This window comes from Prosopis cineraria, unplaced genomic scaffold, assembly GCF_029017545.1.
Source record: "Prosopis cineraria cultivar Desert tree isolate PC_DT_omini unplaced genomic scaffold, ASM2901754v1 PC11, whole genome shotgun sequence".
Lineage (NCBI taxonomy): Eukaryota > Viridiplantae > Streptophyta > Magnoliopsida > Fabales > Fabaceae > Prosopis > Prosopis cineraria.
The window spans coordinates 28,043,992-28,116,080 of record NW_026555342.1 but is presented as its reverse complement, the minus strand read 5'-3'; the positions used below and the strand labels follow the sequence as shown (position 1 = coordinate 28,116,080).

The following is a 72,089-nucleotide window of genomic DNA, read 5'->3' as shown; positions in this document are numbered from 1 at the left end:
AATTACCTGACTCACAATTTAGAAATGGCAACAGTTATTTTTGCTTTAAAGATTTGGCGACATTATTTGTATAGAGAAACGTGTGAAATTTTTTCTAATCATAAGAGTTTTAAATATATCTTTGAGCAAAAAGATCTCAATATTAGGCAAAGAAGATGGATGGAATTACTTAAAGACTATGACTGTATTATTCGGTATCATCTTGGTAAGGCGAATGTTGTAGCTGATACCCTAAGCAGAAAGTTTATGGGTAGCTTTGCATATGTAATTGCTGTAAGGAGACCTTTAATACAGGAAATTCATACACTTGAGCAAGATGGAGTGAAATTGGAAATTGCTAAAAAAGGTGTATTTTTGGCACACATGCAAGCTCGTTCTTCTTTAATTGATCAAATTAAAGCTGCTCAGAATTTAGATCCAAAACTTGGTAAATTAATGGAACTAGTTGAGAAGAGGGAAAACACTGAGTTCGTTATTGACCAGGAGGGGATTTTAAGGTATGACAATAGGATTTGTGTTCTATAAGTTGAAGAATTGAGAAAACATATTTTAGAAGAAGCTCATCATTCTGCATATACAATCCACCCAGGGTCAACAAAGATGTATCAAGATTTAAGGCAATTGTATTAGTGGGATGGAATGAAAGGTGATGTAGCAGATTTTGTTTCACGATGTCTTATATGTCAACAAGTTAAGGTAGAACATCAGAAGCCAGCAGGGCTACTTCAACGACTGAAAATTCCAGAATGGAAATGGGAAAATGTTACAATGGACTGTGTTACAGGATTACCTTGAACCAATAAGAAGTATGATTCTATTTGGATCATTGTCGATAGATTGACTAAATCTACACATTTTATTCCAGTTAAGATGACATATCTGCCAGCGATTATGCTCAAATTTATGTTAATCAAGTTGTACGTTTACATGGAGTTCCAGTATCTATAATTTCTAATAGAGGACCACAATTTACATCACGGTTTTGGTGATCATTTCAAGAAGCATTGGGAACTAGACTAGATCTTAGCATTGCATTTCATCCGCAAACAGATGGTCAATCTGAAAGGACAATTCAAATCCTTAAAGATATGTTGAGATCTTGTGTCTTAGACTTTGGAGGAAGTTGGGATGAGCCTTTGGCATTAATGGAGTTTGCATATAACAATAGTTATCAAGCAAGTATACAAATGGCACCATTTGAGGCCTTATATGGTAGGAAGTGTAGATCTCTAATTGGTTGGTTTGAAGTTGGGGATGTTAAAATTTTAGGACCAGATTTTATGCAAGATGCTAAAGAAAAGGTGCAAGTTATGAAACAAAGATTGTTAACAGCTCAATGTAGACAAAAGTCTTATACAGATCGTCGTCATAGAGAGTTAGAATTTATGGTGAGAGACAAAGTTTTCTTGAAAATATCACCTATGAAAGGTATTATGAGATTTGGGAAGAAAGGTAAACTTAGCCCGAGGTACATTGGTCCATTTGAAATACTAGAAAGAGTAGGTGCTGTTGCTTATCATCTTGCATTGCCTCTAAAGTTGGTTGGCATTCATCCTGTGTTTCATGTATCAATGCTGTGAAAATATTTGTATGATCTTTCTCATGTGGTTGAAACTCAGAAAGTCCAAATAAATGAAGACCTAACCTATGAGGAAGTTCCAGTAGCCATTCTTGATAGGCAAATAAAGAAACTAAGATCAAAGGAGATCGCTTTTGTGAAAGTATTATGGCGTAACCATTCTATTGAAGAAGCCACTTGGGAAATTGAGAGTGAAATGCGAGATAAGTATCCACACTTATTCTAAAATTAAGGTAAGTAAACTCTTTTTAAATTTGAGGGACCGAATTTTTTTAAGGGGGGAAGAATGTCATTGCCCTAAATTTTAAGTCGAACAAAGTTTTTTTTAACAAATATTTTTATTTAAATAAGCCTCTTAGAAATAAAAAAGGGGCATTTATAGGAAAAAAATTCGTTAGAATTTGTGCAAGGATTAAACTTTTCAAAGAAAAACCTTGCTTTTAAATTATAGAAAAATTTTATGTTCCTTATCGTAATTTTCTTGTGTCTTTTATTGTAATTTCCTCGTGCTCTTCTTTGTAAATTTTTCCATGCTCTTTATGTTCTAATTTTAGCCCTTTTGCTTGAGGAAAAATAGCGCACTTTGACTCATTTTCTCATCGCCTTCCTACACCCTTCTAGATCATTTAAGTCGGTCCATTTCTTTAATCCTTATCAACACACTTAACTTGCTGTTAACTGATGATTTTGTGTGGCTGTCCTTGCTTCATATCATCTCATCTTCTTGTCCTCGTCTGTTAGTCACATTTAAACCGAGTTGCTAATTTTTCTCCCACTATATCGTGCTGATCGTGTCCATGAGAGTCTGTCAGCAGTTTGTGATCTTAGCTACCACCTTCCTCTTCTTCTCGGTTTTCATCTGTCAGTCACAATGGATAGGTATATCCCTCATTCTCTTGCTCTGTTTTGCGTTGAATTTGGAAGCACACGGTGGTCGGTCTTTCTTTTCTCTTTTCTTCCTTCCCTATCGTTGAAGTTCAATATGGGTGTAGGTGGTTGCCGCTTCTTTTATTGCTGACTGGAATCATAACTTCTTCCTCCTCGTACGTTGACATATTTGAACCCCTAGCTTTTTCTGTTTCAATGCTGTTCTGTGGCTAAATCAAACTTGCTGTCATTAAGACTTGTTAAGGTGAGATATTGTTTTCTTTCTCTTCTCGTTACACTGTGCGGCACCGCTGAATCATTCCCTCCTTCTTCCAGCTGATTGACGTGATCTCTATTCTTTATTCTTGATACTCAAATTGTTATAAGGACTAAATTGTTGCACTGGGATCGAAAGTTTAGCTTAGGATTAATTTTTCTGCCTTTTATATGTTGGATGCAGTGAACCTTTCTCTACATTGTACTACTAGATGATTTTCTTTGTTAGTCTTGAGTAATATATAAACAATGGAGGGTGTGATTTGAATGTTAATGCATTTATAGTGTTGAGAAAACAAGTAGAAGGGTCTAAGGGGAGTAATTAAGTATATTCAAGGTCTAAAAACCAATACTATAGATTTAGGAATTGTTTTTTTGAACTATAAACTATTGCCAATGAAGAAATATGTTTAGAAAACATTTTAAAATTTTTTAAATGGCTGGATTAAGGTCAAGTTGCTAATTTGATAAGGAAATACTAAATAATTGATTTTAAGGTTTTTGATATATTTACTAGGAATCTAAAGACGTCATTGGAATTAAGGTGAGAGGTCGGGAAGAACGAGCTTTAAAAATATAAGAAACTCTTAGGTGGTGGGTAGCATTCTAATTAAATTCTTAGAAAAGTGTTTACAAAAATCTCCCTATTTAGAATTTTAGCAATTATCTCTTATAAATTGTACAATTATTCTCATTCAGCCTAATAATTGTTTTATTAAAGGGAAGGTGTTGATTTTATTGGTAATTTATATAGTTGACATGTATTGATAAAGTAATGATAATAATAATTGATCAGTATTTGAAAGTGGAAAAAGAAGAAGAAGAGAAAAGAAAATTTTGAAACTTTCTCTTACTTCATACATGTTAAAGTTTACTAAGGAGGACTGAGTTCAGAACACTGGATGCTAACGGCAGTTTCGTTAGCCCTTGACACGCCATGGAACACCTAGCTAGTAGGGTGCTTCTAGGAGGTGTTAGCCCCGTGCGTAGGCCAATGTATGTGGAACAGAGGGATAGTTATTTGTGAGCATCGTACTCACGCTTGTTTTCGAGGGCTTTATGCCTGCGCTTGATTCGTGGCTCTTGCGGTGCTTGTGACGTGGCTTTCAGTAGCACTTGATGGGTTATTTACCCTCGTGGACTGTTTGTCCACGCTTGTTATTCGTTCTGATAGAGCCCTCCTAAATTTTTATTAACATTTTTAGTTTCTATGTATTCTTTGAAAGCTTTTTATCAAACTGCACCATTGTTAAATATTTTTATATTTTATGAATAGTGAGATTTTTATTTTAAATATATATGTGTGACTTCAGTAGCATTGACTAATTTCACGATCATAAAAAAAATTAAAATTAAGATTGTTATCTATTTTTAGTTAAGGTCAATTCATTATTTCATTATGGCATTTGAAGTTAAATTCATTATTTATAATTTTCATATTTTCATTGCTACAATTTCAATTAGAATGCTACTCACCGATAAATTTTTTTTGATCTCAGATAGTATAGCTGACCCTGCACCTCCAACTGACCATTGAAGGCCTTCTTGTTTTTTTTTTTGGGAAAAAAGGAAGCACATGGTGACTATCCTTTTTGTGAAATTTCATTTTGCATTTTGTAAATTATAAGTTAGTGCTCTATGTACCTTATGATTAGGCAAAAAAAAAATCTCTTTTGTTATTATATAAATTGCTAAAATGAAAATAGTCTCCTTGTTAGTTGGGCTGACAGGTTTGTTTGTTGTTGTGAAAATTTTGGGAGGGTCAAATTATAGGGGAGACTGTCGAAATTTTTATAAAATATTTAAACTTTGCTAACTTATTATTAATGAATATAACTTACATATTCTGAGATTTCAGCTAAAATCTCATTAATCGAGGCTTATGGAATATGAGCTCACCTCATATTCCATGCCGATCATGCCTTTAAGTAGTGGGGTGTGACATTTTGTTTTATTAACAACACACATACTAGAGCTAAAAATTAGCATATCATCCACATACAAGCATATAGTCACACAATCATTATTCACTAGTTTTGTATAAACACATCTTTCTATTTCAATAGTAGAAAATCCACCAGTTGTCAAAATTTGATCAAGTTTCTCATACCATTGCTTAGGCGCTTGTTTTAAGCCATACAAAGACTTAACAAGTTTACAAACTTTATTTTCTTGCCCAAGAATCACACATCCCTCAGGTTGTACCATGTAAATTTCTTCTTCCAAATCACTATTTAAAAAGTAGTTTTAACATCCATTTGGTTAACAAAAAGTTTGTAAATTAAAGCCAAAGCAACAAGAACTCTTATAAAAGAGATTCTAGTCATAGGAGAAAATGTATCAAAATAATCTATATTTTCTTGAGTAAAACCCTTGGCCACAAGCTTTGCTTTATATTTATCAATTGAACCGTCTGAAAATTATTTTTTTTTAAAATCCATTTACACCCAATAGCCTTAGCTCCTTAGGGAAAATCTGCTAAAACCCAAGTTTTATTTTTTCTTAAAGAATCAATTTCAATTTCAATTGCTTCTTTCTAAAATTTGGCATCAGGAGAAGAAATAGCTTCATAAAAATTTAACAGTTCATCTTGCACTAAATAAGTGTAAAAATGATCTCCAGAACTTGTTTCTTTCCTTTGCCTTTTACTTCTCCTTAAAACCAAATCCTCATTTAAATTTTGTTTAAACTCTAAATTCTCAACAGGTTTAAAAACATACTTAATTTTTAAGGGAAAAATATGTTCAGAAAATTCAGCATCCTTAGTCTCTACAATTGTGTTTTGCTCTAAAATATCATTTTTTAAAACTAAAAACTGATATGCTATACTTTGTTCAGCATACCCAATAAACATACAATCAGAAGTTTTAGAACCAATTTTTTTTCTTTTTAGGATCAGGTAATAAAACTTTTGCAAGACACCCCCACACTTTTAAATATTTTAAATTTAAGGTAAACCCTTTCCATAACTCATAAGGTGTTTTCTTTCTTTTCTTATGAAGTATCCTATTTTGTAAAAAACATGCAGACAAAATAGCTTCACCCTACAAGTTATCAAGTGTAGAAAAACTCACAAGCAAAGCATTCATCGTTTCTTTTAATGTTCTATTTTTTCTTTTTGCAACACCATTAGACTTGGGAGAATAAGGAGGTGTTATTTCATGTATAATTCCTTCTTTTTCACAAAAATCATTTAACAAAACATATTTTCCACCTCTATTAGATCTAATCTTTTTAATTTTCTTTTGTTTAACTGATTCTCAACCTCTGCTTTATATAAAAGAAATTTTTCAAAAGCTTCATCTTTGTTTCTTAACAAGTATACCTTAGTATATCTTGAAAAATCATCAATAAAAGTGATATAATATTTTTTACCACCTCTAGTCATGGTTTGTTTTAAATCACCTAAATCTGTGTGAACTAAAGATAGTAATTCATCAGATTCTCTTTGACTAGAAAAGTGAGGTTTTTTACTTTGTTTAGTTTCTGCACATACTTCACATTTTCCAAAATCATTGTTTTTAATTTCAGAAAGTAGTCCAAGTTGTCGCATCTTATTTATATAACCTTTACTAGCATGACCTAGTCTAACATGCCATAGATCAAAGGAATCAACCATATAAACAGGCATATACTTAGAAGATTCAGTCTTATTCATTTCATCAACATTTAAAACAAATAGTCCCTGATTACAATACTCTTTTCCCACAAACACATTATTTTTTGTCATTACAATCTTGTCAGATTCAAGTGACACTTTAACCCCAGCTTTTCCTAAAAGAGAAACTAACACTAAGTTAGCTCTAACTTCAGGCACATGCAGAACATAGTTCAGAGCCAGAGTCTTTCCTGATGTAAGCTTTAAGACCACTTTTCCTTTTCCTTGAACTTTGGCAGTTCAAGAATCAATAAGGTAAACATGGTCTTTCCTTTCCTTTACAGGATTATAGGAGGTAAACATCTCCTGGCTAGCACATATATGCCTGGTAGCCCCAAAGTCTACCATGCATTTCTTCACATCAGAAATCAAGAGAGCTTGTGACACCACTATAACAATGATGTCATCATCACTGTCACCATCTCATTATACCAAATTTATATTTGGACTTTCAAGGCTTATCATGGTTTGCTCTCTTCCTACACTGTGCTGCATAGTGTCCTAGTTTACCATAGAAAAAATAGTCTCCTTTCTTCTTAAAGAAGGGTTAGAAGTATTGGGTTTGTAATCAGATTTCCTATTCTTCTTGTCTTTAGTTTTAGGATCATACCTCTTATTGTGAGGCTTTGTCTTCACTAGGTTGGCTTTGGATGTCATTTCTTTAGTTTGAGCTGCACGTATTGCCTTACGGTTGGTGTCTTCGATGATAATGTGAGTGATCAGGTCAGTCAAGGACAACTACTTTTGTCTGTGTTTTAGCTACTGTTTATAATCACTCCATGATTCTGGCAGCTTCTTAATTAGGATCCCAGCAACAAACTTATCTGGAAGGTTGATGTTTTTATCATGAAGCTCCTTCAATAGCTTATGATATTTATTGATTTGCTCCTTCACATCCTTATTTTTCAGTTATCTCCCATTTGTAGTAGTTGCCCATAACAAACTTTTGTTTGCCGGCATCCTCAGCAGTGTACTTTGTCACTAAGGACTCCCATATCTTACAAGCTTCCTTGTAGACACAGTAGACATCAAACAGATCATTAAATAAAGTGCTAATGATAGTATATCGGCATACCTTGTTTGCATGAGTCGATACAACTCTCTGGGCTTGATCAGTATCAGCAGGAGGCTCGAATTGAGCAAGAGCAACGGCCACACTGTGCATGTCAAGAACGATGAAGGCTTGTTCCTGCCAGCGTTTAAAGTTCCTGTCGTCAAAGACTTCTACCTTTGATATGTCTGGGAACGACCTCAGTAGGGGGACGGCAACAGCGACAGGGATGTACTGACCTCTAACTGAACCACTAGGCACACCTTCGGGAGTGACATTCTCAGCACTGTTGGTTGCCATTCGGTTGAATAGTTCTTAAGATTGTTAGCGGCACCAGCGGTAGACGTGAACGACGAACTGTGAACTGCTTGAGTCGTGCCTAAAAGAACACTGTCCCTAAGAACTATTCTGACACACCTTCCGACGGTTGGCAATTCCCCAAATTAAACAAGCACCTCCTGCGAAGCAAGGAAGCAGAACAACATAGACTAAAAGTAGACACAGACAAACACGAGAGCAGAAGGCAGAGGGAGGAGAGAACCCTAAAAACTTAAGAGGCTGGTCATTATTTTCTATCAGCACCCAAGGGCTATATATAGCCCGAAGATGGAGACACAAATGTTGGCTCATAATCACTAGTTAATGCTTCGGTTACACACGTATTAAATAGCAAAAATGTACATAGACTAATGCTTTGGTTACACACATCCATTAATCTGGAGATGTTTGACAGATAAAATGTTTAAGACATTAACTCACAAAATCAGATTTCAAAAGAGGTTTAATGCTGAAAAAACTGCAAGGCTTCAAGTTCAAATTCAAAACAGCAAAACCAGAGGTTTTTCAGGTAAGTTAAAAATAATTATTTATTTAATTATTTTTTGTAAAAATAACCTGGTAAAAGGAACCCAGTGCCTCTTGAACTCACACGTAGGGGGGCGAATTGGCTGATTTCAACTGTGATTGCCTTGTGTCGGCCTATCTCATGTGCACGAAGCCACTTCTCTTCCAAGCCCATTTTACTAGCTCACTTCATTCCTTAGTATATATACACTAGGAGAGTTCTTTATTGTGGGTCAACAAAATATATTTGTGACGTGTTTATTGGTTGATCTACTTTTCATCATCATCTATAAAATAAAATTCAAATGATATTTTTCTTTTCATCATTTCATTCGTTCATATAATGTTTTTTTTTCTACGACACACACTCATGTAACGGTGGGGGCACAGTTCTCTTAAAAAAAGTATTATCTATTGAACAGATTTTATAGCATATGGGTGGCAAGCTTCTAAGAACAGTTAATTTTGATTATTTTTTTTTTCTATAATGATCTAATCTTAATATCTTATAGAGATTATTGAAAAGATCGGCTCGTTAGATTGTGATGCTTTTGTGTTTCCTTTTATTTCTCATTTCTGGTCCCCGGCATTTTCATTTTAAAAGGGAGTTTTCTTTCTTTTTATAACATACAAATATAGAGGCAATCTAAATTTCTCAATGAATCACATCAAAACACATTCACATCCCATACATCAAAACTAATTTATTCTATGGTTATTGGTCCTGCCAATTAATTAGGGGTCATCGCTTCTTGTTTTTTTTTTTTTGCATTTGAAGGCAAGTTACAAGCTTGGAAAAACTAGTGCCGACGTGGGCTTAGGACACAAACACGACTATCCTCATTAAGAGTTTCAAAATAAAAGCTAGGGGCATGACACCAAAGTTGGTGGTTCGTTTGAAGAGATTGAGCATGCTTTGAGAGTTGATCTGCACATTTAAGTGCTTCCCCGTAGCAATGGTGCAATTCAGTCTGATTGGAATTGATCCACAGACCTTGTGCACGATGGATGAAATCCGCAAAAGGGTGATTGTGGTCAACACCTCGATGAAAGAGGTTGCAAGCTTTGATAGAATTAGTGAAAATGGAAACCTTACTTAAACTTTGGTTCCTGCAGAGAAGACGACCTTGCGCATTGGCCGAAATCAGAGACAGACGCAACCACATTCATTCTGAACCAATGTCGAGCTAGGGGTAGGGGTCATCGCCTTTAAAAAGTAATTAGAGATCTATGTCATCAGTTAATTAGAGTGTATTGGTGTTATTTCTCAATGTGAGCAAGTCTTTAGTGGTGTTCTAAAAAGTATAAATTTATTTGATAGTCCCCTAAAAAACATGTGTTTTGGACTTCCAAAACTTAAATTATTTTATGTGCATAAAAAAATGATTTGTTGGGTAAAATTATATCCGGATGGCTTCTGTAGAGCATAAATACCAAGTGATGATTGGAATGTCTTATATATACTTTTTAATCAAATGAAATGTTTTAATTTTAATTATATACATGATATGTTCATACACATTCATGAATATTGAAATATTTTTAATATACCTTCGCTATTAATATACTAAGTTAATTTTGCTATCAAACTATTTAGATGTTTCCCAACACCTTTCATTTGGGTGTGTAGTTTTTATGAATTATTTTATCCCTTACAAATATGAAAATCAAAGACACACATATGGAAATATTTTTGTGACAAATAGTACTACCTTGTTTAACTTCATATCTAAAGTAATGAACAATACCAATTGTATATAGAAAGATTGACTTTTTATTATTTATTTTTAAGGGTGTGAACTCTCTTGATAGAAAGAATTTAATTGAGGAAAGGCACGGTGAAAATATTTGTGTGTGTGTGTGTTTGTTTATTCTATTTATCGTTGTTAGATTAATTTTTTGACTCCTAAATTTTTTTATTACTTTCTTGTTTCATTCTTTCATTATCTTGTTTTTATTCTCTCCAAGATCAATTTAGTGTTAAATGATTAATCAGAGTCTTGTAACTATTATATCTTACTTTAATGTAATTTTAATTGTTCACTTTAAAATTGTAACAGCTGAAATTCCATTGTCTTTCTTTGGTATTTCTACTCTAAGAATTGTGGATTTAGCAAAAAAACAATGGTAATTTTCCAATACTAACTGGCAATGACACGTTGCTAGAAATATTACAACTACAGTACAACTCGTTTACAAGTATGCCCAATCTACCCATCATTTATTTTTATTCCTTAACAAGCTTTTCATTTATTGTTATGCTTATTCTATATTGTTAACCAAAATTTTAACTGAAACCACTTTAAGAGTACAAATTATAGTTTACTTGATACGGTTAATGCAATCCATTTTTCTTAACCACTAACTTCGAATTTTTATGTCAAGAAAAGTTGTTTCGCACATGGCTCTTACAAAAATTCATTTAATTTTTACACGAGGGAGTTACCAAAAAAGGTTATCATATATTTTTCTATTAATGTTAAGCTCTAATTATCAAATTTCCACGTATTATTTATATCACTGTGTCAGAATTTGGGGAATTGCCAGTCTTACAACAAAAAAACATTTTGTACTTTGTTTAGGTGGCATTCCTTTATTTATTTGGAACATGTTTTCTTTGATAGAGGTTGAGATGCACGAATTATTTAAATGATAATTTGCTAGAAGAATTGTGCCATCAACTCCCTTTACTTGAAATCTTCAATGTTGATTATATTCAATTAGAGGGAAACATTCTAAAATTAATAAGTAATTTCACATCTTTGAAGGAATTGTATTTGGATGGTAACTTATTTACAGGTATGTACAATGTACTTATATTTATGTTTCCATTTTTTTAATCTTTTCATGGAAATGGAGTTTATCTAAGATGCCATTACTTTTATTTTTAGATTTTGTGTCTTCTCGTAACTTCAATCTTAGATTTTTTCCCTCCCCTTAACGCATGGTTAATCAGTTCAACTTATTTTTTTTTTCAATTTTTTATCTTGCAAATTCATTAAAACTTCTGTAGTTGAAACTGGTATTACTTAAAATTAGTTTTATTATTTTTAACATAAGTTTTAGACTTGTTCTTAAAGATACCAGATTTAATTATATTTTGTATGATAAAGTAAGTTTAATATAAATTGTAACATTAAAATACATACAAGCTTGGAGTTCTTTTGTTAGTTATTATATATATAAATTGTTACAACTCTATATTATTTAATTAAAATTAAAATTATATTTGATATTTTTCTTAAAATTTCAACATAGTAATTAAAAAATTACAATGAACAAAAATTATTTAAATGCTTATAAAAATTAATTACAAATTATAATACAGAAATTAAATAAAAAGTTTAAAAAAAACTCAAAAACGCTAGTTCAACCATATATGAGCTTAGACTAAAGAATCAAAACATGAGATATTTTCAATAGTCAAACAAATAATTAGAGTGCTTCATCTTAATGCATTTGGGTTTAAAGAGGAACTGTTCTACACGTTCAATTGAAATTAAATAATACTATTCAAATTAAGGTTTTCATATAATAACTTTTATCAATTATTTAATTTGAAATTAAAACAATTATCCAAAACACACACACACAACATGTAAACTTGTCATATATGATGCGGAATCTTTTCTTCTGTTGAGCAAAGTATACTCGATAATTTCTCACTTCAACCATACCATAAAAATTTGCCGAAAAATTGAAGTAGTTTAATGCTCTATGTCACACATGATTAGTTAGTAATACAAAAATATTCAAATTTCTGGAGTTAACAAGAGATGTGTTGTTTTTCGTTATAGTATATATGTATATTATATGCAAACATATATTACCTGTTTTATTTCTCTTTTAATTTGAAGTCCGCACTGTTATGAAAATGTTATTATCTATCACTTTTATAGTATATATGTATCTTGTGTATATTATATGCAAAAATTATGACTTGTTTTATTTTCTTTTTACAAGTCCATTCAGTCTTTTTATAAGAGTTGATGCTTGTAAATTATATTTGGATTCCAACTTCTTTACAAGCATGAGATTGTTATATCTTTTTTTTTATTTTCTAGGTTTTTGATTTTTTTGTTCATAGAATAAATTTAAAATGAGATTTTGTTTTTCATCATTTCATTAATATTTTAAATATGCATTCTTTTCATAAGCAAGAAGTGGGGACTCAGTACTCGTTTGTTTGCGATTGAAGAATAAGTAATTTTTTGATAATCTAGAGATTTTATAAAAAGAGATTTAATTTTTAAAGATTTTATAAAAGGCAGAAATTATTTTATGTTTGGTTACAATAATAAAGAATGATTATTAGCTGTTATTTTTAAATTTTATAATATCTTTCTTGCGTTTTTTGCAAAAATAATTTATTATATTATTTTAAAATTTTATGATATTTTTACGCAAATCGCCTCTTTAAAACACTCTCTGTCATCTATCATATAAAATTATTTTCAAAAGCTATTCAAAAATATGATTTTTTTTTGGATTTTGATTATTTTAAAAAGCTTAAACAAACATCATAAAAACTTGCAAAATAATTTTTTTAAAAACAATAAGTGATTTATAATAAATGAAAACAAATGGGCTCTTAATATAGCTAGTGATTAACAATCCCAAAATAATAAAAGATCATATCATGAATTGATGGTAGTTTCTTATTTTCTCTTTTCTCCCCTCTTAGATCATTCTTTCTAGAAGAGTGAAATTAAAATGAGATTTAATTTTTTAATCATTTCATTCATTAATAGTGTTCATCACTACAATAGGACTTATATATAGGCATATATCTTGTGATTACAATCCCATAATAACATAAAGATAAGATCATGAATTGATGGGACTACCCAATCATTTATATTAATTTGATCAATCAAAAAGCTCCGCATCAAATGTAATGTGCCCACACCAGTGTTTGATTGTAATGAGTTTAATTTTTTACAAAAATAGAGAAGTGGGATTAAAATATTTTAGGAAAAATTAATCATTTGGTCCTTGTAATTTTAACCTAGTTGTAACTTAGTCTCTAAACTTTGACTTATTATAATTTAGTCCTTGAAGTTTTGATTCGGTTGTAAATCAGTCTTTGAACTTTACCTTTTACAATTTAGTTCCTAAAGTTTCAAGCTCTTAAACATTGGTCCCTATATTTTAAAAAATAAAATCATAAAAATAGAAAATATTTTAAACTTTTAATAACCCTTTTAATATTTATAAATATTAAAAGTTTAAAATATTTTCTATTTTTATGATTTTATTTTTTAAAATACAGGGACCAATGTTGAAGAGGTTGAAATTTTAAGGACTAAATTATAAAAGATAAAATTTGGAGACTGATTTATAATCAAGTCAAAACTTTAGAGATTGAGTTATAAAAAGTTAAAGTTCAGGAACTGAGTTACCATTGGGTCAAAACTGCAGAAATTAAATAATTAATTTTTTCTTTATAGGAAAAATGGAGAAGAGGAGAGGAGAGATTCTAATGGGATTAATTTTTTAAAAAAAAAGGAGGAGTGAGATGAAAAGATTTTAATTATTTTTCCCAAGTCCCCACTACTTTAAATTATATATTCTTCTCATTAAAATTTATAAGAATCTCCTCTCTGATCCCCTTTTTATTTAAATATTTGACAGTTTTATCACTCCCCTCTTAACCTCAACCGTATTTTTTGTCTCCCTTTAGACTATATCATTTCCCTGTTTAATTATCTTTTTCAAAATTTTATTTTTTAATTTGACAATTATTTTCCTATCAAATAATTATTCAAAAATTTCAACATGAAAAACTTTATTTTATTTCATAATGATGGGCCCAAATGTTTTATGCTAGCACTTTTTTCAGATTTTATCTTTCTCTTAATAAATTTGATTTTACATTTTTCTTCTCCTTCCCTTTATTGAAGAATGCACATATTCTTTATCTATTTAACTTATATTTCAATTTATTATTTTGAAAATTCATTAATTTCGAAGCTGGGCAAGAGAAAATATAGTTTTTCTATGTCTTCTTTCTCATTCTTTTTTCTTGCCTTATCATTTTTCTCTCTTGCCAATCACAGCATTAATGGGCCTACATATTTTATATTTTTGTACACGTGCGGATTTTATCGCGCTACTATCAACTTTAACTCCATTATTTCTCTCCCTTTTATTAAAGAACACATCTTTTGCCAGTTTAATTTTAGTTTTTAATTGTTTCTTTCTATTGTACAAATTTAACAATTATGTTCAGAATAAATCTTCTATAACCATGCATCTCGTAGCTTATGATTTCACTAATTTTTTAAATTTAAAAATTTTAGAAAAAATTTAAAACTAATAAAAAAATAAATTTATATATATATATATATATATATTCTTATCTGATCAAGTCATGATTTCCCTTTTTTTTTTTGGTGTAGTACATAAGGCATAGGCAAACTTATTAACCTTAATATCTTAGACTTGACCAATAATCATTTGAAAGGAGCAATTCCTTGCAATATATTCAACATTTCAACAGTGACATTCTTGGGCCTTGGTGATAATTCCCTCTCTGGCCTTCTCCCATCATATTTAGGAATTGGCCTTCCCAACTTGAAGCGACTAATTCTAGGGGAGAATGAACTGATTGGACAAATTCCAAACAGCATATCAAAGGCATCTAAGCTCATCCAATTACATTTATCATCGAACAAATTTTGCGGAGCTATACCCACGATACTAGGAAATTTAACAATCTTGATGGAATTGGATTTGGATGGGAACGGATTTGGGTAGGTTGATTCTTGATACAATTAAAAAATTACATGGTCTTCAACACTTATACCTCAGTAGCAACAAATTGAATGGGTCCATAAAAAATGAACTTTGTCAACTCAAAAGTCTAAGTGAGTTGTATCTTGCCAACGTGTTTTCAGGAGCAATTCCAAGATGCTTAGGGGATACTTCTCTTTGGAAGTTGAATTTTAGCTCTAACAAATTGATTTCTCATATACCCTCTTCTCTTTGGAGTCTCAAAGATGTCTTGGTCTAAGACATATCCTCCAATTCATTGAGTGGAATAATTTCACTAGAGGTATCAAACTTGAGAACAATTATATTATTGAACTTGTCAAGAAATCAAATTTTAGGAAGCATCCCTACAATTATGGGTAGCCTGCAAACTTTACAAACCCTATCTTTAACCCAAAACAAATTACAAGGGAATATTCCTAAATCACTTGGTGGCATGATAAGTATGGAATTTTTGGATCTTTCCCATAATTATTTGTCTGGTGTGATTCCAAAATCCTTAAAGTTATTAATCCATCTTCAACACATTAATGTTTCTTATAATTTATTGCATGGAGAAATTCCAAGTGGGGGGCCTTTTCAAAATTTCTCTGTTGAATCTTTTATGATGAATAACAATCTTTGTGGGAAAACACAACTACAAGTTCACCCATGTAGGAAAGAACACAAGCACATGTCAAATAAATTGAAGCTATTGTATCATATGCATGGTTGTCATTTTGGTTGTTTCAGGCATTGTCTTTCTAAACTGTAAGAGACATTAACAACCAATAGGGATTCAATAAATTTTGAGACACCAACTAGGATATCCTATTCTAAGCTTTGGCAAGGAACAAATGGATTTGAGGAAAGTAATCTTTTGAGCTTTGAAAGCTTTGGGTTAGTATACAAAGCAACTTTTCCAAACTCAAAAATAGTTGCTCTCAAAGTATTTAAGTTAGAAATGGAAGAAGCATTAAGAAGCATTGATAGTGAATCTACTACCATGCGTAATTTATGCCATCACAATCTCATTAAGTCACCAGTTGCTGCTCAAATGATCATTTCAAATCTCTAGTATTGGAATCATGGAAAATGGGAGTCGAGACAAATGGTTATACAGTTGCTTTGGAGTACTTCATCATGGTTCTTCAACACTAGTTCACTATGATGTGAGACCAAGCAATGTTTTGTTGGATGAAGATATGGTATGTAATGACCCTAAATTTTAAATAAATAAATAAATAATTTCTCCCAATTTATACTTTATTTAAATTAGTTTTATGATAAATAGAGAGTCTTGAATTAGCAGAACATATGCTTATAGCTTATCTGAAAGTCTAGACTTTGAATTCTTTTGAACCATAGGTTAATTTTATTTAGTTTAAAATTATAAAAAAAATTTCCAAAGTGCTGTGTCTTTTATGTTATTAAAGAAAAATGTTGTGTCCTCCCTTATAATTTTACAATTTCCTAATGTTCAAAATTTTGTTCTTTTCTATCGGTTAAGCAGACGCACCAGGAGAAAAAAATTCTGGATCCTTCATTTCTCTTCGATTTTTTTCTTGTGGTCTCTCGCTGCTGTGCTTCCAGTCACCGACTTCCCCTTCTCTTCCTCCCTATTTGGTTGAATCATGTGGAGACCGAGAGAGAAGCTTTGAATTCAAGTCCCCTGTTACTCCGTCTTTTACGTTCTCCTTCCCCTGCTGTTGAGTCAGTCACCGATCAGTTTTGCTGTGGGTTTGCCACTGATGAGGTTTGATTTTTGAGTTTGTGGTTCCCTGCACTTCCATCGGTCTTTTCTTGGTTCTGTTTCTCGTATCCGTCTCTGTGCTTTCTGTGTGGTGGGCTGTCGAACATTCTTCTTCTTCCCTCTCCATTTTTTTTCCTTCTCAAGCAACTCATCTTGCTGTCGATATTGCTAACTTGAGGTAAGGATTTTTGAGTTCTCTTTCATGCTGATTCTGTGAGAGTGTATGTAGATTGCTATAATAGTGATTTCTCTTCCTAGCCTTGCTGTCGCTTGTGGCTCTGTTTAGCGTAGGATCTGAGTAAACTGAAATTTGAAGGTGAAAAGAATATTTCCAACAAGTAATTTTGATGTGGTCGTTTTTAGGTTGTTGTCAATGGAGATTAATATGAAATCAGTTCTTCACTTGTGATTTCTCTTGGCAAATGCATAATTTTGTCTTCCCATTTAAAACGTCATTATGCGAACATGGCATCGAACTTCCTATTTCTCATCCTCTACTATCTTTCCTCTTAGATGTATGGTTTATTATGTAATTTCCTTAAACTACGACAATCTTTTATGGAATTTGAAATTCATGAACTAATCTCTTGCGTATGGGGATTTTGCTCTTGCACGTTGTATACATAGCTGAAAGTGCTGACTTTATAACCCTTGAATGGAACCTTTCTTTTGCTCCACTTTACCCTTTGCTCATGTCCCATTATCCTGATAGTTTGTTGGGAAGTTTGAATTGTTCAAGGTATTGTTATAAAGGAACTTTTGGAAAGGGAATTAAAGCAAAAGACGCTCTGGTAGTTCGTGACGTTTTATTAAGCATTGAGGAAGGCATAAAATAGATGGTAAGGTTTTTCTTTTGCTCTTATTGGATTATTGTTAAGTTAATAATAAAAAAAAATTTGTTGGCCATGCATGTATGTATGTAGAGTTGTGATGTTATTTGAAATTAATTTAAATGTTACCAATTGTTTGAGAAAATTAATTGACATGTGAAATTGAAGGAGGTAAAGAATTCATGAGGATGAAAAAAAACCTTGTTGATTGTTGATGGTTAGCATATTAAACACATATGTTTTTATAGTAAGAAAGAATAAATAAGTGATCTTAGAATTTTGATTGACTTATTAGGAAAATTAATGGCACCCTTGGAATTAAGTTCAAAGTTGAAGTGAAGTGAGCATTAGAATTATTGAAAAACTCTCAGGTAAGTGGATAACGTCCCAACTAATTTATCAATTAATTTTCTTACTAAAATTTATTTTGTTACATTGATTATTTTAATAATAATTATGTTGATTGGTGGATACCTTGTCAATTAAATTTCTTCATTTTTAAGTTTCAAGATGATGGTGAAAAACGATTCATCATAACATATGAATGTTTTACCCCTTATGATATATCCTTTCAGGATTAATAAAATTCCTTTTCATTAGCATTGGCAATTTTTGATTATTCAATAAATGAAAGCATGAGTATTGGATATAAATTTAATTTTGACAAGTTTTAATGCTTAAAAGTATTCATGCGAGTTTGATTTTGAAAATGAGAATCGTATCTTGAAAGTGATGATTTTCTCGTATGTTTGAAAATAGTTTTAAAAGGAAACTTTATACAAAACACTGATTGCTAATGGCAGGTTCATTAGCCCTTGGCGCGCCATAGTCCACCTAGCTAGCAGGGTGTTTATAGGAGGTGCTAGCCTTGTGCGATGGCCAACACACGTGGAACAAAGGGATGGTTATTCATGAGCATTGTACTCACGTTTGTTTTGTGGCTTCAAGCCACGTTTGGTTAGCATTACCTCTGTGAACTGTGTGTCCACATTTGTTTCGTAGCTCAGGCTGCATTTGGTTATTTACCCTTGTGGACTGTATGTCCACGTTTGTTTTCGTGGCATAAGACGTGATTGGTTATTTACCCTTGTGGATTGTGTGTCCATGTTTGTTACTTGTTCTAATAAGTCCCTATAATTATGAGTTTTTAATTATTTGATGGATTTTTTTCATTGGTTTTGATTAATGACATATTTTTATAAATATTTTATGAATTATTTGCTTTATTGAAATTACATGATAATGATATTTGATATGATACTTTAATGAATCAAGAATTTATTTAAAATTACATAAAGTTCTTTCGTGACAAAATTTATTAAATATTTGTTTGCGAAAATTGTCATTTCTAGCACACATAATTATGTTAAACTTTCTTTTTATATACATTTAATTATTTATTGTTGGGATGCTATTCACTAGAAATTTATGTTGGTCTCAGATTTATCATTTGATGCTGATCCTATTATTGACCTTTGGAGGGCATACAACTGGTCTCAGTGAAATTTTGTTAGCACTATTTTCCTTTTGATGTAAATATTTGAATTCATGTATTTTATTTGGAAGTAAGGTTAGATGCTCCATGTAGCCTATAACTAGAATTCTATTTTGATATATGTTATCTGCTAGCTGAAAGGAGTTAATCTCCTTATTGATACTATATTTTGTGTAAGATAGTGTGTTGTAGAATTTTTGAAAAATCCTATTTACTGAGGAGGTTTTGCACAAATTTCTACAAAAATATTGAAACTTTTATTATAATAATTTTTTTGTCATAATTTTTAATACAAATTTAATTATGTTTTAAAAATGGAAAGATTTCTCAATTTAAGATTTAAGGGATGTGTGATAGAGTTCACATCCTGTACGGTCATCCTTTAATTTTGGGGTATGACATGGTAGCTCATCTTAGTGATTTTGTTATTCTTAAATTGTTTGGTGAAGGACAATTGGAAATTTATACCAAAACTTTGGCTAAAATTGGCTATATGGCACTAGGTAATGGTTTAAAGATATTTTTTGGATTTATTTATAAGTTCTTTTGTTTGTTATGCTTTATAAAATTTTATATTATTTGATTTGTATGTCTTCATGTGTAAATATTTGAATTGATGATACAAAAGAAAAGTCTAACAACATCTTACATTTTGTTTTTGACATCATGACTTTTATACTAATTGTTCGAATTGGTACAATAGAGCTTGGATCAAAAGGAGTTGTTTCTGTCAAAGGAGACGTGTATAGTTATGGCATTTTGCTAATAGAAATCTTTACAAGGAAGAAGATGTTAGAAGAGACATTTCTTCAAGGATTAAGTTTGAAAGATTAGGTGAGAAAATCAACACCACATTCAATCATCAACATTATAGATGCCAATTTGCTGCACAAAGAAAATCAAAATACTAATAATACATTACTACATATATCATCAGTTTTTGAGTTAGCATTAAATTGTTGCATTGATTTACATGAGGTGTGACTTACTATGACTAATGTTGTTGTATCATTGAAAAAAAAAATCAAGGCTTTGTTTCAAGAAAATATTAGGGACTCTACTAGTTGAATAATAGTTAAATCAAATTTTAACTATTATTTCTTCAGCCCTTAGATTTCTTTTTGGAACAAGTAATCTTGTAAATTGGAGTGACTCCATGTGCTTTTATAATATACAAAGTATTTGAAATTTTCTTGATTATATGACATTTGGATTTTTTCATGTCGTTTCTTTTCTCTTTTAACATTATGGGTTTGAATACTAATACCCCAAAGTCCATTAATTTTCTTCGAGTAATTATATACAGTTTGGATTTGATTTTGTAAGAAAATGTTTCCTAAATTAATCATTGAGAGCCCTGCATTTTTCTTATTCTTCTTTATATGTCCTTTGTTTATATTTTTGAAAACATATCTTGTTGTTAGAGGAAAACCCACTTAAATTGTATTATTTTTGAGTAATTAAGTAATTTTTTTCTATCATCCCTTCAAGATTTGAGTCACACATATTTTTTTTTTCTACTATAATTCAAAATTTCTTCTAAAAGATATTTTACCAAACACCTCCTAGGCATTAGTGTTCAAACCGTAGATCTAAGCTATTTTGTCCTCAAATCCCATCCAAACATTTTGATTATATTTTAACTTGTCTTGCCAACTATTCTCTAACACATATAACTAATTAAACTTAAATCAAAGTGTTAAAGGCATAAAGAGTTGCTTGATTTATCAAGTGAGATGAGAACAAATTATATTACATAGATTTAGTGTGTTTGATTTTCAGTTTACCAAAAGTCTATTTGTTAAAAGTTCATTTGGCAAAAATTAATTAAATAAAAGTTAGTTATTGCAAAGAAATTTGTATTTGAATACTTTTTTTCACAAGTTAGTTTAGTAAACTGAAAGTTATTTAAATTATAATAGTAAAATATACTTTTGAATGTATAATTACCAAAAAGGACATTGATTTATAATGATTTGCAATTTTTATTATACACATGTAATATATTTGTAATTTTAAAAAATGTGATAAAGATTTTAAATAATATAAAATTTGATCTATAATGCTAAAAACTTGATCTTTAATTATTTATACTTTTTAATTTGTAATTTTAAAAAATGTGATAAATATTTGTAATTTTTTTATACATTAATGCTAAAAATTAACATGATTAATTATTTAATTTATAATGTTAAAAACTTGATATCTAATTATTATTATTTAAATCATAATAATATTTTTAATGAATTAACTATTTTTTAAATAAAAGAATAAGAGATTAAAATTAGAGAAGTATGGTCAAATAACATATCATTTTTCAAATTCACTTTTTAAAAGCTACATCATTTTAAGTTAGCCAAAAGTACATTCAACCACACTTGGAAAGGACTTTTTAAATGAACTTCCTTGAAAAAATTGAAAGCAAAATAACATCTTATATCTTTCATTATACTATGCAAGTAATCCTTATAAGGGTATCTATAAAGAAGCTATAATATCCTTAATCCTACTATTATCATTGATGATGGGAATGAGATTTGTATACTTAGCTAGTTCTAGATCTAACAAGAAGCAACTCATAATCAAGTACGCACTTGCACTTGCCAATGCATCTTGTGTGATAGGAATTTGTAAATGACTTAATACTATAAATCTTAGATTTTCTTATCAGCACTATTAAGACAAAGAACTTTGCTTATAAACTGATAGGAATGACTAGCTTCAACGGCCATTTTAATGACAATAAGATATCCAGGTTATCAATCAATTCATGTTGTTTGGAACACCAATCTACTGCATCAACACACACACACCCCCACACTTGATCACTCTTTTGAACCAAAAATTCTTCTATCACCCATTTTATCGAATACCTTAAGTGTATCAATTTACAATAATTCACTCATTCCTAACCTTCAAATCTTGCTCAATAATTTTCATATACCAATAATTAGATTTGTCCTTCTTTTAAAACTCAACATCCATCAATAATCAAATTTAAGCTCAATAAAATTCAACCAAAACAACACCCACTCAGCTAGACAAGTAAGAAAAGAAAGCTTATATACATATATATGAACACACATACATACCACACAAGATAACCAGGGAAGAAGAAAGGAGAATGAGCTCCACACTCCAGCCACGAATGATATCAACAATGAAGGGAGAGGAGGATTTCAGCGCTGCTGACACAACTAAAGAGGGAAGAAAGAACAAGCAGCCCCCCTCTAATCAAACTAGCAATGACAAGTCCAAAGAGAGAAGAAGAATCTGGCATTAAGAAGGAAAGGGAATCGAAGCTCAGACCTCATGAACACTCAGAGCAGCCTCGTGAAACAGGAAAGAGGGAGACGAATCTCCATGCCCAAAATAAAAATCTGCAACGCCAGCGAGCTAAGCTGCTCCCTGCACAGTCGCCAGCGACAAACTAGACAGTGGGGGAGGAAAGATGAAGACAAAGGTAAGAGAGGAAGGAAGGGTTTCAAATTTTTTTGGGGATCAATCTTGCTCTGCCTCTAACTTCTTTCTTTTTTCCAGATGCCCACAAGAAGAAAGAAATGGGAATGAAATATCTGGCATGAGAAATAATAATATTTTCATCTTCAATGAGGGTAATTTGATAATTTCATGAAGCTATGGAAAAAAATTGAAATCCCTTTTTGTGCAGGTAAAAGTTTCAAACTCAAGATTGATAAATATTACTCATATCAATATCTACCGAGCCACAAATTTACTATTGTGAAGTTTACTCTAAAATTAATAAAAAGACACTTCAGTTATCTTGTTATGAATTTTAATTGAACTTAAATTTTTGGGTCATTACATATTATTATTTAATAAATATATTTAATAAAAGTTAATGTATGTTGCAAAAAAATAAATATTTGTGTATATAAATTTATGTTATGTGTTATAATTAAAATATTTTTCATACGTTAAAAATTTTATTTTTATATTTAAAATATTTTTTTAATTTTTTAGAGATTACTTTATGTTATATATTTTACTTATAATAAGAGAGAAAAATATTTATGTAGGTATTTAATTTGTTGATTCTGAAGATTTTTTCATGTGAATCTCTCTCTGTATGTTATACATTTTTATTTTTGTAAAATATTTAAGCATATTTTATAATTTTTTAATTAAAAATATCCATCACTAATCTACCTCGAATACAAATATTTAGTGATAAAAATTAGTAATGGATTTAAATTTATAAAATTTGATCGAGACATGATAACATCCTTGATTGCACTTCAATAATTTATGTAACTAGCAATAGATTTTCATTTTGTCACGAAATTTCCATCATGAGATTTTTCCACCATGATGTTAAACTATACCCTGTTCATCTTTGTTTTTTGGAATGGAAGACAAAGCTAAACCAAGCAATTTTTTTTTTTGGTAAAACTAAACCAAGCAATTTTATAGGATCATGTGTTTTGTCTATTAACAATTAAATAATAATATCATGTTGAGAGAAATTTTCTTATTATTATTTATAGGTTATGAGGAAATACGTTAAACTTTTAACTCTTAAACAACATTCAAACGCTAATTGTTGCAAAGGTGCGTAGAAGACAACCCGGTTACTAGGTGGTTTTTATTATATGGGTTAGTAATGCCTTCCCATACTTTCAATGACGTGGAATGAAAATTTTGGAATGGTATTGCTTGCGTATGTTTATATGGGTCCGTCTTCAGTACCCACCATTTCTTGAATTAAACAAAAAAATCTGGACCATTCAAATTTAATTTGGATGGTCTAGATTTTTAATTTATATTTAGTAAAATAAAATTTTATAAAATTTTAAAATAAATATATTCATAATTAGTCTGGACAGTACATATTTAATTTGGATGGTTCATTTTAATATTAATTTTTTTATAATTTTTATAAATTGACTATTTCTATATACTTTGGACAATCCAGATGTAATATTAAATTTTTTTATCATTCTTATTTTGATAAATAAAATATAAAAATAAAAATAATCTCCTGTGGGAAATTTTTTAAAAATATTTTTTAAAAAAGATTACTAGTAGAAATTTTAAATCTAGATTGTCCAAAATAACTATGGATAGTCAATTTATAAAAATTATCAAAAATTTTAATATTAAATTGGACCTTTGAGATTAAATTTGTCCAAATTGATGAGGGTTTATTTATATAATTTTTAAAAATAAAATTAAAAACTTAAATCAGGATGGTCCATATTTTATCACCCTGATGAGCACCCAAGTTAAACATGTGTTTATATATATATATATATATATCAACAAGCTACATTTTTTTATTATTCATAGATATCCTCCTATTAAAGATAATTCTGTTTGAGGTATAGTTAGATACTAAACTTGGGTACTTCTTCCAATAGGATTTCAAACATTGATTCGCCATATTTTACATTATGAGAAGAATTAATCATTTCTGCTAAATCCAACTGATATTTTCATATTTCAATTGTTACAACAACATAAATTAATACAAAAGAAAAAATAAAATTTGGGAAGTAAACAAAACATGGGTTCCTCCATGCACAAACAAGGTTTTCTGTGAAATGAGGTTCACTCAACACGAGGAGCACGAAGAATGAATTAATCATATATACACATAGTTGGTTACAACAAGGGAAAATTACATATAGACCCTATATAAGAAAATTAATTACTGCGAGGTCCGTTAACAACTGATATAAGGCTATTTAGAACAAAATGTGTTGGAAAAAGCCTTATGTCAGTTGTTAACGAACTTAGCAGTAATTAATTTTTTTATGTGGAATTTTAACATAATTCTCCCTTGCAACAAACTGCCATGTCATACATTCTACACAATTCCATAAAGAATTAAGCCTTGGGCTTGATGGTGCAGCAAGTCTGGGCCGTGTCTTGTTATTGGGCAGTGCCTTGCTCTTGGACTTTGGCATGATGGCTTTATCATCCCCCACTGCCAGTTTTGGCATGAGCATGGATTCATGCTAAAGACTCCTGTAAAAAGTATAATAAGAGCATGGGAATTTATTCCAAAATTTAATAAAACTATAGGAATCAAAAGTTTATTTTCTCCTGTTATATTTTAAAAAATCAGTATTTGAATGGAGAACATATTTTAGATAGAAATAATATTTGAGTAATTTTTCATCATTTCGAGCGTTCCAAATCTCTGATCAAGATTCAATGATAAGACATGAATAGTTAGAGTTATATGAGTTTTTAGAAATTTAATACCTTCATCTTATTGGGATTCAGAACCGAAAGCATAGTAGGACATAAAAACTTGTTTTGATCCCCAAATCCTTCTCGGAAATTTCTATATTAGTTAAGGGAATAGATTTTATATGTTTATACTTTCAATATTTTTAAATATATACTGCTTATTTTAAAAACGAATGATGACAAATAATATGAAAATTAAATATTTGTTCCTTTTATTTTAATAAAAATTATTTATTAAATATTTATTTATTATTAGTAATGAAATGTAATCATAAAATTCTTTCTTAAGAGAGGAAATAAAGTAGAGAACAACTATTATCTAATTTTAATATATTAAAGATATTATATGAATAAAAGGTTTATAAAATTTTAGGATAGCTTCACAAAATAACTAGATTTTATAACAGTGCATTATTAACTCTCAGTTATAATATAAGAAATATTTTAAGGAGTTCAATTTCGGAACAAAAATAAAATGTTAAAATTTTTAATATAGATAAAATGCCAAAAAAAAAGAAGAAGAAGAAGAAGAAGAAGAGAGAAGTGAGTCATGAACATATGCTTGCACTTTCGAGAATGGATGACGAGTCCTTTTTATTAAAAGTAAATATGTTTTTAAAACTAGTAAAAACAGTTTTTTAAATATATTTTTAAACACCAATCTACAGTAAAAAGCATTTTGCACATACTATATAAATGATTGAGCTGTGATATTGAAACTTTGAAATCATCAGCATAAGAAAAATAACCATGTCGAACATTTTTTCCTTTAAGAAAAAGAAGAAATGGCACTTTAGGATTAACTCCTCACATGGAAGATGTAGAATAAGACCAATAAAAGATGTGCAGAAAAAACGGGGGATTAAAGGGCATTTTTGCCCCCTCAATTGTTAACTCAGAAACATCTAATATCCCAAATTTTTACGTGGTGCAATTTTCTTCTTCAACATTAAAAAATGGTGTATTGAGCATCCTGCCATTAAAAAAGTTAACTTTGACTATTAATTAACTTCAAAGTTACAGAAAATGACCTCAAAAGAAGAATGTAAGAGCACATTTGCAAGGATTTCTACAAGAATCAAGAAAGCTTTTTTTTTTTTTTAACTGAACCCTCTCATTTTCCATCCATAAAAAAGTTCTTAATAACGTGTGGTTGTGGATCCATTTTTTTTTTCTAAGAAAAATATGGTTGTTGGATGTAATTTTCCTGCAAATTATTATATAATTATATATGCAAGTGGGTTGTTAAAGATAGACATGATAACACCAAGTCAAGAGTGTGGAAGACTTAAAAAGCTGGATTATATGTTGGTGATGATGAAAGACTTCCAAAAGCTGGATTATGTCTAATAAAAAATTAACAGTGTTTACATTTTCCCCCCTTAGACGTGAATCATAAGTCCATTTGGAGGACTTTAAAAAGTTACCGGCACTATGACCTAGAAAAGAATTTTGATTATATGTAAATATTATTTAACATCTACACCATTTTTGTGACTAGCAAATATATTTGTGATGACCAATTATTTGAATTGTCTCTAACAAAAAATCTTAATTGTAATTTTTCCCTTTTTAACACGCACAAGTCTAGCAAGTCAATTATGAAAGACTTTATAAAGCTGGATATGATGACCCCACAAAAAAAATTAATTTTTCACAGCACATACTTTAAATAATAATATTGACGCAAATGAAATATTTTATAGTCAATCCATTGTATTATATGTATTACATACATCAACTTTTATTTATAAGTATATGGCATACTTCACTTGTGATAAAACACAACTTTCATTTTTAACAACCACAACTAAAAATATTGCAATGATAATGAAAATGTAATTAGTCATCTTGTGATAACATCAGAAATTATAGAACACAATTTCCTTTCTTGTTCTTTATATCAACTTCTTTTAAGGGGTCAATATTCATTCTTTCTCATTGATTTGTGTCTTTAATAAAAGTTTTTCTTATGAGTCACAGTACACCAATGTCACATCATGACTTAAGTCTACCTAAACCCAATGACACAATTTTCAAAATCAAATCCAATGATCCTTGCTCGTATAATTTTAAGGATTTCAAAAAGTCATCAACTATTACCACTATAAAATTTTCACACATAAGTAAGTGAAGCTGTTCTGTTTCTTGTATCATTCATAAGAAGTTGTTTCTTATCAAATTGATTGTTTTTCCTTTCTTTACATCAACTTTTTTAATTGGTTGCATTGGTATATTAACCTTTATTTATAGGTATAAGATGTACTTGACTTGAGAGTAGACCTCAAAGTCACACTCCATTTCATACGAAACAACTTATAAAATTACAGATGCCTTTTTGACTGACCGCAAATTAAAACATCATATTGAAATGATAATGCAAAAGGGGTCCCTCATTGACTGACCATTTTATTTTGAAACTGAAACGCTTGAAACTCGGTTTTGGGTTCCATTGGTAGAGACAACACAGTTATGCTAAGATTAATAAGGTTGGTATTATTATATGACTTATTAGAAATTTCTAAATTTTATTAGTAAATTTCTAAGTTCAATAAATTCCTTAAATTCTTTGAAGAATATATTCTTGGAACATATTAACGGATGAATTTTCTAGGATTTAGATTATTATATATTTCGTTTTTCTCTTTATTTGTTCAACGCAACATTTTCAAGCCATCAAATCAAATAACGTAATGTGGAATTTATGGTCTCCTACTGAATTCTCTTTTGTAGAGGGATTAAGTGAGTGTTACTTTAAATTTGAAATTAAGATTATTATGCAATTTTCTGATTCTTGACTCAATAAGTATGCTCATCTTTCCTTTTAATTTTTTTCTAAAGAAAATATCAATTACGGCATTGCTTCCTTAATTTGATGATTATTATAAAATATGGTGCTTCATCATTTTTTTTTTAATGATATCAGAGAAAAGTTTAGATAGGTTGAATTTTGGAGGCTCACCAAGGGCGGAGAATGCCTCTAGGCTCAAAGAGCATGTATAGATCATGCGCATGTGCTTTGGTATATATCATTCTCCTTTCTACATTTCATTCTCAAGAAAAAACAATTAATATTTTTGAATAAAATTAGCTAATTTAAATATTCTAAACATAGTTGGTAAAAAAATATAGAAAGTAATTTCATACTTCATTAATTTTTATATTGATTATTCCATATTTTAAAGTCAGGAACATGAGGATAATCTCTAAAATTTGATTCAGATTTTTCTTTTATCTGAAAAATGATATTTGCTCATAATTTTAAGGATTTCAAATAGTCATACATTATTACCATTATAAAATTTTAACACTTAATTAAATGAAGCTATTTCTTGTGTCATTCATAAGAAGGTATCTCTTGTCAAATGCATTGTGACTAGTATTATTAGAATCACACCGAATCAGCTGGATCAATCAATCAAACTAGGAACTAGCAATATGTTTGATTCAAAATTCCTAAAAATGGGTCAACAAGTGAACTAATAGTGGAGAACCAGTCAAAACCAGCAAAAACTGGTGGAAAATCGGTCAGAATCGGTTTTTCTGATTTTTTTTTAATTTCAATAACCCAAAACAATGTTATTTTGTGTTTTCATTTGCCTTTTGGTTATTGTTTAGTATTATATATATGATTTATTAGCGGCTCTTGTAAATTATGAAAATCTGTACTAGATTAGTTAGACAATTTATTTGGCATATACTTGATGATTTTGGTAATTTGTAATAGATAATAAATAGTATTTTGAGTTGGGCAAGTGTGAGATTGAGTTAATTTCATTTAAAATGCATGAGACTGATATGGACAAGTATTACCGGACATATTTGGTCAAGTAGTGTACATGGCAAGATTTGGATAAATATTATTGTTGAAGTTATTTTGTTTTCTGTTTTTTTTAAATTTTATTTGAAATGCTTAAAATTATGAGCAAGGATCATTTTCAGATAAAAAATTGACGTACAAAAATTAAAGTACTGTCACCTTATCTAACTGCTTTATTAAATGTTGAAAAGGTTTTTAAATACTACAGTGTTTTATTATTAAAATATATACATTTAATAAGACTGAAGTTGAAATCTTATTGAATTTTTAAATAGAGTTAATAAAATTTAAAAATTTTCTTATTTTTCTTAAAAATACTAGAAGAAATTTGCAAATAAGGTTAGTATTTTCGTAGTCAAGGGGATGCAGAGATGGTAAAAATTAGGAGCACCGCTTCTTTTCCGCCTGTCTAGGGATTCATATAGGAGTTTTTTTTTTTTCGAAATGTTGCAGCTCTCTGTTTCTTACTCGTTCATTTTCAATGTCAATAAATGCTGCAAAAAAACAGGGGAAAATGACAATAAAATGCCCCAAATTACATAAATGACAATCTAGTCCCTCGAAATATCATATTCCACTGAAGTTCCTAGGGATTTCTGTATCAATAAATTTTAAATTGAAAAGACCATTTCACCCTTATTGACAAGTTGTAATTTCTTGTTCAATATTTATGATTTTGTTTGGGCTAAAATATGAAATGTCACTCAGATAGGTCACAGGGCCAGTTGGGCTAAGTAATTGAAGAGTTAGTCCCAATATAAATAAAAGGGCCAGCCCCGAAGCTCAACTAAGGCCATGATAAAATAAACATGCTAAAATCCCGTCAGTTACAAGCATTGGACCATTGGCACAAGAAGACATGATCTCGAGTAATTTCTGAATCCGTGGACCTCGTGCCCAAGTATCTCGGTGAGACGGGCTAATTACCAAAAATGGGGAACTCGAAATAAAGACCGTGACATAAGTTTCATGAGATCCCTGATTTCTCAGCAAAACATGCTAGGTATCAAGGGAAAGGTTACCACTACTCTGACACTATAAATAGAAGACGAAGACATAGAAGAAAGACAATCAACACTTAATCAAAGACTCGCACTTTTACATCTTATATCCTTAGTTTTATCAATTAGTTTTACTTTCAAATTAGACTTGTAGCTTCTCGTCTTTCAATAAAATCAAACACTTGTTCTACCAAAGCCTTATATCTTTTTACATCCGAATAAACTGTGCTAAGAGAGCTCGAGGCCCTTTTGTTATTAATTGAGACTCAGTATCTCTGACACGCTTGGTATTTGTTGTTCACCACAAACAGATTCTTTGAATAAAAATTATTATTCTTTAAACAAAAGTTATGACGGGAGCTTGTTATTTTGTGAACTTATTTTTCAATTATATAAATTACACTTAACAAGTTGTGATTTCTTATTCAACTCTCATAATTCACTGAACAAAAGTTGTTATTGGAGCTTGTTATTTTGAGTCAAAAATTACATTTGATAAGATATGATTTTTTGTTCAATTCTTGCAATTCATATAACAAAAATTGTTATTCCTTAAGGAAAAGTTATGATTGGGGCTTATTATTTGTAATAAGGGTAAAATGATCTTTTCATTTTAAAATTTATTGACACATAAGTTTTTAAGGATGTTAGTGTAATTATATCATTTCAAGGGACCAAATTGTCATTTCCCTAAAGAACAATGCAAGAGCACATCTGAAAGGATTTCTACAAGAATCAAGAAAGCTTTTTTTTTTTTTTTTTAACTGAACCCTCCAATTTTCCATCCGTAAAAAGGCCGTAATATTTTGTGGTTGTGGATCGAATATATATATATATATATATATTTTACAGAAAAAATATGGTTGTTGGATGTAATTTTCCTGCAAATTACTATATAATTATATGTGCGAGAAGGTTGTTAAAGATAGACATGGCAACACCAAGTCAATATTGGTGGAAGACTTAGAAAGGTTGGATTATGGTTATAAAAAATTTGATTATATGTTAGCGATGATGGAAGACTTCAAAAAGCTGGATTGTGTCCAATAAAAAATTAACAGTGCTCGTTTACATTTTTTCCTCATACGTGAACCATAAGTCCATATTGGAAGACTTTAAAAAGTGACTGGAATTATGAACTAGAAAAGAATTTTGATTATATGTAATTATAATTTAATATCTACACCATTTTTGTCAGCAGCAAATATAAGATGTTGCTCTGTTACCAATATAAAATTTTAACACATAAATAAATGAAGTTGCTCTGTTTCTTGTATCGTTCATAATAAGTTGTTTTTTATCAAATGGATTGTGACTACAAAGGGCTGATATATAAAATACAAATTTGACTACCATCAAACACGCCAATATGTTTCCAATTATATTTCTGAAGACGCAAGTTTTGACATATTAATTATTTGGGACTTTGTGGTCTTCTCACTAACTGTGTTTCACTATTAAAAAAATGGAATTTAGCGAGGAACAAATTCCTTATTAAATGCCATTTTCTCTAGCTAAATTACATTTTAGGGAGAGATTTTATCTCTCGCTAAATTAAGCGAGGAACCGTATTTTCTTGCTAATTAGTGAAGGTTTTAGCAAGGGGATTGAGTTTCTCATTATAATTAGCTAGGGATTGAATTCATCATGTATCCCTTACTAATATTATTCAAAATTCAATAAATTTAGTGAGGGATTAGTCCCTCGCTAATCCCTCGCTAAATATACTAATATTTAAAAATAATGATGTCACATTACCTTCCATATGCGCATCAACTTGCGACATGTCACCAACAATCTTGTACCTTATCAATTGCCATATCACCTATCATCTCATGTCCTATTACTCGCTACATGTGCGACAACTCATGACATATCATTGTTTATCTTGCATCATGTCACTTGCTCTTTATCATGTCATATATTCATTATGTCTATGCCAAAGCCAAGACTTGAATCCTTAATCTCATACCTTCCAAGCCTTATATTCTCTTTCTTTGTCAGTTAAACTAAAAACACCTACAATCATTATATGAGAAATTAAATATATATTATTTAACTACATAAATATATCAAATAATATATTATAAAAATAAACAGATATACATATTAAATTTTATTTTCAATTATTAATATGTTAAAAATATTTATATTTTATTCAAATTATTCTTTATATTATATTTTTAATAAAATAATATTTTATTAATGAAAATCAACTTAAAATAAATAAAATATTAAATGATTTTATTACGAATATTTTAGTTAATTTTTAAAATTTAATTTTTATTTTTACATGAAAATAATTAAATATATAATTAAAAGTCATTATCAAAAGTTAATTTTTTTTACAGTAATTAGCTAGGAAAAAAATTTCTCGCTAGTTATCTTATTTTAAAGAGGGATTAGTAGTCCTTTGCTAATTCTCTTATTTTAGAGAGGGATTGGTAGTTCTTGACTATTTTTCTCACTAATTCTCTTATTTTAGAGAGGGATTGATAATGCCTTGCTATTTTTCTCACTAATTTTAAGTCAAACTATAAAATCAACATTCCTCCCTGACTTGGTGTTTTAGAGAGGAATAGACGATCCCTCACTAAATTCTCTTGCTAATTGGCATTTTTCTAGTAGTGTTTCTGGGATACTCTCTATAGCCTATTCAGACTTGACCACAAATGAAATAGCAAAGCTAAGTAATAATGAAAAATTGGTTTTCTTTGTGCAACTTATTTTACAAGACAATGTTTGTTTTTAATAGTTATATGTGTTCTTATTAAATATTTTCTTATGGATTATACCATGTTCCCCTGAGTTAAATCAAGGAAAATATATGCAGTTTTTACGTTGATTGAGATGTATACGTAATATCATGTTAATTAAACAATGTGTGTATTAGGAAAAACGATGTGTTGCCCAAGAGATCGTACATTATCATTTCAATAGTTCATATTTATTAGGAAAAATGATATTTAAAAAATTTTTAAAAATATTAATTATAGTTAATAACCCTAAAAAAGCAATTTCCAAAAAATCAGGGTTGCAAAAATGAGTATTGCAAAAATTAATTCAGAAAAAAATTAATTCCAATTATTACTTAGTCACAGTGGTCCTTTTTTAAAATTTTATTATCCTTAACTGTAAATAATATTCTTAGATGGTCCTTTAATGTTATTGTCACAGTTTATTATTATCCTCTCAATTTTTTATCAAATAAATTTATTACTCAGCGTAATAATAAAATTAATTCCATATTTAAAATTACATCAGTTTTTTATAAGTATTTTTCATTAAATACTACTATCTTTTTCATTCTCTTTTAAATTTTTCATTAATTAGAATCACATTTTTAAGAGTATCTTTGAGATAGAACATATTAAATACTATATATGTGTGTGTATAAAGTAACAAGTATTTTAGATGTATATATAATATCATGTTAATTAAACTCCTGGTTATATACGTCAGATTAGTTTTCACTTTATCTTTTACATTGTTATTGTGACCAATATTCATCTTTGAACTAAAATCAGATTATTCACATTGTGAACACGTTTTCTTTAATTATTATTAATAATTAACATTTATAAATCAAATTAAAAATTCATTTTTAATCTTTTATGATCCTTCAATATAATTTTTTGTGTGAAAGGGAGCGTGACTTTGAGAGTCAAGCACTTCATGACAAATGGGTTGTTGATATGACCCTTTCATATGAAACACTTATAAATATCTCAAAATTGTTAAAGATAAAAACACAAATTTCTTTTTGACTGACTGCAAATTAAAATATTGAAATGATAACGAATACACGGTCCCTCGTTGATTGACCATTTAATGGTGGAATTTTCTATGTATTGTCTTTTTTCTTTCCATTTTTTTCTACACCCCATTTTCATACCATCAAATCAAATTATGTAATGCGGAATTTATGGTCACCTACTGAATTTCTCTTTTGTAGAGAGATTGAGTGTTACTTTAAATTAAAACTTATGATTATAATGTGTTCTTTGCAAATAACCTTTCTATACAATTTATGTATTTTATTGTACATTCATTAAAATATATAATATAAAAATACAAGAAAGTAGAAAATTAAAATTAATTAGTTTGAAACAAACACAAGTCAAAAAAAATCAAAATTCTACATACTATGAGATTTCTATAGGAAACGATATTCAGGTTTATATTGGGCTTAATTTTTTTTTGTCCCTCTCTCCTTATTTAGTTTTTTTTTATTTTGATTGGTTGATTAATATGGAACCCATTCACTACATGGTTTTTTTTATTTAAAATAAAATTACTTGGGCTCCATTTAAAAAAAGAACACTCATCCTCGTAGAAATGGGCACATGGAATTACATATCCACCAATTGAAAATGTTAAGGTCCCGTTTGCTTGTTAGAAATGAATGGATTGAAAAAATAATGGTATAAATAAGATGATAAAAGGAGATAGGTGAGAGCATTTATAAGGAGAATGGGTAATTTAATTTTTTGGGGTTGGGAATAATGATTCGTAAGATTTTTAGAGTGTGATGATTCCAACATTTATAATATATATTAATAAATTTTATCATGTTCACTATTGGGAGAAAGATGATTTAGTTGATTTTTATCTTTATTTTTCAATCCATTCAATTCTTTTCTAGTAACCAAATGAGATCCAAATGGCCTTATCAAGAAAATTAAACGTGAGAAGGTTAAAATACTCAATGCTTGAAGCACAAATTATTCAAGACAGCTGTGATATCATTTGGTAAAATCAAATATGAGAAGGTTAAAATAATATCTTCAGATATAAAAGAAAAACAGATATACTATACCACACACACTAATTATAACTAATATTTTTGTTGAATTTGTTAACCTTATCATGAGAGAGGCATCCTTTTGTTTGTCTATTTCAAATGTTGAATGACTTTTGATGCCTACTCACTACATGTCAATCACGGCATTTCCAAGTCTCAAGAATTTTAATATCCAATCAAGATTTTTTATTGCTTCCCACAAGTCTTCCCATCACTATTAACATTCATTTGGGGTACCCTCTATATATGGTCTATCAACCTTGACCATAAATGAAATAATACAATGAAAATGAAAATGAAAATATGGTCCAAGAAGTAAAATTATATTCATCATAAAGGGGCAAAGCTTCTTATCACTAACGTATTGTTTGGGTTGCTCTGTTAAACTATATTATGATGTGATAATGAAAATATTGTTCTTGAAATGATAACGAACCACCTTGCAGGACAAAGCTTCTTTCAATCACTAATATAATTTTTTTCTCTTGCCTTGCATCTTCTTTTACGGGTTAACTTTTATGTAATAGTTATTTATATCTTTACCCAACTCACAAGTCAAGCATGCCATACAATGATGATACTAACATTTTTAAATTATTTGTATACTACCATTTTATTATTTGCTTTACTTGAAATTCTCTATCAAATAATGATGATTTCATCAATAAATTCATATGTAGTAAATTATACAGTCAGTACCGCAAATGCTTGTAAACTTATACATATTATTAATTAAATTAGCTATGCGTAATGAGCATGAGAGAAAACACAAACAAATTTCTTTCATTAGTTTAAATTTCATGTAAATTATAACAAAGCATTTTATAAATAGTAGAATCTCTATATCTACAAAACACTAAAAAACCATAAATGAATAATTGAGGAGACAATATATCCACACAAACGTCTTTTCAATGCTTGCCAGACCTCACCATAAGTGAAATAATACAACAAAAATGTAGTCTCAAAAGTGAAATTATACAACAGGCAAGGACAAATTGACCACAAATAACATAATGAGGCCAAAATAAAAATGTGGTCCTTAATCAGTGTGATAATGGGCAAACATCGTATTTGATATTTAAATTAAATTTTGAGAATGCCAAAATATATGAGTATTGAAAAATTTTAAACGTATGGTTATAGAAAATGTTATAGTTGAAATTGATAGTTTAAGATGCATTCATTGTATTGAAATTGATAGGGATAATGATAAACTTGAGAAGATCTTTATTAAATTTTTTATTTGTATTTTTAGATGTTAGTAAATTATTTATAGTCACCAATCAAGAAGTGATTTGGGCATCACAATTGAATTTGGGGAGTAATTCATTAATATACTAGCCTACAACTACTCAGGTAAAATACTTATTCAAGAATTTTTGTTTTGACTTTATATTCTTATATTTTTTTTATTTAGATTATTTTTGATTGATTAATATGGAGTATGTATAGACCACTTAGTGCTTGCTTCCCCCACCAGATTATTTCCATTTTGCACGGAAATGGAGAGAGACTTTGATGCACACTCACAAGTCAAGCATGACGTTTACCATATACCTACAAATGAATGACAGATGAATTATAGGTTGAATTAGGACTGCAAGTTGGGCACATTCTTATGGTCAGCTCAATACTCATTTAAATGTTGGATTATTTTCCAGTAATGTCACTGAGTTGATGTATAACTACAGTACGTCTCATTATAAGCCAACAATGTCCAAATTGGAATATAAATAGCCACTACGTCTATTCCCATTGTAGATTAGGACGTTCATTTTCCGTCATCCGTGACGCATTACGCCTAAACGCGTTTTCTCCGCCTTCATTTTTATCAATGTTTTTGAGTGAGTGCTTGAACCGAAAAATGAGCAAGGCACAAAAGCTACAGCCAATAAGAAAAATAATGAATGTATGACAAGATGATTATTTTATGAAGGTCATTGACTAAGTAATCAACAAGGAATGGAAGCCTCGTCAATGGGGGTGCATAATCTGGACTCTCCAGATTAAGATTTAATATTTAATATTTTTTATTTTACATTTTTAAAATAAAAAATTTATATCAATTATAAAAAATTTAATAAATCTATTTATCAGTTTGAATAGTCCATATTTAATATGAATAATCCACATTTAATGTTAAAAAATTATGAAAAATTTTAATATTAAACGTCTATGATATATTTGCACAGTCAATTTACAAAATTTTTAATGTGACATCTATATAGTAAGGTTAAACTTTGAGAAGGTTAAAAAAAAAATAGATATTATGACCTGCATCTAAATCCATTAAAAAAAGATCTAAAAATTTATTAATGCTTAGTAGATAATTAGATATCATATATACATGAACTCCATGTACGTATATGACGGCATGAAGATTTTGGATACTCTAAGGCTATGCCATTAAAAAATAACAAAAAGAATATATAATACAATATTAATGTGTGTGTGTGTGGCTGTCTAATTGTTTTCCCCAAACACATAACAAAATACATATTCAATGTGACCGATACATACTGCTTCAGGAGGTTTGGCTATCATCAGCAAAATCTATCACAAATTTAATTCTATGTGCGCATCAAACTGCCAATAATGTACTAAATGAGTTGAGATTCAAAAAGAAAATATAAAATTATAAATGATGAGTTTATTTCTGTTTTTAATCAATGAGAGATGAGAATCAAATAACAGAAAATATACTAAAATCATAGAAGTATCAATAGTGAAAATTCAAAGAAAATGATATGCTTGAAGTGACTAGAATTTCAAATGACTAGGATGTGGAGAGAATATGAAATTACAAAGGAATTGTAATAAGAAATGGATTTGGATTTGAATTAATCCAAATTCATAATTTTTTGTATATCCAAATGAGGGGTTTGGATCTAATCCAAATCTCCATTAATACAAATGCACTATAAGAGTCTTTTTAGACTGTTCTTTTTTTATTAATTACTCTCTCTTGTGTATTTTTTATTACCTTTTTTGTGTATTATATTCTTATTGTATCACATATACTTGGACTCCATGTACGTATGAAGACTTTGGATACTCTAAGAAGCTTTTGCATATGTATATCAAAAACTGATTTAACATCGTTCCTATAATTTAATTTACATAATTAGGTCTCATCTCACACCTTCAACTTCATTAGAAGCAATTAACTTTAAATTTTTGGATTTAAATTCTTGGAATTTCGGAACGGTGAATTTCTGTGAAATTGTCTTTTCCTCGTATTTTCTTTCATTTTATTATTTTTACAAAATATAAAATTTTCTCTCTCTTTCTTAAAAAGGAAAAATTCATAGAAATTCACCAATCCCAAATTCAGAGGATTTAGATTTCTATCATCAATTCAAAAGAAACTTCTTGCTAGTTTGACTTCATATATACACCCGTCCATGTTAGTTGAAGAAATTTAAGTAAATTAGTATTTATGTATTTCAATTGTTGATTGGAATATCGATTTTTCTCTATAAAAATAGCAAATGGGTAATGTGTATATTTATGTGTTTAGTTTTTCTTTTTTCTTGTTACCAATAGATATCTACCTATTGAATGGAACATGTTCGAGGCACTGTCTGAACACCTCTCCTAATGGAGATTCAAACTAGCAATGGGCAGTGTGTATATTTATGTATTTAGTTTTCAAATTAAACTAAACCAACCTCAATTTTCGTAAGATCTTATCCTTCAGTGTAATTTTACAAAACTTTTTCTTTAAAGCATTGCAAATCTTATGGTAAGTATTTAAATAAAAGACTGATTATGCATAACATAATGCAGCTTTTAAGTGTTTTCACCTTAATTGTGATATGCTTTGCTTGCTTTTATCTTTATTAATATTGCATATACCTTTTTTTTTCTTTAATTTCTAAAGTCTACCAATATGATATATCATTCTCTCTCTCTCGTTCTCTCTCTCTCTCACACACACACAAACACAATTTATAGAAAGCTGTATTTTCAACATTAATTAAGTAATATTTTTATTTGTGAAATGGAGACTGACTTTGATGCCTACTCACTACAAGTCAAGCACGGCATTTCCAAGTCTGAAGAATTTTGATAACCAATCAAAGATTTTTTATGGCTACTCACAAGTCTTCCCTTGACTATTAGTAACCATTTGGGGAACCCTCTATATATGGCCTACCAAACTTAACCATAAATGAAATAACACAACCAAAATGAAAATATGGTCCAAGAAAAAAACTTATATTAGCCATAAAAGGACAAAGCTTCTTATCACAAACATACCTTTTGGGTTGCTCTACTAACCAATACAATGATGTGATAATGAAAATATGATTCTTGAAATGAAAACGATTTTCTGCAATAGTTATTTCTATCTTTGCCCAACTCACAAGTCAAGCATGCCTTATGTGATAATACTAACATCTTTAAATTATTTTTATGCCAACATTTTATTATTTGCTTGCAAATTTTCTATCAAATGAGGTTGATTTCAATAAATTCATATGCATTAAATTATATAGTCAGTATCACTAATGCTTATAAACTTATACATTTTATTAATTAAATTAGCCACATGTAATGAGAATGAGAGAAAACACACAAATTTCTTTCATCAGTTTAAGTTTCATGAAAATTATAAACAAGCATTTTATAAATAGTAAACTATAAATGCCAAGTAATGAAGAAATGAATAATTGTCTCACCCAATGATTAAAAAAGAAATTCATAATTGAAGGGACAATGTATCTACACAAACTTCTTTTCAATGGCTGCCCAACCTGGCTATATAAATGAATAAGACAATGAAAATGTGGTCTTCAAAGTGAAATTATACAACACGCTGGGACAAATTGACCACAAATAAAATAATGAAGCCAAAATAAAAATGTGGTCATTATCAATGTGATAATGGAAGAAATTATACAACATGCAATTTTCTTTCTCTTCCACTGCATCAACTTCTTTGAAGGGACAAATTAAATTTTAATCTTTAATAATTATTTTTTGTCCTCTAAAGAAGAAAAGATATTAATTTGTGTCTTTCCCTTAATTCATAATAACAAGTCAAGCGTGACTTGAGCCTTCGCTTCCAATGATTTAGAAAATATCAAGCCTTGGAGTTGTGATATCAAGTCCACTCATCTAGGAAATTAAGGTTCAAGTAATTACCTAACCATCAATAAAAATAAAATAGCTAGAAAGAGAATCCCTATACGTTTCAAGACTTTGGGTATTTTCATAATTGCAAAAAAAAAAAAAAACAAAAAAATGGTATCTGATATTTAAATTAAATTTTGAGAATGTCACAAAAATTTAAAAAAAAACCGCTTCCTATTTTTTTTGGGCTGATAATCATTAACCACGTATATAATTTTGGCATTTTTATATTCATAAAATGAAAAATATTTATTAATCATAATAAAATATAGTTATACACTTAGGGAAAACATGCTTGATGTTTGCCGAATATAAAAAAGAAAATAAGAAATAAAAACTTAATAACCTCTCTTGACTGATCATTTGATTAATTCTTCTGTTTTTGTTGGATGGAGAACTTTCGATAGGAATAGAAATAAGAAAATTAAAAATACTCCTTTCATTATTCAACAAGACATGTTAACAAAGTGAGCTTTGGCCATTAAATCTGATCTTTGTTTAGTTTTACTTTTTTTCTTTTAAAACATCTATTTTGGTTTGATAATCGTTATTTATAACTTCATAAGTTTGATGGTTTAAGGTGATTCATTATATTGAAATTGATAGGAGTGATGACAAAAATTGAATTTTTATTTGTATTTTTACCTGTTAGTAAATTATTTATAGTCACCAATTAAGAGGTGATTTGGTTTCATAATTGAATTGGGGAGTAATTCATGAATATACCTGGCCTACACTACTCAAAAAAATTATTTTTTGTTGTTGTTAAACTCTTAATTAATTGCATGTCTTTGTTGTATATGGTATTATTGGATATATAGTTTATAATACATGAATATACCTACAGCTACTCCAGAAAAATACTCATCCAAGAATTTTGTTTTGACTTTGCCATTTTATGTTCTTGTTCCATTTTGCATGGAAATGGAGAGTGACTTTGATGCCTACTACTCACAAGTCAAGCGCGGCACTTACGGTATACCGACAAATGAATGATAGATATATATATGCCTTCTCACTAGTCTTCCCACTATTAATGTTCTTTTGTGTACCCTCTATATATGGCCTACAAACTTGTGGTAAGTGCAATTATAACTAACATTTGTTTTGGGATTATTTTTATGCAATAGTTATTCCTATATTCACTCAGCTCACAAGTCAAGCATGCCGTGCACTTCATCACTCATCCATGTAGAAATAGTACGTGATGGAATTCTAATTTTTATAATTTAATTTAAAGTATATTATTAAACACAATCTACAATATATTTTAATTTATATTATTCTTTTGCTTCTTTTGGATTATATTAAAAAATAAAAATCTCTACACTCATAAGCATCAGATCTCCCCCACCTTTCTTAACAAATTAAAGAGCCCTGTTGGGTTGAACCAAAAGCGCTAACGTAAGGTTAAGTAATTATTGACAAATATTAAAACATTTGTGTTTCTTACAATTGATTTATCTATCATCTATTTTCTCTATATTTCATTCTTAATATGCATTCATTTGGTTTTCAAATACAAATAATGTAACTAAAAACATACTGCTTCAACAAAAAATAAAACATTGCAAGTTTTGTAATGGTTTTTAGTTTACCGACAAGAAATTTTTTCACAAACTTACTCCCAAGTGCATATCATACTCCCAATAAATGTTGAGCTGATATATCACTATGACCAAAATATATCTCACAGCTCAAATAGTATTCTCAAAACTATTTAAAGAAAAATCACAAAAATAATTTTCATATTTGAAGAAAAATTCACACTCCTACAGGATATGCGTTCTTTGCAAACAACCTTTATATACAATTTTATGGGTTTTATTGCATGTACTCATTAACATATATAAGCTATATATACAAGATAAGTGGAGAATTAAAATTAATTTGAAACAGACACAAGTCAATATATAATGTAAATGTCAGAGATAAGAAGATTAAAATACTCAATGCTTGAAGACTCCGGAAATTTTTAATATAGAAGCACCAATTATTCAAGTTAGATCTGATATCTATGTGAAAAGGTTAAAATAATATCTTCAACTATAAAAAAAAAAACAGATATAATTTACCAAACACGCTAATTATAATTAATATTTTTCTTTAATTTTGTAATCTTATCATGAGAGTTGTCCTTTGAATTTGTTAATTGTCCTTGTGCTTGCACGCCTTGACTTGATTTGGAGTTTGGCAAGTATAAATTGATGCGTGATTTCTTAGATACACAACTTGCAATTTTAAAAAGTCCAATATGACTAACATGGGAAAATCTCCTTCCTTTGTTTTCCTGATTTTCTCACTCCTTTGCTTCACATCCTCGTTAGCTTGGATTGATTCAAACAACACTACCGACAAATCTGCACTCCTTGGCCTTAAATCTTGTATCACTACAGATCCATATGATTCCTTATCTACTTGGTCTATCTCTTCTTCTCCATGCAATTGGGTTGGTGTCACTTGCAATACTCGCCATGGAAGGGTCCGTTCCTTGAATCTTGGTGGCATGGATCTTAAAGGCACCATATCTCCACAAGTGGGAAACCTCTCATTTCTTGTTGAACTCGATCTTAGCAGCAACAATTTTTATAGCCAAATACCAGGAGAGTTAGTTCGATTGCATAGATTGAAACTATTGAACTTGAGCTATAATGGATTTCAAGGAGAAGTTCCGGCATGGATAGGAGATTTATCTACACTAGAGCACTTAAATCTTCGAAATAACAGCTTTGATGGATTTATTCCACTATCTCTATTCAATCTATCAAGGTTAGAGACATTGGATTGGAATTCTAATTTAATTGAAGGAAGCATTCCTGTTGAGGTAGGAAGACTTGAGCGCTTGAAAATTTTACGACTTTCAAGAAACAAACTTTCAGGAATCATTCCTCGAACAATTTCCAACTTATCGTCACTTGAGATATTACATTTTTCTTATAACACTTTTTCAGGTATGTTTTGGATCATTTTTTATACCTATATTTGGTTTTGCTCTAAATTAATCTATTTGGTTAGCATGATATATTCCCTCAAGGATCACGTTTGAAGGATCTTTGTTAATTTGCCTCGACTATTATATATTCTTCATTTATTGGTATTTTTATGCATGTTTTTATCAGTTTTCCTTTTTTAAAAAAATTATCAATTGTAATTTTTCAATAGATCACGAATCTACATGCAATTGAAGCAATGGGATATTTGTTCCTTTTTTACAGTGCATTCATATAAGAGCTAGCATAGGAATAAAGAATATATTAATCCTGATAATGGATCTAAACGGCCATCGGTTCTTGAAAATGGATATCTGTTCTCTCATTTAAAACATATTAAGGGTTGTTTACAAAATAAGTAAATGAAGCTTACAACACATGGATCTGCTGCATAACATTCATTTTTAGTTTGGACGATCCTCATGGTGTGAAAAAAAAAAAAACACTGCAAACATGAGTTAAAAAATGCATACTTTAGAAAATTCTTCTACTTTAGATATGTATTGACATATTATTCATATTTTGACATTTGAAGGAGGCATTCCAAATGAGATTGGTGATCTTCCACAACTACGAATAATATATCTTGGAAATAATCAACTTTCAAGCTCTATACCAACCTCTCTATTTAATAATTCAGTTCGACAATACATTGAACTTAATATGAATAATTTATCTGGTAGTCTTCCAACAAACCTGTGTTTCGGGCTTCCAAAACTTGTAAAATTCTATATCCATGATAATGATTTGTCTGGTGAGATACCCTCTATTTGGCATCAATGCAAGGAATTGACAGATTTAGAACTGAGTAATAACATATTCAATCGAGGGATCATTCCAACTGATATTGGAAATTTGACAAACCTCCAATTCTTATATCTTGCCGATAGCAATTTGCAAGGTAAGAGTTTAAATTATATGATTGTTTTAAACGATGTTTGATATTTTGTTTGTTTGTTTTAATCTTTCAAATTAAAATAATTTCAAAATGTGTTTCATGTTTGTGATGCTTGCGGGTGTGCGATGTGTATTTGTTTGTTGGTCACATAAGGTTGGTGCATTACAAGTAACTACACATCTGCGCTTTATTGAATATCGCGCACACGCGTACACAAAATACGTGACAATAAACTGACAATAATACATTCTATGATTATTCGTCTTTCCAATTATGGGTCGTGGCTTTTTAAAATTAATTGTACTTTGATATTAGAGTATTTTAGTATTATTTCTGAAAGTAATTCTTAAAATGTCATTATAAAAAATAATGAATGTCTTGTGTATATATTATCTCGTGAGACTCTCTACACAGGAAGAGTATTGTGGCAAAGTCATTTTGATGATACATCCAATTCTCATGAAAATATAATATGTTTATTTTCTCTCTCTCTCTCTCTACCATAGTTACTTTATATTCTTTGAACTCTTAGAAGATTTCATGCTGTCAATTAATAGATTTCATAAAGCTTCCATGTTTAATTCTATTATTATATATCATTTCTTTATTGTTTTTATGGCACCTGTAAGTTTTTAGGAATGTTTAATTTTAATGATTTGTACTATCTACAATATTTGTCTTCACTACTAATATAATTGGATAGGGACAATAGAAAGGACTGCTTGGACTTTGATGCTTCTCTCTTACCTTTTATTCTTCATTTTCCTTGCATTTTCTTTTAGAAGGAAAGTTTTCTTGTGTTTTTCTTTTTTTCACACATATAGAAAACAACTTGGAAGACATCAACTTTGATTATATCCATGATATGCCTATATACATGGATGGGTTTTGAATTTTTGTTTCTAATATGCAAGCTTTTACTAATATATTAGAACTAGCTTTTCTTGGTTCGGTTTTTAAAATTGCTACCACATTTCATGTTGCTAAACGCATTTTAAATATGTATGTACTTTGTCACTTGTATTGCTAGAAAAATATTTATTTTGTATCAATAAAAAATATTTAATTTAAACAAAATCTCAGATACATGGTAAAATAAAATAAAATGGTGATACTATCATTTACATATATTGCTTGATGTGAGAAATAATATAAATTTAATAAATATAATTCCAATTATATCATAACAAGATTGACATTACTAATTATTGCTAATCTTATATCAATAATTACTGTAAAAAAAAGGGTTAAGGCACAATTTCACCTCTAAACTTTTTCTAAAGGAGAAATTTTACCTTATACTGATAAGTGGGGCAATTTTATTCTTAAATTATTTTTTGAGGAGCAAAAAACCCCTTTCTACAGGATGCCTGGCACTTCTTAAAAAAATAGTTCATGAGTAAAATTACCTCACTTATCAGTATGGGGTAAAATTGCTCATCGAGAAAAAGTTCAAGTGTAAAAATGTACCTTAATCCTAAAAAAAAAAAAGCTTAAATTGTTTTAAGGTAAATCTTGTGGCCAAAGCACTTCAATGTATGCTCACGTATCCCAAGCCCAATTTGACAATCAATATATTAGAATAAATAAGAAAGACATTTTCAATGTGTTTTTTTCTTTTTTCTTTTTTTGGGGTGCAAACCCTGTTAATAGAAAGAATCTAATTGTGGAAAGGCCCGGTGGAAATATTCGTGTATGTGTGCAAGTGTTTATTCTATTTATCATTGTTAGATTAATTTTTTGACACCCAAAATATGACCATCAATTAATACAATTTCATATACCTTTGTTGTTTTATTCTATCATTATATTGTTTTTATTCTCTCCAAGATCAATTTAGTATTAAATGATTAATCAGAGTCTTGTAACAATTATATCTTGCTTTAATGCAATTTTAGTTGTTCACTTTTAAATTGATACAGGTGAAATTCCATCATCTCTCTTTAGCATTTCTACTCTAAGAACTGTGTCTTTAGTAAAAAACAATTTGAATGGTAATCTTCCAATACTAGCTGACAATGAGACGGTGCTAGAAAAATTATATCTACAGTACAACTCTTTTACAGGTATGCTCATTCTTTAACAAACTTTTCATTTATTATTATGCTCATTCTATATTAGAAATTTTTTTAACTGAAACCACTTTAAGAGTTAAAAATTATAGTATACTTGATACGTTTAATGCTATCCGTTTACATAGATCTTACAAAAATCCATTTAATTTTAACTGGAGGGAGTTGCCGAAAAAGGGTTATTTTATATTTTTTTATTAATGTTAAACCTCTAATTATCAAATTTCCATGTATTATTTATATCTTTGTATGAGAATTTGGGGAATTACTAGTCGTACTAACAACAAGCAAACATTTTGTACTTTGTTTAGGTGGAATTCCTTCATTTATTTGGAACATGTCTTCTTTGAGAGAGGTTGAGCTTGGGACGAATCATTTAAATGGTAATTTACCAAAACAATTGTGCCATCAACTCCCTTTACTTGAAATCTTCGATGTTGATGGTAATCAATTGGAGGGAAGCATTCCAAAATCAATAAGTAATTGCACATCTTTAAAAGAATTGTATTTGGGCGATAACTCATTTACAGGTATGTATAATGTGCTTATATTTATGTTTCCATTTTTTTAATCTCTTTTTTGAATGGAGTAAATCTAAAATAGAATTTTGTTTATAATCATTTCATTAATAATTTCTTGTTCATTCATGCATATTGAAATCGAGTAAATCTAAAATTCCATTACTTTTGTTCTAAAATTTTATGCGTCTCCTAATAAGTTTAATTTTATATTTTTTCTCCTCTTATTTAAGAAGACATTCTTTATCTGTTTTAACTTTTTTTTTAATCTTTTCAAATTTTTTAATCTTGCAAATTCATTAAACCTTCTGTAGTTGAAACGAGTATTTACTTAAAAATTATTTTTGATATAATCACCATAAGTTTTAGACTTATTCTTAAACATGCTAGATTTAGTAATATTTGATAATTTTTGTATGATAAAGTAAGTTTTATATTAAAATAACATTAAAATACAGACAAGTTTGGAGTTGTATTTTTCTTATTCGTTATATATGAACAAAAAATATTTAAATATGTGTGCTAAAACTAACGAACTAGAATATGAGATGTTTTCAATAGTTAGACAAATAATTAGATTGTTTCATTTTGCTTCATTTAGGTTTCAGAAGGAATAGTTCCACACGTTCAATTCTGGACAAAATTAATAAAACTATTCAAATTAAAGTTTTTCTTATTATAATTTTTGAACAATTATTTAGTTTGAAATTATAAGATGTTGCAAAATACATACATACACCCACAGAGACATATATATAATAAGGATAATGAAATTTTTAGTGCTTTAAATTTCCTTCAATGATCAATTTTATTTTTTGAAATTTAATTTGTATTGATTTGGTTAAGTTTGCCTCAATTATTGATTTATTTTTTATTTATGTAAAGAGGAGATAACATTGACATAGATAACAGAATATTGATAACAACCATGCAAATTAATAAAAAGAATTATTTATGTAAAAAAAATGAAACAAAATTAAAAAAAAAGAAAAGAAAAATGCAGCATAAATGACTAGATTGATAAAAATTAAACTTATTTGAGCACTATTTTTTTTTTTCTAGTTTAGCTACCTATACATGCCAGCTCATTAATATATGTTATTGATTTAAGAGTTAGTTTGTGTTTTAAAATTTAAAGAACTAACATCATAATTTAAGAAAATATAAGGAACTAAACTGATAAAATTAAATTTATGAAACCAAATCAATGATCGATACAAACTTGAGTAACTAAAAGTTTTATTATTCTTAAATGGAACATGTGGACTCATTATATGTGATGTGGACCCCTTTCTTTTAATTAAGAAAAGTATATTTGATTATTTCTCACTTCAATTATAGAAAAACGAATTCGCCGAAAGGTAGTTTAATGCTTTGTTGCCCCACATGATTAATTTGCAATGCACAAAAAAACATTATTAAAGAATACATCCTCTCCTATTTAATTTTTATTTTTTCAAAATTTTCTGTTTTCTTTTACAAATTGATTAATTTCCTAACCAACAATTATTGAACAGTTACAACATAATAAACTTTAATTTTAAAATAAATCCTCCATAACCATAGCATCTCATTATGATTTCTCTACCTTTTTATTTTAAGATTTTTAAGAACTAATATTTATGGAAGATTAATTGCATAACACAAATATTTAAGTTTTTGGATTACTAAGATACATATAGTTTTTTACGTTATACTACATGAGAAATTCTTAGATAGACTTAATGTTTCACATCATTCATGATCTATCCAATAAAAATATAATATTTAGATGCTATTAAATATAAATTATTTCTGATATTAATGGTAGCAAAGAAGGAAAAAGAGAAAGAAATTAAATACACATTCTATTATAAAATTAAAGCCATTTTATTTGATCAAATTAGTGCAATTTTATTGGATGGATCCTAGATAACATGGTACACCAGGTCTATATGAAGTTCTCACTACACGACATATGTATGTTTTTCTTTGCCAAATATATATATATATATATATATATATTATGCAAGCACCATTGAAAAGAAAATGTTGTTACCTATCTTTTTTCGCCATTTCCAAGTTTGTCAATGTTGAAAGGATTTTATCTTTCTCTTATTAACTTCAAATCTATATTTTCCCCCTTTATTAAAGAGCACATCCTTTCCCCGCTTAATTTTCATTTTCAAATTTTTCAATAGTTTTTGTTTTATTTCACAAAATCATTGATTTCCTGTTAAATTATTATTCAAAAATTGCAACATAAAAACTTCAATTTTAAAATAATTCTTATATAACCATGGCATCTCAAAGATAGTTTATGATTTGCCTAATTTTTTATATTTTAAAAACTTACTTAATTATTCAAGATTAATTAGCATAACACAAATATTTAAGTTTTTAGATTACTAACATGTGTGACTATCTTTTTTTGCGTTTCCAGGTTCGATACCCAAGGAAATGGGCAATCTTGTTAAACTTGAAATGTTATCTTTTGCAATGAACAATTTGAGCGGACCAATTCCTTTCAATATATTCAATATTTCAACATTGACAAGCTTAAGCCTTGACTCCAATTCCCTCTCTGGCCTTCTCCCATCATATTTAGGAACTGGCCTTCCTAACTTGAAAGAATTATCGCTGGTGGGGAATGAACTATTTGGACAAATTCCAAATAGCATATCAAATGCATCTGAGCTCACTTTGTTAGATTTGTCATCGAATAAATTTAATGACGCTATACCCAATAGATTCGGAAATCTATCAAACTTGATGACATTATCTATGGATGGTAATGATTTGAATGGGTTGATTCCTCATACAATTAACAAATTACATAGCCTCCAGTACTTAAGTCTCAGCAACAATAGATTGCAAGGGTCCATTATAGAAGAACTTTGCCAACTCAAAAGTCTAAGTGAGTTGTATCTTGCCAACAACATGTTTTCGGGAGTGGTTCCAGGATGCCTCGGGAATACTTCTTTGCGGAAGTTGGATTTGTGCTCTAACAAATTGATTTCTCATATACCCTCTTCCCTTTGGAGTCTCAAAGATATCTTGGAAATAGACATGTCCTCCAATGCACTAAGTGGGACAATTTCACTAGAGGTATCAAACTTAAGAACAATTATATTATTGAACTTGTCACAAAATGAAATTTCAGGAAGCATCCCTACAACTATGGGTGGCTTGCAAACTTTGATAACGCTATCATTGTCCAAAAACAAATTACAAGGGCATATTCCTGAATCGCTTGGTGGCATGATAAGTTTGGAGTCCATGGATCTTTCTCATAATTATTTGTCTGGTGTGATTCCAAAATCCTTAGAGTTATTAGTCTATCTTCAACATATTAATCTTTCTTATAATTTATTGCATGGAGAAATTCCAAGTGGGGGGCCTTTTCAGAATTTCACTACTGAATCTTTTATGATGAATAATGATCTTTGTGGGAAGTCCCTATTAAAAGTTCATCCATGTAGGAAAGAACACAGGAGCATATCAAATAAAGTGAAGCTATTGATAAAGTGCTTATTGCCTATCATATGCATGGTTGTCATTTTGGTTGTTTTAGGCATTGTCTTTTTAAAGTGTAAGAGAGATCATGTTAATGATTCAACCAACAGGGATTTAATAACTTTTGAGATACCAACTAGGATATCCTATTATGAGCTCTGGCAGGGAACAAATGGATTTGATGAGAGTAATCTTCTTGGCTTTGGAAATTTTGGATTAATATACAAAGCCACTCTTCCAAACTCAAAAATAGTTGCTGTCAAAGTATTTAAGTTAGAAGTGGAAGAAGCATTAAGAAGTTTTGATATTGAATGTGTTGCCATGTGCAATTTACGCCATCGCAATCTCATTAAGATCATCAGTTGTTGTTCAAATGATCATTTCAAATCTCTAATTATGGAATTCATGGCAAATGGGAGTCTTGACAAATGGTTATACTCTCATAACTATTGTTTAAATGTCTTGCAAAGGTTGAATATAATGATTGATGTGGCAGCTGCTTTGGAATACCTTCACCATAGTTCTTCTACACTAGTTGTTCATTGTGATGTGAAACCAAGCAATGTTTTATTAGATGAAGATATGGTGGCTCATCTTAGTGATTTTGGTATTGCTAGATTGTTTGGTGAAGGACAACTAGAAATTTATACCAAAACTTTGGCTACAATTGGCTATATGGCGCCAGGTAATGGTATAATAATTTTTTTTGGACTTATTTATATGCTCTTTTGTTTGTTATGCTTTCTAAAATTTTAGATTATTTTATTACTAAATATTTGTTTGTTAACTATTCAACAGAGTATGGATTAGAAGGAGTTGTTTCTATCAAAGGAGATGTTTATAGTTATGGTATTTTACTAATGGAAATGTTTACAAGGAAGAAGCCAACAGATGAGATGTTTGTTGAAGGATTAAGTTTAAAGCATTGGGTTAGAAAATCAACACCACATTCAATCACCAATATTCTAGATGCCAATTTGCCTCTCAAAGAAAATCAAAATATTGGTAATATCACCTTATATATCATCAATTTTTGAGCTAGCACTGAATTGTTGCCATGATTTACCTGAGGCACGACTTTCAATGGCTGATGTTGTGGTGTCATTAAAAAAAATCAAGGTTATATTTATGGAAAATGTTAGAGGCACTTCAAGTTGAATAATTGTTAAAACAAATTTTGGTATTCCTTTAACTTTTTTTTTAATTTTCTTGGGAATATGTACTCTTATAAAATGGAGTGATGTATGTTGTAATAATATATGATGTGAAATTTGAAATTTTCTTACTTGATTATATGGGTTTTGGATTTCTTCATGTTGTTTGTTTGTTTTTTTTTTTTTTTTACTTTTTAGCATTTTGTTTTCCAATAATAAGAACCAAAATTCCACTCTTATTTTTCATTAGTTATTTGATTTGGGAAGAAATGGTTTTCTAAATAAATCAAAATGAGCACTACAATTTTCTTTTTCTCCTCTATATTCTCTAAATAATTATGTATTAGAAATATCTTGTGAGAAGAACTTGAATAACTAAAGTTGCTATCATTAGCTCAATAGAAGATGCTTAAAGAAGAACATATTAACAATTTATTTTGTTTATATATCCGCTTGATGTTCTCAATTATGAATCGAGTGATCCATGAGATACTATCATTTAAACTTTCACTTTGGTTTTCCAATTTTTTTTTATTTTTAATAAAAAAGAATCATTACTTTATCATTCAATCAAGCTGTTGAGAAGTTTTTTGAAAAAAAAAATTCAATATCTTTTGTATGTCTTTAAAATAAATTGCACATTAATTAAAATATTCCAATATGGAAGAGTATTTATACAGGATATGTATGTAACTAAAAATAAAAAAAATCCGCACGATAATTAAAATATATAAAATGGAAGACTAATATCAAATAATTTCAGCTTATAAAGAATAATGTCATATAATATCAGTCTATACTGCTCCCTGCAAGCTGGAGAATGTATGTCATGCATACCGAACCTGGACAAATAAAATAAATTAGTAAGAAAGAACAAAAAAAATGTATGAAACTCAAATATATTTTTTCTTATCTTAAAATAATGGTAACGAATGTTGAAGTAACTACAAATTTGATGTACAAAAAAAAGTACTAAAAAGTAAAGGAGCAATATCAAACCTCTTGATATAATAAGAAATTAATTATTGCTCCTTTATGTTCTAAAACTCATATACATTATATAAAACATTGAAAGGTGCAACACCAAGAGTACAGATGTCAACCCACGTGCATTCTTTGACATTCCATAACACATTGAAGTTGATAGGAGAAACTTTTCCAAAAAAGGAGGTCATATCAATAGGCTTGGGTCTAACAAAAGGATCGAGCTAGTTTTTCATAACGTGACAAATCAAGGTTTAAATCTTCATTGGCAGAAGTGCTTTTATTTAGTGTTTGATTGGCGACTATGCCTCAAACAGATTACTTCCAATAAAAAGATATTTGTAAGTAATAAGAAAAGGATGTCATCCTGAAATAGAAGATGGGAAATATTACTCCCTTTTCTACCTGTCCGCAAATATGCAAGGGACATTAATGCCTAATTGCCTATGGTCACTCAGTATTACTCATGGCAAAATGCAAAGTAAAAGAAAATGATAAATAAAAAATTTATTGTGATAACCCAACTTAAAAAGATTTAAATTAAATTATACTAAAATATAATAAAATTAATAGGAGTAAAGTTAAATATAATTATAATAGAGTAGAATTAAAAAGATTCAAATTTGAAATCCTATAAAATCATCTTATCAAATCTTTTAGACATTCATCCCGTAACCGATGGGATTTCATATACTATGTCAATGTAATAATCTTGAAATAGGTTAAAGAAATTAAAAAAGAATCAACAATAAAAGATATTTTATCAATATTTATGTATATATTAAACATAATTAATAGAAAACCCTAACCTTATAACTTTCCGCTCCTATAGTTTCAATTGCCGCCACACCCATTCATGAGCTCAATCACATTAGAAAGTCTTCATTTAACTCCTTTTGTAGTTCGGGCCACACCATTGTCGTGGCATTGTTCCTTATGATTTGGGGGGTTTTTTGGTTGAAACCTTCAACAAAAAATTGACTCCTCTATCTTTTAACTAACTACTATATAAGGTAACTCTCAAACTCAACTCAAGTTTAGGAATTACATTTGGAAAGATCTAGGTTTAGGTTAACGACCATAATAGGAAAATTAGATTAAAATTATGAATGTCAGCATTATAGGATGTACTTCAATTAATTGAGGATACCCGATTTCAATAGACTATTAATTAATGTTAATATGTTGTACACAACATTAGGTGATATGGCATGACTTTCCTAGCCATTCGAGTAGCAACATAAAGTGTATCATTATGATTGGTTGAACGTTGCAACAGGTGAATGTATAAACAGCAAATTGTGACCATTTGTTTTCATCTTTGCTATCCTTTTGAATTTGAAAAACTCGTTTATTTGAAGCCTTTTTCTGTTCTATTTGGTAAGCAAAATCCAAAAATTTTGTGTCGCTTATTTGTTATCATTACATAAAGCAATGCATGGCTGAGTCACAAATTTGGTTTTACTATTATTTTGCATTTATTCTGCTTGTGGTGAATTACGATCTCTTGGATTTGATACTGGGTGATGATTGTATAATGGAGAAGACAATGACTAATTATGGCTATTGATAATGTTACCACTATTATATTGTCATATTTTCCTTACCTTTTCTCTTTTATAACAACTTTCAATTATTATGTTTTCAAAATTAACTTTGTTTTTTACAAAAAATATTTATTCCACTATTTATATTTTATTGTCCTCTTATTCAATTTCACTCTATTGCCTTTTTTCATTTATTAAACCAACTTATATATATACATATATATATATATATATATATTCCTCATCATAAATTATATGACACGTGGTAGACAGTTATTCCTCACCATTATACATAAAAGATAAATACAAATGCTATGTTATTGGTGAGATGGTTAATCCCCACCAAGTTGGAAATGGGTGTTGATGGAAATACTGACGCGATTGAATGTTTGGTAACATGATATTTTGGAATTATTATTGTGATTGAATATTATGATTGCATTGCATGATTGAATGACGTGATGTAATGTTTTGATATGAAAGATTGGGTATCAATGATTATTATATGATTGTCTGATTCATTAGTATAAAGTATTAACAAAATTTATTTTCTCCTCCTTAGAACAAAAATTATATTTTATGAACATGTTGGCCTTGATTCATCTCATTGAAATTCATTTGTGACAAACTCTTGTGCTTCTTTGCTTCCCTTTTATTCACTTTGTAATTTATGCCTTCATTGAGTCCATGGTACTCATCCCTCTACTTACAATTTTTCAGATGAGGCAGCTGGTAAAAGTAATAATTGTGATGATTAGCTATACTTCATAAGCATATGAAGTATACATGGTAAAGAGTAAATGAATTTATGGCATCCTGCAACGTCATGACAACTATAAGAGCGTTTGAGTCAAGGTGTAGTGTTGTAAGTGAAAATTGTAGTTTGTCAATTTGTGTGAAAGGTGAAATTTTTATCTAAGCTTGCTAAGCTAACTAGAGGAAAACTAGCTTAGCCTATACGCCGCTTAAGACTCAGATTTTGAGTCATGATATTTTATTTATATTTTCTTCTTAGCTTATTGCAAAATTAAAGAAAAATTAATTTTCATTCATTCCTCTTAACATTTTTTGTTTATTGTTATTTGCTTTAAATAGGGCATTTATTACATATTTGAAAATCTTATTTTTAAAAGTGAATTTTGAAGTACCGGATTTTTCTTTTAAAAAGCATGATGATTAATTTTTTTTTTTTCAGCTCCTGTAATACCCATGGTGATTCAGTGTGTTTCCTTTGGAGAAAAATGGAAGGGAGGAAAAATCTTAATAAATTTAATTTAAAATGTTGAAAAAGCGAGGTTAAAAAACTCAATTTTTTTTTTCACTATCTTACCTATACTTTTTATTAAAAATTGAACTCATTAAAATCTCTCCTCCCTCCATTCTTGGCCACTGACAACCAATAATTACAGTGTATTCGTAGTAAATGCAATAGAATAGAAAGGAAAATAATGAGGGTTATTGGAATCAAAAGTTTCAAAATATAATCACAAGACATTTCTTTTTTTTTTTTTACCAAAATCACTAAACTTAATCCATACAAATATGCACTGAGATTTAATATCTCTCATGGTCACTGGTGGCTGACCCTAAAGTAAATAAATAAATGACAATTAAAACATAGTCAAAGTAAAAATTCCAATTAAAACAAGAATCTTAAAAAATAAAAACAATTAAAATAGGTCAAAACCAAATATGCAAATAAATTAAGAATACATTCAGATTGTTCCTCTTATTACTGAGCACTATACTTACTATACGAAATCAAATATGAACAGAGTTATAAAGAAAAGGAAAAAGTCATGACCCATAGCAAAATAAAAAATTATTTCCTTCACATTCCACTTGCTGGATCATCCGATCCACTTTTTCAAATGGTATTGAGAAAATTATATACATAATTCAAGGCATGACAAACCATGAAAGCTAAATGTTAAAAAATAAAATAGAAGGATTCAAATTGAATCATACCCAAAAATGCAATTCAAAGTTGATCGTGAGAGATAAGGGATCAATCTGGAATGTAGGGTTAAACATTGCACTGAGGTGGTTAGCCTTTTATTATTTACTCCCTTCGGACCAAATTATAGGGAATTTTCTTGAAGCCTTGCTTGTTTGAAATTATACGGGATTAAGTAACTTTCTATAATTACTTTTCCAACTGTGCCCCCATTTCATTTATTACTTTTGTTGAAAAAATGATGCATTGAAATTTTAATTGTCATTATCAAGGCACTTATATAAGGTATTTAATAAGGGTATAATTGAAAATATTTTTTAAGAAATCAAGGTTCAACTAACATTTTTTAGAACTGTAACTCATAATCTAGAGGGAGTATGTTTTCTTAGCCAAAATACACAACTTCCCTCAACTTTAGGTTACTTGCATATAATTCCCATCATCTTTAGAAGTCCAAATTCCACACCGTCATCTTTTGATTTCGACCATTAACCCCCTAATATTGTTAAGATGATAGTTAAATTCAATGAAACGTATGCCACATCACCCTAATCAAGATTACTTGGCAAAAGACATGGAATTTTTTAAGGGAAAATGACAATTAGGGTCCCCATAATAACATTAATGACAATTATATACCCTGAATTATTAAAATCTCAATAACAGACAATAGTTCTTAGTTGTAATAAATTATATTTTATTAATTGAATTGAGATTTATAATGAACTTTTGTATATTCCAAACTAACACTACGAAGATTTACAAGTATTTTTTGTTGATTTTTCAATTGATAGCAAAAAATCACAAGTGATTGGCTTACCATTTACAATTAACTCAAAATTTTTTAATTAACGTTATAAATAATCCTAAGTATATTTAGTAGATCTTTCAAGAAATTTATCTATATATTAATAGCAAAAAAATATAAGTGATTAGCTAACGATTCAAAATTAACTCTCATAAATTCCCAACTAACGTAACAAATAATCCCAAGGGCATTATTGATTTCCCAATTGGCTTATATGCATATTGATGGTAAAAATTAAGATTCACAACTAACTCTTGTAAACTCCTAACTGATGTTATAAATAATCCTGAAATGACCCTAAAACTAATGACAATATTAAAATTAATTATATATATTGAATATAAATTTTAAATTTTGAAACAATGTTACAAGATGAATTGGTTGCTTGGTGGAATTTATATTCTTCATCTAGTTATAGGTTCTGAATTTGAATCCTCAAAGTGCCAAGGGAGGATTTTTATTTTGCTTTAACATCAAGAAATTACCAAATTGACCCTCATAAAAAAATAGCAAAACCTATCATATTTATTTTTCGCCTTCTTCTCACCTTTTCATTTCCATCTTCTGCAAACTAAGAGAACAAGAGTGAGAGAGAGCTTTGAGAAACGTCTATCACTTCCTTCATTCTTCCTCTTCCTCTAGTCTTTTCAATTTGTTGCCATATGTGTGAAACAACCAACTACTACTGCTGGGTGTCACAACTGTCAGATTCTTCTTCTTTCTCTCTACTGCGAGCGATGATTCTTCCTGTTCTTCTATGGTGTGTGTGTTGCACTCTCTGCAAGTGCATGGGTCATGACAAGTAATAAATTGAGTAGAGTATCATTCCCATGGAGATTTATATTGAAAATATGGTCAAGCAAAAGACTTTTCAATTTCAATCAAGTTTTGCAAAACACAATTAGTTGGATAAAATTGATTTTGAAAACAAGCTATTAAAGCTTGAAAATAAAGAAAAGCAAATGATTCTCAAACTTCAAGTACGAAATGAAACCTAGGATTATTTATTCCCCTTGCATTTGATAACACAAAATATCTCGTGTCCTAAATGCTTGTAATGGAGATAAGTGCTAACCTAGGATTTTAAAAATACTTGAACAAGTTCTCTCAAGTCAAGAACAGGTGTTTAGCTAAATCAATTGCCCAATCTTTTGTTACAATGAATAAAACCCAATTTTAAGCATCAACCCTAATGTAGCTATGCAAGGCTAGCAATATATCTTTATCTTACTATAATAACACTAAATTTTAAATTAAATAAATTTTTCTTCCAATTGATATTTTAATTAATTGTTAAAATGCCATAGGAAGTGGAGAGTGGTATTTTGTTGCAACTTATACTAGTAATTTCCTCAAAAGTTAAGAGTTCAAATTCTAATGAGCAAAAGTTTAGTTTTTATTTTGTTTTAATTATTGAAATTTTTTCCTTTCTTGTAAATTGTTCTTGTGCCTTTTCTTGTAATTTTCCTTATGCTCTTTCTTGTAATTTTTTCATTTTTTATTTGATCAGAAATTTTATCTTCTTCATGCGAAAAAATGGACCATCGCATTTCCTTTTCTTTTTTCCCCCTTTCACCGACATCTTGCTCCTCTTCTCTCCTCACTATCAAATTCCTCCCTCACCATCGGACTGCTCTCCTCTGTCAACCTTCTCTCTACTTGTCGAACCTCGCCATTCCTGCTCGTCTCCTTGCTACCTTGAATCTATTGTAATTCCTGACGTTGCTTCACGTTCCTCTGTCTCTTTCTTTTATCAGTGCTGTTATGGTCTTTATGGGTTGTGAATGTTAGTTCTCTTCCTTCTCTACACTTGCCATGGGTTGGGTTGTGTCAAACATCCTTCCTCTTCCTCCATGTCCTATTTGCAACTTCTTCTTCTCCCTATTTCTGTCGTTGCAGATTATTGCTGTTGTGCGTGAGGCATAGATGAGGGTGGAATCTGAACAAGCATAAATTGAAGATTAGGAAACTCATTAAGGTAAGTAATTTTGCCTTAAGCATCTGGTTATTATACAACAGGAATTAGTTTCAAGCGATGTTCTATGTCAGAGTTTGATTTTAATTGTATGAGTAAGATTTGGGAAGCTTGAAAAAATTTAAGTATTGAAATGGATATTTGGTAAGAGATTTGAAGAGGAAGGAGCTTTGTAATATAGTGTGATTGGGGCTGCCCATAGGTGTTTGCTGAAATGTGTAAAAGAGGAATTAGGTTGAAGTAGTATAATCAAGTAAATTAATTTTATTCATAATTGAAACTTGGACTTAGGTTTTGCAATCTTTATGTTGAAAACTTAGAAAGGTGTAAATATTGCTTGAATATATATATATATATATATATATAAACATATATCCATTGTGGAGGAAAGTTTAGGTTACTAAATTGAACTTGACACGTGTTTAAATAGAAAGAATGGTACATCTTAGGTTAACGTTGAGGCCAATGATTAGCTACGATGATGTATTAATGATTAAGTTCAATGTTGCCTTGAACATGGGGAAAGTCAATGTTAAACTATTCTCTTTCAAGGCTCGTCATTCATTGAGAGTGGAAATGTATCTAGTGAGTAGTTGAAGTTTGACCACAAATAATTTAAGGGGTTTGTGCTAATGAATGTATTGTTGGAGGAGATTCTTGAATGGATATTTTTCTATGGGAAAAACTTATATACCTAGCATTGTATACTTCATGTGCTTGTTTTCAATTGAATTAAAACATGTGTATCTATTATAGATTATTTATTTTATAAAAATTCTTGTTATTAATATTATTAATATATTAAAATTCACATGTTTTAATTTGATTGGATGAAAATATATTAAGTATATAGGGGTAAGTACATAAGTCTTACCCTTTTTCTATAACTTCGTTGGCTCCCTCAAGAAGCATGGATTGGCTTGGGCATTACTCATTTGTGAATTTAAATTGAACATTGTAAAGGAATTTACCTATGTTATTGAGAAATTAATTGGACTCTTGAGAATTTACATTTGATAATTTATAAATTCTTGTGTTGTTTTGTGATTTAACTTTGGGATGCATGTTAGGTGTTCAATGTAATGCGTGATAAAAGAACTATAGAACAATTGAGTGAATTATATGTCTTTAGAATCAAGATCTTTTATATTGTACCAAACTAATTGAGTATTGCATAGCCAATGAATTATTGGAGTTATTAGTATTGAATTTAAAGAATTTAGAAGAAATCATGGTTTGAGACAATTGAATGAACAACAAATAAAGTGTTGGAAAATCTTTTCGATATTTAAATAAAGCATACATGGATGGAGTTGTAGCATGGGAAGTTTAGTATTATTAGCTTGTTGGTTAGTTTGATTAGGTAATTAGTGGCACAATCGAAGTATAAGTGAGGAGCTCAAAAGGGAGCAAACTATAGAGATACTTAGAAATATGTAAGGTGAATGGGTAGTATTCTGAATGAATTTATAGTGAGTGTTTATAAAATTCCTTTACTTAAATTTTTATATTTTCCTTTATAATTTATATGAACATTCTTGTCAATTCTATCTTTTTGTAATAATTATTTTATTAATGATGATATCTTGATTTTACTGATAATTTATGCTATTGATAAGTAGTTGTTGAAGTGATATATGACAAACAATGTTACTTAAAAAAAAAACAACTTTATTGTTTAACTTAATGTTTAATATGCAAACTTTTGATACAACAACTCATGCATGGAGGAACTGAAAATAAGTATGGGAATGAAAGATGGCAACTAAATCATATATTTTGAAAGGGATAATTTTGATATTGGCTTTTTTCAACTCCATGCATGCTTGATTTTAATTAGGGGGAATTAGTTTATAATGCTTGATACTAATGGCAATTCTATTAACCCTTATCCTACCATAGTACACTTAACTAGTAGGGTTCATTGGAGGTGCTAACCTTGTGCAACGGTCAATACATGTGAAATGGATAGATGGTTATTTGTGAGCATTGTACTTAAACTTATTTTTGTTGACCTTAAGCTTGCGCCATGTTTTGTGACTTCTGCTGCACTTTTTTTGTGGCTTTAAATCATACATATTGGTTATTTATCCTTGTAAATTTTGTGTCCACACTTGTTAGTTACTTATCCTCATAAACTTTGTATTTATACTTGTTATTCATTTTGATAAAGTCCACTAAAAAGTGAATTTTTGGAAACTTATTATTTTAAAATTTATTTAATCAAGCAACTGTTGTTTGATCGTAAATGATTTTATATCGTAAATTTCCTCCTAGTTTGGATTTAAAAATTTAATTTTTTTATATTAGTTATTTACAAACATCTTTTCTTGGTTATATCATCATTCAAATTCTTTTTATATATTTTTATGAGATGTACGATTCTTGATAACCTATAAAATTTTAAAGTTATTAGTTTATTTCACAGTTATATTGTTGAACAACTTTTCCATTTATTGTTAGTTAAAACATATGTTTTAATATTCCATTAATTTAAACTAAATTTTATTAATTACTACTTTTACATATTTTATATATAATTTTAATTAGGACGCTATTCACCCAAAAATTTCTTTGATTTTAGATAATATAGTTGACTATGCACTTTTGCTAATCATTGAGGGGATTTATTGCTTTTTGGACAGTGAAAACACGCTTCAATAATTTATTTTAATGTAAATATTTATTATAATATATAATGATAGTTAGTGCTCTATGTAACTCTAGTTAGGTTTTGGTCCTATTTTGTTATCATGTAATCTACTAATGTGGAGCTAAGCTCCTTTTTTGGATTGACTATAAAAATTGGCTAATAGGTTTATTGACTATAAAAATTTCAAAGTTCCCTGATTGCAAGGGAGACTCGGCCGAATTTTTCTGCAGAATGTTTAAGATTTTACAAACTTTATAATTATATATAAATATTTATATAGATTTATTGGTAAGCATAATTTATTAATTGCTATTATAGCTTAATATTTGGATAATTAGGGTTTAAGGAATATGAGTTTATCTCATATTTTCTATTGGTCACACCCTTAGTACTGGGGTGTGACAATGCATTAGTACCCTAAAAAGCATGTTGTAAATATCTAATCTATATGAAGATCAAACAACACTACTTTTTACATACAGAGATTTTTTTCAGGGCAACATGGAACTTATAAAGAAATGATTCGAGTATGAAAATGGTCCTTCATGCATTCCTCATAAAAAATAGAGGTAAACTAAAGAAACTAAAGGCTGATTTCTTATTGTATTCAACTAAACACTACTATCTATGAAGGCTGTATGTTGAACATATATAATCAAAGATGGAGCAACAATCAGCTTCATCTCTTTTTTATTTTCTTGATTAAACATGTAAGTGAGACCGATAGGGAGAGGATGGTAACTTGCTTGAACTCTTGGAGAGGAGGGGTTTGCTATTCTTTCTCTATAAAAGGTGTTGTTGACGCATTCAAACACTAGGGTCTCAGCTTCTACCATGCCTCGCAATTTTTTCTTGAAATCCTATAATCTACTTTCCCTTAGAATCTCTAAAACATAGGAGCATTTTCTAATACTTTGTAACATGGATGTTTTTGAACCCTCCAAACTCAACAAGTTTATCTATCCAAACCAATGTAGGCCACCAAAAATACTCAATGATGATATTGAAATTGACCTGATGGAGCCTTAAGCAACTGAGTCCCTTGTTGCTTGCTAAGATGTTGGCATCTTTAAGGTCATTAATCATAACATTCCACCCCAACCTATCTCTCAACTCAAAAACCATGCTTTAGAGTTCTTTGCACTTCCTTAACCTAGAAAAAATGTCCTCCTCACTGCTTTTTGTATGGCAATAATAAAATTGGTGAGCATGGCGATATCAGTTGGATCAATTATCTTATAGTCCGATCTCTCCCCATTTCCCCATATGCTTTAGGCTATAATGCTTGTTTTTCAATGTCTCTTTTTATCTTAATATGGACAAACATGACTCGATACATGGTGAATTTGCAGGATAGCTGTGGCTAAGTATATTTCTAAAATAAATAAGATAGGTTATGCAGTTTTATGGATGATGGGTAAAGGCTATGGGCCAAACCAAGGAATGCCCTCAACAAGCTTCTGCATGATGAGAGAAACAATTTTTTTCCGCATTAATTGAATTTATGCAAAAAAAAAAATTAAATAAAGATTGCACAGAGACTGTTCAAAAATTGCATAGAAATCGTACTAGAAATGCACAAAAAATGCAAAGAAATATATACATTTATTATATTATATTTTCAATTATTAATATGATAAAATTATTTATATTATATTTTTTAATAAGTTACCAACTAATATTATTTCATTAGGAAAATGAATATAAAATGAAACAAATATAATTTTCTTATAAACATTTTAAATAATTTGTACATTTTATTTTTATTTTTAAATGACAATAATTAACTATATAATTTAATTATAAATATGTATTATTTTAGTTTATGTTAAATATCTTTTATTTTTATCTTCTCCATATTTTTCTCAAAAAAAATAATAAATAAGTTCTTAAATTTTTATGTTCTCCTAAAATTGTTAAATGTTTCCCCTTCTTTCCTTAAACATAAGTTTTATGTACAATTTTTAAAACTATCTAAAATAAGTACTGTAATAAAAAGAATTAATTTTAACCACATAAATTTTGGTAATAATCATTTTGAACAATTATTAAATTTTAATGAATACTAATAACTTTTACAATGCAAAATAATCACAAGAATCTCATATATGATTAATTGAACAAACCTTTAATCCTTCACTACTTCATTAAAACAAGGTGGATTTGAATGATTTTTTATATTACACATAGTAAAGCTGAACGTTGAATGAGTTTTTGAATTATTAGTAACTTTTTATTGATAATGGAAAATTAAACACTACGCAAAATTATGTGACATCCTCGTGACATCCTCATCCTTTGTTCATTGATTGAGTAAAGCTGAATGTTGAATGGAGGAAGCATGGATGCTAAAGGCGCACAAGGTTGCAAGAGTGAAGAGGCTTGAAAATGTTAAAGGCATTGTAGCAAGATAGAAGAGACGAGGTGAGAGGAAGAGAAAAAAAAGGAGAAATAACAAAGGACTGGTGAAGGAGCATAGTGGGTGGGTGACACTTAAAACGATTGGCCAGTCAATTGTGGGGTTGCCTGTTGTTTGGCTCTTTGCCTCTCCTCCTAGAATCTTCCAGACCATCCTGAATTTGTTATTCTATTCACCAAATATTGAAATATTCAATAAATTCATAAAATTTTATTGATTGCATTACCAAAATTAACCTTCATTTAATTTTGTAAAATTTCCTATATTTTTTTGACGAGCTCAACATTGTGTGTGAAAATGCTTAAAGTGGACCACATTAATCATTTTACACAAATGAAGAAGTTCACTTTATTATTATTGTCAAGTAGCATTCCAATATTGAAATAATGATATACGCAATTCTTTTTTATATTTTTCCAACACCATGGTTCTCATGTTTTCCTTTCAATTAACATGTTGTAACAGGATTTTTATGTAATTTGTTGTTGAAAATATTTGTCTAATCCTCCACATAGTGCCTGCACTTGTTTGAAAATTATGGATTTTTAACATATTGATACACAAGTTTCCTCTCTAATGAATCTCTACTATAATTTGTCCAACTACTAAATATACAAATTGATTTTCTATTTACTTTATTTCATTAAGGGTTATTTGTGGCCCTCAATTTTAGAAAAGATGTTGATTTAATCAAATTTATTCACTTGTTTTGATATGAAAATTGAATTTATTCAAAAAATTGGAATATAGATTACACAAAGATTTTACAAAAATTGCATAGAAATTGAGCGACAAATGCAAAAAAATGCAAAGAAATATAACATATATTTTATTTTATTTTAATTATTAACATGAAAAAATTATTTATATCACTATTTAGATTATAATTTTTGATAAAATATTACTTTATTTTTTACCAAAAAAATTATTTTTGTTAGGAAAATGAATTTAAAATGACAAAAAAAATACTTTCTTATAAACATTTTAAAACATTTTTTATTTTTTATTTTTATTTTTTTAAAAGACAGTAATCAAGTATATACTTAATTATAAACATGTATTATTTTAGTTTATGTTAAAAATCTTTTACTTTTATCTTCACCATATTTTTCTCAAAAATTAATAAATAAATGATTAATTTTTTATCTTCTCCTACACTAATTGAATGTTTTCCCCTTCTTTTCTAAAAAAAATAGATTTTATGTACAATTTTTAAACTATCTAAAATAGGTATTTTAGTAAAAATAATTAATTTTAACCATACAAATTTTGTTAACATTCATTTTGAACCATTATTAATTTTTAATGAGTGCTAATAACTTTTACAATACACAGTAATTACAAGGACCTCATATTTGATCAATCTAGAAAACCATTAATCATTATCTACCTCATAACAATGAAAAACTTTGTTCTTAGTAATAATCTATTATGAAAAATTTGTCAGTAACTTTTTTGTTTTTAACAATGGAAACCTAAACACTATGCAAAATCACATGATATCCTTGTCCTTTTTTCATTAAGGATTATTTGTGGTTCCCAAATATAGAAAAATTGTTGATTTAATCAAATTTATTTGCTTTGATCTGATACTAAAAATTGAATTTATACAAAAATAAAATAAAGATTGCACAAAGATTGCATAGAAATTGCACGAGAAATGCAGAAAAAAATGCAAAGAAAGATATACATATATTTTATTTATTTTCAATTATTAATATGATAAAATTAATTGCACGAGAAATGCAGAAAAAATGCAAAGAAAGATATACATATATTTTATTTATTTTCAATTATTAATATGATAAAATTAACTGTATGACTATTTTTATTATATTTTTAATAAAATATTAAGTATATAATTTAATTATAAACGTGTATTATTTTATTTTATGTTAAATATCTTTTACTTTTATCTTCACCATATTTTTTCAAAAATTAATAAATACATGATTACATTTTTATGTTTTCCTAAAATGGTTAAATGTTTCCCCTTCTTTTCTTAAAATAAATTTTATGTAAAATTTTTAAACTATCAAAAATAATATTTTCATAAAAAGCATTAATTTTAACCATATATATTTTTAAATTTATGTATACATGCATAAACATGGCAGGTTTAGCTTCACTATTTAGTATTCTTTGTTTCTTTTGCTTTGTTTGAACAGGCAGGTTTAGTCATTTACATATTTTCACAGTGTAATGCATGTGCTGCCACTAGTTTGGAAGGAATGAGTATGATTTTTTTTTGGGAGTCGTAGGGTAAATGGTAAAGTGGTTTTCGCCCCTAGTTCCTCTACTTTTCCTTTCCTTCTTCACTGTCTAGAGTACTAAGACTTGGAGTTTACTTGATATTAGACCTTCTCCTTAACCAGGAATTAAGCGAGAGAGTAAAAACCAGTCGAGAAACCTTTATAGTTGTAAGGTGTGTGAGAAAGAATAGGTCAGAAATATGGCTAGTCGAATTGCAAGTTGTGGAGAGTACTTGGTGCTAAAAGATCTTATTAACAAGATACTTGTTGTATCCTTGAAGGCTTACGGAGGTCCTAAAAAGAACCTTCACAGTGAAGTTCATAAACATCATAACACACCATCTTAACAACATGAGAATGATGACAATATTGATTAAAACTGAATATCTTAGGATATTGTGGATATTATTTCTCCAGATTGTAATATATCAAGAGATTATCTCTCTCTATTTGTACTCTATATACTGTATCCCTTCAGATGAATGAATCAAGATGTTTATCATCACATTTCAATATTTCTCTCTTAACCTTTAGACTACCCTAAACTCTTTTTGAACCATCCATGCAAGGCTAAAACATGGATGTTTTCAAGCCCTCCCAACTCAACAAGTCTATCCTTCCTAACTCATGGAGGCCACTAAAACCATTGAATGATATTACTGAAATTGAACTAACGGACCCTCAAGCACCCCCAGTCCATTATTAAAGCCTGCCAAGACATTAGCATCGTTAAGGTTATTAATCATGACATTCTACTTGAACTCTTCTCTAAGCTTGAAACCTATGCTTTGAAGTTCTTTGCACTTCTTCAACTTGTTAAAAAAAAAAGCTGGCCTCCCCACCCCTTTTCCTATACTAGTAACAAAATTAGCCGTCATGACTATATTAGTTGAATCGAGTATATTATGCTCTATTCTCTCCCCATTTCCAAGAAAATACCAGATGCTTTCAGGTATAATGCTTGTTTTCCCCTATCCTTTTCTCTTTAGTAAAATAAACATGACTAGATATATGGTGAATTTGCAAGTTAGCTATGGATGAGTATATTTCTAAAGCAAATAAGATATGTTTTGAAGTTCTATGACTTATGGGGAAAGGGCAAGGGGCCAAACCAACAAATGCCCTCAGCAACTTTCTAAGCCACGAAAACAATAATAGTTTCTTTCGCATCAATTTTTATCCATTAATAATGGGACTGAATAATGACTTACCATTTTTTGGGAACATACAGACCCACACATGATGTCATTGACGACATCAAACAACATGCCAGTAAAGATTTTGTTAATAGAAGAATATTTTCATTCAAAAAACATAAGCTACACACGGCATGCGTATATATAGTGAGACGCAATCGTAATCCTCATGTATGTTCTGCCTAAGATATCTCCTGTGATCCCATGATATTTACAATTAAAATAATAATATATAAATCCCCACAATCACATGATTTAGTTATGCCGCATATCACACATGAGCCCATGTGAATAGTTATTACGCACGAGAGTATCATGCATGCATGCTTTCACTCCCCCTAAAGTTGAAGTGTGAAGGTCCGTAACACCCAATCTGCTAGTCAGATTATTATGGCATTCCCTGATCTAAGCCTTTGTAAATATGTCAGCCACCTGATGCTTTGTCCAAATCTTTCGTGGGGATATTTCCTTGGACTGTATCCGCTTGCGAATGAAGTAGCAATCCATTTCGACATGCTTAGTTTGCTTATGAAAGACGGGGTTTGCTGCTGTATGAAATGCAGCCTGATTGTCACAATAAAGAGGAGTAGCTTCTGAGTAACGAATACCTAGTTATTTGAGCAACCATCTCAACCAAACTACTTCACTCACAGTACAAGCCATTACACGATATTCTGCCTCTGCGGATGATTTAGACACAACACTTTGTCTCTTAGAGTGCCATGAGATTGGAGAACTGTCAAGACTAACAAAGTATCCAGTACACAACCTCCTCGTCATTGGTCAGCTTGCCCAATCAGCATCACAGTATGCAATAAGCCCCAATAAACCAGAGCTTCTCAAAATAATTCCTTGTCCTGGAGTCGCTTTCAAGTAGTGGAGGATGTGTTCTGCAGCGTCCATGTGGATCTTATGTGGTGACCCACTAAACTGACTTAATACATTAACAGCATAGGTGATGTCAGGACATGTGATGGTGAGGTATTGGAGTCTTCCCAACAATCAACAATATCGTCCTTCATCAACAAAAAGGTTTTCGTTTGTGGGTTTTAATCTACAACTTTGTTCCATGAGAGTATAGCATGGTCTACACCCTATCATTCTACTATCTTTCAAAATGTCTAGGATGTATTTGCATTGACTAAGCATGAACCCCTCACTAGATCAGGCAACTTCAATGCCTAAGAAGTAATTTAGCTTCCCCAGGTCTTTGATGCTGAATCGCTAATGGAGGAAAGTCTTTACACTCTGCATGTGAGCCTCATTAATACCTACCAATAAAACATCATCCACATAGATAAGGGCTATAGTTTTGGGTGCTTGGCATATGCACACAACTCAAGAATTGTAGATAAGTTTGATGAATGTGGAGAGCGTGTGTCTTCATCGGATACCCCACTGGCTAAAAGGGATATCGCTTGTACGATATCCGTAGTGGAGAAGTCTATGTATCATGCCACGTGGTTTTCTTAGAGACTCAGTTTCCCTTCCAGAACTTACAAACCGAGACTACAACTTCAGTTAGTAAGCCACCTGCCCATGGTGCCATTATTGATGATGAGGAGGTAGCACGTGCATCAAAGGCACCACTTACTAGTCATTCTTCTCTTAGTGAGACTGGTGCTGTGTCGAGTATTGAGCAGTCAGTTGATTGTCTTCTTACTATAGAAGTTGAACAGATTGACGTAGTTTATTGTAGTCAACAAACTAGGCGAGCACCAAGCCATCTAAGAGATTATGACCTCGACCTTCCAACTTCTTTAGCCTATCTGTCTCATCCTACTCTACCCTCTTTGGGGATCTCGATATTTGTATCAGGTAACTCCACTGCACACCCTCTTACTAATTTTATTTCTAATGTGCGTTTCTCTTCCTCGTACAAAGCATTCTTGGCAGCAATTGATAAGCAAGATGAGCCCAAGCATTTTACAGAAGCAGTCCGCCATGCACATTGGTGTGAGGCCATGGCATGTAAGATCAAGGCTTTTAAACAGAATATTACATGATCGATTGTCGATCTCCCACCTAGCAAACATGCTATTGACTCAAAATGGGTATACAAAGTTAAGTATAAACCCACAGGAGAGGTAGAGCAATATAAGGCTCGCTTCATAGCAAAAGGATTTACTCAACAACAGGGCATCGACTTTCATGAGACATTTGCTCCGATTGCTAAACTTGTGATCGTATGGTGCATTCTTGCTCTTGCTGCTAAGATAAATTGGTTTGTCCACCAACTCGAAGTGAACAATGCTTTTCTCCATGGCGACTTCGATGAGGAAGTATGTATTAAGATCCCGTAGGGTTTCCATCATTCTGGACCACTCAAGATGTGTCGATTACTAAAGTCTCTATATGGTTTGTGACAAGCTTCTCGAAATTGGTATCGCAAATTCACAGATGCCCTTCTTACATATGGTTTTGTACATTCCTCTGCCGACCATTCTTTTTTCCTTTATCGACAAGGGGAGCGGTTCATAGCAACCCTTATCTATATGGATGATGTTTTATTAGTAGGTAATAATGAGGCTCACATACAGAGTGTAAAGACTTTCCTCCATCAGCGATTCAACATCAAAGACCTGGGGAAGCTAAAGTACTTCTTAAGCATTGAAGTTGCCCGATCTAGTGAGGGGTTCATGCCTAGTCAACGTAAATACACCCTAGACATTTACTCAACGTAAGTGTTCATATGTTGGTGTCTTACTAAGTAGCACCTCATATGGTGTTTTATGATGCAACACCCTCGACGGGAGGCAATTGATAAGGTGCACAGCTGTCAACACACACTCTCCCCAAAATGACATTAGTAAGCTTGCTTGAAAATGTAATGCTCGAGCTACCTCCAATATATATCGATATTTACATTCCACTACCCTATTTTGCTGTAGGGTATATGGGCATGTGGTTTATAGTGTGATGCCCTTCTCAACATACAATGCAAGCATGAAGCTGGACTGGAATTCTAAGCCGTTATCTGTGCGAATTGTTTTCACTCGTGCCCCATACTGTGTTTCTATCATGGTTAAGAACATTGGTAAATATGTTTTCACATCTGACTTACACTTCATGAGATAGACCAAACAGTTCGACTAAAGTCATCTACAATGGTGAGGAAGTAATGTGCACCTGACAAAGATGGTACTTTATATCCACCCATATATTGCAATGGATCATGTCAAAATAAGAAGAGGTTTTTATTGAACTAGAAGGAAATAGAAGACGTGTCTGTCATGCTCTTAAACAAGAATCACAGTGTGCCAAGAGCTTATTATTGAAAGCATTTGAAATGAAACTCATTTTGATCATTTTGTCTTCAGGAGGGTGCCCGACTCGATGATACCAAACCTGTAGATCCATTGTGTTTCCACTTTCATCACGCTTCGCACATGCATGGTTGCTTTTTATGACATTTATGACTTGAACATATATAGCCCATCCTATTCTCTAGCCACTCCAATTAGGGTCCTCGATCTGTAGTCCTGGATAAGACAAATATTACACACAAGAATCACATATAATCATATTGTTTTAGCAGCTTCATTATAGACAACAAATTGCATTTAAAATCTGGGATATATAGAAATTTGTGTAGCTGTAAATGATCATTTATTGTAGCCTACCTAATGCCTACCACTTGCATACTATCTCCATTAGGAATTTGCATTAGAGGCTGATTTAAATCCTTTAAAATGTTATGCAACAATGTTGGGTTGCAAACTATGTAGTCGGTTGCCCCTGTGTCAATCACCCAGCTATTATTAGAATTCACCATACCTGCCATATTGGTTCGTGGTCCACTTTTAACCTTATTGACATCTATTTCTTGGTTGATGTATTATAGAAGGTGTTCATATTAATCAGTTGTCAATCCTAGAATAGGACTCTCAATTTTGCTCACCTGTGCAGCACGTGGCATACACTTTTTCTCACCCCAGTTTGTCCGCCTTTCTCATTTGTCACGACTCCCTTTCTTCCAATCTTTAGGGAACCCAATCAACTCGTAACATCAATCTTCTGTATGTCCCAACTTTTGGCAATGACTGCATTTAGGATTTTCTCTTTTTCCATCTCTGGATGCTTTATCAGTACGTACCTGAAACGCTGCACTTTCGATCACAAGCCTCTGCATAGCTGAAACTTGCCTTTATTGTTCATCCTCTGCAACCAGGTGGTATGCTTGTCCCAACCTTAGTGTGGGTTTTATATTAAGAATCTAAGTTTTAATGGTGTTAGATGCCTCATCTAGTTCTATGAGAAACTCGTACAAGCGATCTCATTCCTTTATTTCAATAAGCTGCTTTCCAATATCACACGTGCATTTACCATACTCGCACTTAGGCATTGGGATGATCGTCTCTATTTCATCCCGTAAGCTTTTCAGCTTGGTGTAGTAAGTGGGTGCTGAAGATCGATCTTGTCGCATCATCGCTACCTGCCTTCGGAGTTCATATACATGAGGCACATTACCTTTTCCGAATCGCTCCTCAAGATCTGTCCATATCACACGAGCACTCTTAACGTAACGTACGCTAATACAAACATCCTTGACCATCAAACTCTTTAACCAGCCCTTCACCATTGCATTGCAATGCATCCATGCACTGAGTTCCGACGAGTCAACAGACGACATCGATAGTGTTCCATCAACAATTCCTATTTTGTTCTTACCGAAGAGAGCGTTCGCCATGTCGTTCACCTACTCTGCATAGTTGCCTTCATTAAGCAACTCACTTATATAAACTTGCCCTGGGTTATCAGATGGGTGTAAGTAATAAGGAGATGACGTGTCGCTTCTGTTCTTCCTATCGGCACCACTCTTGGCTTCATCAGTTTCAATCATGGCTGAACATAAACGAGGTATTCAGGACCTCTGCTCTGATACCATGAAGACTTTGTTAATGGAGGAATATTTTCATTTAAAAAACATAGGCTGCACACAGCATGTATATATACAGTAAGACGCAATCGTAATCCTCGCGTATGTTCTGCCTAAGATATCTCCTATGATCCCATGATATTTATAATTAAAATAATAATATCTAAATCCCTACAATCACGTGATTTAGTTATGTCGCAT

At 30.0% G+C, this 72,089-nt stretch overlaps 1 protein-coding gene and 1 pseudogene across 1 annotated transcript; one reads left to right on the top strand and one right to left on the bottom strand.

The window, feature by feature from the left end:
* The first annotated feature begins 42,354 nt into the window (after positions 1–42,354).
* On the top strand, positions 42,355–51,349 carry LOC129285228 (probable LRR receptor-like serine/threonine-protein kinase At3g47570; annotated as a pseudogene).
* Positions 51,350–71,285: 19,936 nt separating this feature from the next.
* On the bottom strand, positions 71,286–71,699 carry LOC129286423 (uncharacterized). Its single transcript, XM_054922383.1, has one exon. The coding sequence runs from the start codon at positions 71,697–71,699 to the stop codon at positions 71,286–71,288; it is 414 nt and encodes a 137-aa protein (XP_054778358.1).
* Positions 71,700–72,089: the final 390 nt, after the last annotated feature.

Bases quoted from the DNA above. Each gene is read 5' to 3' on its own strand.
- LOC129286423 (XM_054922383.1), bottom strand. From the start codon at position 71,699: ATGGCGAACGCTCTCTTCGGTAAGAACAAAATAGGAATTGTTGATGGA.